The 67,842-nt window shown below is 63.8% G+C and overlaps 2 protein-coding genes across 5 annotated transcripts in view; both read left to right on the top strand.

Annotated features, from left to right (window-relative positions):
- Nucleotides 1–15,158: 15,158 nt before the first annotated feature.
- Nucleotides 15,159–64,283, top strand: OSBPL5 (oxysterol binding protein like 5). Of its 4 annotated transcripts, none has more exons than XM_046016688.1 (22): nucleotides 15,159–15,258; nucleotides 41,493–41,649; nucleotides 43,541–43,623; nucleotides 48,224–48,304; nucleotides 48,567–48,668; nucleotides 49,737–49,940; nucleotides 50,482–50,566; nucleotides 52,038–52,209; nucleotides 52,414–52,609; nucleotides 53,615–53,799; nucleotides 54,373–54,454; nucleotides 55,430–55,528; nucleotides 55,843–55,939; nucleotides 56,652–56,750; nucleotides 58,824–58,921; nucleotides 59,360–59,449; nucleotides 59,531–59,667; nucleotides 60,080–60,265; nucleotides 60,455–60,581; nucleotides 61,632–61,794; nucleotides 62,319–62,421; nucleotides 63,317–64,283. In XM_046016688.1, exons 2-22 carry the CDS (start codon nucleotides 41,514–41,516, stop codon nucleotides 63,453–63,455), a joined length of 2,664 nt encoding a protein of 887 aa, XP_045872644.1. In that variant the 5' UTR covers nucleotides 15,159–15,258; nucleotides 41,493–41,513; the 3' UTR covers nucleotides 63,456–64,283. The 4 variants fall into 4 exon arrangements, with proteins under 4 accessions (XP_045872644.1, XP_045872646.1, XP_045872643.1 ...); XM_046016690.1 differs by lacking the exon at nucleotides 15,159–15,258 and adding an exon at nucleotides 22,914–22,933; XM_046016687.1 differs by lacking the exon at nucleotides 15,159–15,258 and adding an exon at nucleotides 38,412–38,687.
- A 3,375-nt stretch (nucleotides 64,284–67,658) lies between these two features.
- Nucleotides 67,659–67,842, top strand: part of LOC123948915 (tumor necrosis factor receptor superfamily member 1A-like) — an 18,561-nt gene continuing 18,377 nt past the window's right edge. Inside the window, exon 1 of the mRNA XM_046016109.1 lies at nucleotides 67,659–67,758. Coding sequence (XP_045872065.1) covers nucleotides 67,684–67,758 — 75 coding nt within the window. The 5' untranslated portion in view covers nucleotides 67,659–67,683. The remainder of the gene's footprint in view (nucleotides 67,759–67,842) is intronic.

The raw sequence follows: 67,842 nt of genomic DNA, 5'->3' as shown, positions 1-67,842 counted from the left end.
CCAGGCCCGCTCCCTTCCTCGCTGGGAGCCAACCGCTTCCCGCGCAGCCATCCTCGGGCGCCCCTGTTCTTGGAAGGCCAACGCCGGAAATGCCAACATCCTGACCCCTCCAGGGATTAGTGGGTCTTGCCCAGGACCCTGGGCTCTGCATTCGGTGCTCTAGGCCGATGAGCCTCCGCATCCTGGTAGCAGAGGCCGCCTCTCTGCGCCCACCGCGCCCAGCCCCCCGCCGAGCGCACCGGGGCACCCAGCAGCCCTTCCGATGAAGCCAAGCTGGTGAGTGGACACACCTCGGCACCACGTCTGCCCACGGGCGGTGCTTGCGGGGGCTCTGCTGCTGCGCGGTGTGCACAGACCCCCCCCCCCACGCCACCCCCACGCTGAGGGCGGACACCGTGGGGCCCGGGGCTTCCTTGGGCTTCTCTGGGGACAGACGAGCACCTGCCAGTGAACGCTTGTGACAGCAACAACCCAGTGAGTAAAACGGCGATACTCTGGCTACAACAAGTACAGCCCCAGACCTGCCCCACTCTTTCCCTCCTGCGGCCGCGTTTTGACCACCAATGCAGCAGGAGAGCTAATCCTCTGGGCCTTGCCGGAGCTCCCCGGAAATCACATTCCGTGGCGCCTTTTTTAGACCCGACGCCCTGTTTGTGTTGACATCAACTACACCACGTAAATCCCTAAATCTGAACACTTTGAAATTCGTGGTTCCATTTTAAGCCAAGTTTAGTTTCATTAACAAAAATCTCCAGAATAAAGTCTCCAGGGAAGAAGCTCCCCCTTTCACACCCCGTCATTGTAGATTGCTGGAGCTCGAAGGATGCACGGTGCCGGCCGGTCTGGAGGATCGCCCACACGGACTCGGGAGTCAGCAGTGGAATTCTTTCCCACCAAGCCGGCTGCAGCCTCTGAATCCCCCAAGAGAAAGCACTGGGCCCTGATTCTTCCCCTGGGGTCACTCACAACAGGCAGCACTTTCAGGCATCCCACTTCCCCCACACACCCGCACTGCCAGGACCCGACCACGTGATCGCTCACCGGTCAGTCTGCTCTCTCGGTCCACTCCTATTTATCTGTGTCTGTCTTTGTGCCCACTGCTGGTGTCAAGAGTCCAGGGTAAGCAGATTACGATACATTGGATCATCACCTCCTATGATGCATACACTATACCTCTGTGAATGTGACCTGTGTGTGTGTGTGTAGCGTCGTATCACATGCCCCAGTGACACATTAATGAGGATCTCCTTCAGACAACGTTTGGCTTTATTAAGGGCCCTGGGAAAGAGAAGCACTGACCCGCTGGCCCTGTGAGAAACAGATCACACTACGAGATAGCAAAGCCTGCCCACACACGTGGGGCGTACGTGGCAGTCCCTTGTCTCCATTGGAGTCAGCTGCAAGGTGGCCCTCAGTGGGCCAGCCAGGCTCGGGGTCTCCTCCATGGTGCCCTCAAAGGACCTTGCCAAGGACACCCCTGTTGGCCGCCCCACCCAGGCCTGAGACCTGAGTGTGGAGACATATTGCTCTGGGTGGCCACCCCACTTCCCGGGGACACCCCGCTGGCTCCTCTCCGGCTCACCCACCTGGGGTGTTCTGTGCGTACTCGCCAGGGGTCTCCAGAGAAGCAGAACCAGTGGGGTGTCAAGAGGTGTCCACAAGAGGAAGCTTGTCATAGGAATAGGCTCACACACTTGTGGCCGAGAAGTCCCCTGATCTGCTGTCCACAGGCTGGAGACCCAGGGAAGCCAAGGGGTGATGTGTCTGAGTCGAAAGGCCTGAGCACCAGGGGCCGCAGGTGTTAGTACCAGAGTCTGGAAGCCCAAGACCCAGGAGATCGAACCACGGAGGCCAAGGGAAGATGGATGTCTCAGCTCCAGAAGAACGAACGAATCTTCCCTTCCTAAACCCCTTGGTCCAGTTCAGTCTCCGGCTGGACTGGATGATCCCCAACCCACTGGAGGGGGCGGTTCCTTTACTCCTATAGCTGAACCCAGTGCCGGCATCCCAGACACACCCCCCCCAGACAGACCCCCCAGACACACCCAGGGTAGAGCTGTGCCACCTGTCTGCCCCAGCCTAGAATGAATGCGTGAGGAACGGAGATGTCCTGATGGTTCCTGTGCTCTGTGGGCCGGACGCGCATGGTGCTCATCGAGGGCGCCCCTCCTCGGACAGTTGCCCCCGTCCTGCTGGGTGTGAGGTGGTCTCTCCTTACGGCCCTGATTTGCATGTCTCCGATGATCTGTGACGTCCAGCATCTTTCCGTGTGCTCACTGGCCATTCATGTCTTCTTTGGGGAAGTGTCTCCAAGTCCTTCGCCGTTTTTGAATCGGGTTTGTTGTTGTTGAGTTGCAGGAAACCTTTATATATGGTAGATATCAACCCCTTATCAGGTATGTGGTTTGCAGATGTTTGTTCCTTCCTTGGGTCGCCTTCTGTCTCCTGGTGGGGCGGTCTGTGAGGCACAAAAGTTTTCAATCTTAATCAGGTCCCACTTTAGCTATTTTTTTCTTTTGTTGCCCGTGTCTTTGGCATCACATTCAAGAAACCACTGCCCAGCTCGACGTCACGAAGCTTTTCCTCTGTGCTTTCCTCTGGAGGTTCCGCAGTTCCGGCTCTTACCTTGAGGGCTTTGCTGCCCTTGAGTTCTTCTCTGTACAGGTGTGAGGTTGGGTCTCTTGCATGTGCGTGTCTGGTTCTCCCAACACCATTGCCCAATCCCCCCCCCACCCCGAGTGGTCTCTGCGGTTGTTGCGGAGCGTTTGACCTTATGCGTGAGGCTTTATCTCGGGCTCTCTCTCCCGCTGGTCTGTCCGTCTGTCTTTATGCCAGGACCACGCTATTTTGATAATGTAGTAAGTTTTGAAATCAGGAGGCATAAATCCTCCAGTTTTGTTCTACTTTTTCAATATCGTTTTGCGTGTTCGGGGGCCCTTGTGATTTCATATGAATTTTGGATGGATTTTTCCATTTCTGCAAAGAAGTCACTGGGATATTGCATTGAATCTGTAGATGACTTCAAGTCGTATTGACGTCTTAACTGGCAGGTCCTTTTTACCCTGGACCCTTCCCCGCTGCTAACCAGGTTACAGTCCAAAGGGAGAGAGGACCCTGCAGAAAAGGAGAGAAACTGCTTTTCAGAGTCTCGACCTGCACAGTCCATTACAGCCGCCGCCAGTCACACTGGCCCAAACAGACTCAAACAGACGCCAGATTCATTAAAACTCAGCTCCCCGTCGCACGAGCCATATTCTGAGCGCTCGGCAACCGGATGTGGCTGGTGGCCACCAAACCGGGCCACACGGCTCACCAGACGTTTCCATCACTTCAGAAAGTTGTGTTGAATGGTGCCATCCTCGACTTTTTAAAAAAGTTTCCTTTTTTCTATTCCAGCAAATGGACAATAAAAAAAAAAAAAAATCCACGCAGGCACCTGGGTGGTTCAGTGGGTTAAAGCCTTTGCCTTTGGCTCAGGTCATGATCTCAGGGTCCCGGGATTGTGCCCCGCCTTGGGCTCTCTGCTCAGCAGGGAGCCTGCTTCCCCCCACCCTTGCCTGCCTCTCTGTCTGCTTGTGATCTCTGTCTGTCAAATAAATAAATAAAATCTTTAAAAAAAAAAAAAGAAAGACTGAGACTTCAAACATGACCCACATATTTCTTTTTCCAGCGTAACTGGTGCACAGTATCCTCTTAGTTTCGGGAGGTCATCATCGAGATGCGGCATTTTCATCCAGTAGGGTGTGATTCCCCACAATGAGTCCGCCGTCCATCACCCTATGAAGCCGTTACGCTGTGCCCCGTGCTCCCCATGCCGTGCCCTCCCTCCTGTGATTTATTTATCCTGCAGCCAGAAGTGTCTTCTCAGGCCCCTCCTCCTCACCTACGCCCCCAACACTCTGGCAAAAACACCAGTTATTTCTGTGGTCTGTTTCCATTTCTGGTTCTTTGTTTTTGTTTTGCTGAGAGTCTACATAGAAGTAAGACCTTCCAGGGCTTGTCTATCTCTGTCTGACCTATTTCACTTGTCATAATATCCTCTGCGTCTGTCCATGTTGTGGAAGATGGCAGGATTCCATTCTTTGTTATGACTGAGTGATAGGCCATCTCGTGTGTGTGTGTGTGTGTGTGTGTGTGTGTGTGTATACCACGTCCTTATCCATTCATCTGTCAACGGACAATTTGTTTGTTTCCATATCTTGCCTGTTGTAAATAATGTTACAATAAACAGGGCTGCAGATATCTTTGTAAATTCATGGTTTTGGTTATTTTTTTCCAGATAAACACCCAGTAATTTGATTACTGGGTCATAAGGTAGCTCTATTTTGAACTTTTTGAGGAACCTCCACAATGTTTTCCAAAGTGGCTGCACCAGCTTGCATTCCCACCAGCCGTGTGAGATGGTCCAGTTTCCCTACATCCTCGCCAGCACTTCTTGTGTCTTGTGTCCAATTTTAGCCATTCTGACTGGTGTGGGGTGGTATCTTATTATGGCATCAATTTGCATGTCCCTGGTGATGAGGGACATTGAACGTCTTTACCTGTGCCTGGTGGCTCTCTGTGTGTCTTTGGAGAGATGTCTGTTCATGTCTTTTGCCCATTTGTAAGTCAGGTTGTTGTTTTTTTCTTAATATTAAGCTGCAGGGAGTTCTTTATATAGTTTGGCGACTAACCCCATCAGATGTATAATTTGCAAAGATCTTCTTTCATGCACTAGGTGGCCTTCTCGTCTTGGTAGCTTCTTTGCCGTTCATAAGCTGTGGTTTGCTGTAGTCCTGCTTGTTCATTTTAGTTCTTCTTGCCCCTGCCTGAGGAGACCTGCCTGAAGACGCACCACCAAGACTGATGTCAGAGATACTGCTGCGCCTGTGTTCTCTTGGGGGAGTTTTCAGGCTCCTGGTCTCACATTTGGGTCTGTGACCCACTTGGAGCTGATCGGTACGTGCTGTGAGGTAGGGGTCCAGCTGCGTTCCCTGCACATGGTGGTCCAGCCCGGACTTGGCTAAGCTACAGGAGGCGCAATGTGGAAATATAAAAATGCCCACGTTGCACGGGCTGAGATTCTTTCCACAGAGTAGGGCCTCCAATGAAGATCAAGGCAACTGCAGTCAGCCGTTGGAAGGCAGCATTATAATTCTAACGGAGGACAGAGGACGTGGCGTGGAGGAGCTGGTTTTCATTACAAAGCAGGGAGGAGGGAGGGGAGGGGCGGACGCTGGTGGCGCCCGCAGGAGGACTTATCCCGAGGCCACCTCTCCCCCCAAGGAGATGCAGGAGCTGCAAGCAGCCTGGCCCCGCATGCATCCGGAGACAAACCCAGGCCCTGTTCTCTCCTTGTAAAGATCATACTGGACAGCCTCACCTCTGTGTCCTCCACGTGCAGTGAGTGGATGAGGCTCCCCCTTTCCTCTTGTGATTGGCACCTGGTAGCTCCACCCACTGCCCCACCCCCTCCAAAGCTGGGCCTCCTGCAGCAGCCTCCTCCCCCCAGGCCCACCACTGCCCCTTCCTCTTGGGCCAGCAACACGAGGTGTGAGCGCAGAGCTGTGGGCAAGGGCCTGACTGCGCACACACCCGCGTCTGCGAACAGTGCCAGGCCCCCCGCCAGCAGCTGTTTCTGGGAGGACTGCCCCACACTTGTGGCCAGACTCCTCCGGAGAGGACCAGATGGAGGACCCATCAGGCCCGCAGTGACAGACGCCGCTCCTCTCCCAGCCCAGACAAGGCTGTGGTGCTTCCCTGGCCGGGTGCCCTCCGGGTTCTAGGTATGTTTTCAGAGACTTGGAAGGCACTGGCATTCCGGCTCACCCAGCTCCTGCCCTGCTCTCTGTGGTCCCAGGAGCGGCCCTCTGCAGCCTGGCCATCAGCAGCTCCCTTGTCTTGAGTGGGCCCCACGGGGCTGTCACATTAGCCTCTGCAGACGGCCTATGTCCAGAGGCACCCCTGTGTTCGGGGATCCATGCTTTTGAGGGGCCCTTGCAATAAGGCCCCAGGGAACTGGAACTGCAAGCGTCTCTGGAGCAGACTGGAGCTGGCCTTGCACGGGCTGGCTCCTCTCGAGCGGGCTTACCAGCCCTGGTGCGTGTCTCCGTGCCGACCGAGCTGCTCTGGTCCCCACTCACTTCTTCCTGGTGCGCGGCCATACTGACTTGCTTTCAAATTGTCACTTACCAATTACGTATCCACACTTTTTCATTGTTCCACTGACTTGCTTTTTGAAGTGTAATTTCTGTTCTGTAGAATCCGTGCTTCTCGGGGTATAACCGTAAGAGTTTGGACGAATGTACAGGATTGTGTCACCACCACAACCGAGGCGAAGACCCGTGGCGGCAACCCCCCCGGATCTCCTGGTGTCTCCCCGTGTGGCTAGTCCGTCCCAGCCCCCAGCCCCAGGCAAAACCGACGTGATTCCTGTCCCCACGCTTTGCCTTTTCCAGAACATCACGTGAACCGCACCGTACGTCAGGGCTCACGTCTGGTTTCACCCACTTGGAGGGCACGTGAGGTTGGTCCGTGTTGATCCGTGTTGTCGAGGGAGTCTACAGTTTGCTTCTTTGATGGCTGCCCAGTTTCCCGCTGAAGGGACGCACCGCATTCTCTTGACCCCCTCATGCTGAGGGACATTCGGTCGTTTCAGTCTTGGATGATTATGAGTCAAGCTGCTGTAAAACGTTTTCATGCAGGCTTTGTGTGGGTGTGGGTTTCCAATGCCCTGAGGTCAGTATCCCACAGGGGAGCGGGCAGGTCTCGTGGTCAGTGTAGGTTTTCCTGCACGGGGAGCCACCAAACGGTCATCCTGGCTGGAGGCACCACTTTGCCCTGCCCCCGACCCCTGCAGCGTGGGAGGGCTCCGTCGCTGCCCACCCCAGCCACCCCGGGTATTTATCGGCTGCCGGGACGGCTGGTCCAGCCATTCTAGCGGGGAGGGGTGCTGTCTTTGTGGTTTTTATCGGCAGTTCCCTGATGACCGAAGCTTATAAGCCACCGTTGGTAAGGTGGTCGCTCAAATGTTTTGCCCATTTTTTATCAGGTTGTTTGATTTTCTTACTGAGTGTTGAGAATTCGTCGTACTTTCTGCACACCAGTCCTTTACCAGATACGTGTCTGGCAAACATGTTCACTTAGCCTGTGGCTGGTCTTCTTGTTCTCGTAACAGTGCCTTTGAAAGAGGAGTTTTTTGCTTATTTGTCAGAGAGAGAGAGCGCCCAAGCAGGGGGAGAGGCAGGCTGGGCCAGGAGCCTCATGCTGGATCCCGGCACCCTGGGATCAGGATCTGAGCCAAAGGCTGACACTGAACTGCCTGAGCCACCCAGGCGTCCCAAGAAGATTTTAATTTTGATGAAGTGCCAAAGTCTGGTTTACCATTTTATTCTGATACAGATTTTGCTAAGAAACCATAGCCCATCACTAAGTCGCTGAGATTTTTCTCCTATGTTTTTCCTAGACGTACTACAGTTTTATGTCTCACACTTAGGTCTACGATCCATTGAGAGTTTATCTTTGGTTAAGGTGCAAGGTATGGACTAAGGCTGATGCATTTGTCTACGCATATGTGTGTGTTTACTTTTATGTGTGGATACCCAACCGTTTCAAGACCATTTGCTGGAAAGAGTCTCCTTCCTCCGTTGAACTGATTTAGTATCTTTGTCAAAAGTTGACTGGCCCTATGTGTGGTCTGTTCCTGTCCCATTGGTCTCTGTGTCTGTTCTTCGCCCAATACTGCTCAAGACTGATTTCTTTAACGTTAGAGTAAGTCTTAAAATCAAGCAGTGTGAGTTTTCCAATTTTTTTTTTCAAAAACAGTTTTGGCTATTCTAGTTACTTTAATTTTCCATATAAATTTTAGAATCAGCTTGTGACTTTCTGTACCAAGAATTCCTGCCAGAATTTGGATTGAGATTACATTGTTTGAAGCAAATTAACATCTTTTTTAAAAAGATTTTATTTATTTATTTGACAGAGTGAGATCACAAGTAGGCAGAGAGGCAGGCAGAGAGAGAGAGGTGGGAAGCAGGCTCCCCGCTGAGCAGAGAGCCCGATGTGGGACTTGATCCCAGGACCCTGAGATCATGACCTGAGCTGAAGGCAGAGACTTAGCCCACTGAGCCACCCAGATGCCCGCAAATTAACATCTTAACAGTATAGAGTTGCTCTAATCCATGAACATGGTATGTCTCTCCATTTGTTTCTGTCTTTCAAAAAAAGATTTATTTATTTATTTCAGAGAGAGAGTGCACGTGGGTGCCCGCAAGCAGAGTGGAGGGGCAGAGGGAGAGAATCGCGAGCAGACTTCCCGCTGGGCGAGGAGGCCTATGGGTGGGGATGGGAGACTCAATCTCAGGACCCTGACATCATGACCTGTGCCAAAATAAAATGTTGGAGGTTTAACTGACTGAGTCACCCAGGCGCTCCTGTTTATGTCTTATTTGGTGTTTTATCATCAGTGTTTTTATATTTTCAGCAAATAGACTTTTTGCATATTTTGGTAGATTACATTTTAATGTTTCATGGACTTTGGTGTACCAAGGGTACCAAGAGTAGATGGTGATTGTGACAATAATGTGGTGGTGATGATGATGATGATGATGGTGATGGTGATGATGATGATGATGATGGTGATGATGGTGATGATGATGGTGATGATGATGATGATGATGGTGATGATGATGATGATGATGATGATGGTGATGTTGATGATGATGATGGTGATGATGATGATGATGGTGATGATGATGATGATGATGATGGTGATGATGATGATGATGATGGTGATGATGATGGTGATGGTGATGATGATGGTGATGATGGTGATGATGGTGATGGTGATGATGGTGATGATGGTGATGATGATGATGATGATGGTTGTGATGGTGATGATGATGATGATGGTTGTGATGGTGATGATGATGATGATGGTGGTGTTGGTGGCGATGATGGTGATGATGGTGATGATGATGATGGTGATGATGATGGTGATGGTGATGATGATGATGATGATGACAATGGTGATGATGGTTGTGATGGTGGTGATGGTGACGGTGATGAAGGTGATGATAGTAGGAGGGAAATGGTGAGGGTAGCAAAGCCTGGATTCACACCATGTTCTGACTCCAAGCCCCAGCTCGTGTCAGCATACTGTACGGAAATCTTTATAGTCCCCCTTCCAGCAGCCTCTATGCCAGTGGCTTTCAGCCTTTTAACCTCAGGATCCTCTGCACTTAAAAAAAATGTATATTGGGACCACAAAGGACATTTACTTCTGTAGATGAGTCTCTCAGTGTTTACTCTAATTTTTAAAACATATATTTAATTATTCATTTAGAAAGAACAATGACAAATCCATTATGTTAATATAAATAATGTATTCTCTATGAAAACTAACTATATTTTCCAAAATAAAAGTATAGTGGAAAGCATGGCATCGTTTTTGCATTTTTTGAGAGACTTTTTAATGTCCGGCTTACTGGAAGCCAGCTAGAGTCTCACATCTGCTTCCACAGTCCATCTGTTGTGATTATCACGTGGTTGTGGCCTCTGGAAAACGCCCCCGTGAGCTGTAAGAGAATGAACGCAAATAGCATCCTGGAAGTATAGTGATTGCTTTCATGGGGGCGCCTGGGGACTCAGTGGGTTGAGCATCTGCCTTCGGCTCAGGGCCTCATCCCAAGGCCCCAGGATCGAGTCCCACATGGGGCCCCCTGCTCAGTAGGGGGCCTGCTTCTCCCTCTCCCTCTGCTGCTCCGCCTGCTTGTTCTGCTCACTCTGTTGAATAAATAAATAAAACCTTTTTTAAAAAATAATCGCTTTCATGTTTGGGGCCCCCGGAAGGTCTCCGAGACCCCCCGGCGGGTTCCAAGTGCACACCTGGAGACCTGCTCTAGATCCTCCAAAGCGAGTATAGACGTCCAAAGCGAGTATAGACGATCACAGTGTGGGCGTCCTGGAGCTATGCACACTCTCTAGAGGGACTTGCCACATGACCTGCGTGATCTTCCCTCCTCGTCTTCTCCGTTACCTTCCCCGAGCGTTGGCTGGGCTTCTGGTCTGCCCCTCGGCAGACGAGTTGTGCCTGCAAACCAGGACCCGCCCAAGAGAAGTGGCTGCTGAGCGGTGCCCGTTGAGGGGAGCGGCGAGTGAACCTACCAGCAGAGCGAGCTCCGCGAATCTGCAAAGCCCTGTTCCCCAGGACAGGTTTCCACATCCAGAAGAAAGGGCAGCCCCTCTCTCGGGCACATACACCCCGGAGCCATTCTGCCCGCCTTGGGCACTCCTCTCCTAGCGCTCCCTGTCCGTGTGTCACCAGGCAGCAGCCCTAGGCCCTCCCGGACACGGAAGACGGGAAGTGCCAGATTCATCGTGGTTTTCCCAAAGGCAGGCCGTAGAAAGCCAGTCTTCGGCCAAACCCTGTGCCTCGGGACGTTGGGTCACGCCAGTGGACGTTGGGTCACGCCAGTGGAGCAGGGCTCACCAGACAGAAAGGGCAGCCCCCAGGGAGGGCTCAGGCCTTCAGGGCTCCAGGGAAAACCCTCCTTGCTCATCCTGTCCTCTCTGTCGCTGGGCAGGGAGGGCAGGGGATGGGCATCCTGTCTGGACTGGCTCTCATCAGTGGCTTCCAGGACCCTGACACTGTCCTCACGTGAAGACACGCGACAGAAGCATTTAGAACAGGAAAGAAGCCCAACGGACCAAGGACCCGCTCAGCGATACGAGCACGGCAAGTGTTCAAGAGTTACCTGCTGTCGTGGGGTGACGTGTGTCCCCCACAAAGACACGTCCACGTCCAAGCCCCCAGTACCTGTGAATGGGACCTTATTTGGACATACGGTGCAATTTCAAGTGTAGTTAAGGGTTTCTGGATGAAATCATTCTGGATGATCTTGAGGTACCCTAATCCAGTGATTGTGTCCTAATAAGAGAAAGGAGAGGGAGATTTGAGAAGCCGACTCAGGAGGTGGGCGGGGACAAGTTCAGGGAGGACGGAAGCAGAGGTCAGAGAGATGCATCCCACGCCAAGGAGCCGCATCCCAGCTTCTGAGCACTGCTCTGGCCCAGGGAAGATGCCTCCAACAGGCCGTGGTGGCCGTAGCTCAGCGGTGGGTGGGCCGAGGGGATCCTGGGGCTGTAGGTCAGTGAGCCAGCCCCGCCCCTCCGGGCACTGTCTGCCCTCGGGGCATTTCCCCGCCTCTCAGCTGTGCCCTCCGTGGTCCCGCTCCCTTCCCAATGCTGAGTGCCCCAGAGGACGCTGCTGGCACTGACCCACTCGGGAGGGTCAGAGGTCGTGTCTGCCAGCCCGGATTTCCACCTGCAAGAACCGGCTCATGCACGGGAGGGGGCCCGGGCCCGGGGCCATCAGCACATCCGCAGGCCCCGGCACCATGTACTGCTCGCGAGCCCCGGATGTCACACCAGGCTCCCCAGTGTCTGGCCCCGAGGTGTGCCCTATACACACCTTCTCGTCTCCCCAGGTAGGAGAGCGAGTCCTGCCAGCTGGAGAGCGGGACATGACCATCCGGTGTTTGCCGGAATCTGGGGCTGGGATGTGTCCTCCTGGAGGGGGGGCATGTGTGTGAGAGAGAGAGGGAGGGCACGTGTGAGCTCCGGCCGGCAGCGGGCCTCTTCAGGGAGCCCCAGCACCGCGGCAGGCACCCCCCCAACCCCCCCACACCCCCCCAGACCTCCCAAGGGAGATTCTGCAGCTGGACTTCCCAGGTTTCCCCGAGAGAACCAGAAAACAGCCCCTGCCCGGCCCCCCACACCTGCTCAGTGACTCAGCTTGTGAACACATCACACAGCATCTCTGTGGGGGAGAAGGAGGGCCACGTCAGGGGACAGAGAGCCTCCCTGCTCCTTCCTCAGGCCCCGACCTCCTCCGGCTCCACCCTCCACCGTGGGAGCTGAGGCCGCAGACACCACGCCCAGGCCCGCCCAGTCCCGCCCAGTCTGGAGGGGTGGAGAAGGAGAGCCTGGGACCAGCTTCTGCAGCCCGCTGGCCAGGCAGGGCCGCGGCCCCTTCCCAGCCGCCTGCCCAAGCTGAGGGCCTACCCTCCCTCCTTGCGGAGAATGGCGACCGCCACCTACAGGGAGCGGGCGATGCGGTGCGGTCACATGCGGAAAGAGGGGCCACAGGGCCACTGTTGTTTTCACGGTTAGGGGCTATGCTCTGGAGACCGTGTGGGCTCCAGACTCCACATGCCACACTGCACGTGGGTGTTGCCTCAGCCCCGGGGCCCAGGTAAGGACCCCGACCAGGGAGTGAAGGGTCTCGCCGCGGAGACGCTCCCAGAGCTGTCTTTGAGTGGCTGTCAAGCTCTGCAGGCCACGTCCCTGGGGTGGCCTTGCCCTTGGGGCAGCAGGGAGGGCCTCGGGGCCCAGGCTCACCTGCCCTGCCCAAGCCTCCAGGTTCCCCCACTGCTGCCCAGAGGAACAGGATCAGGGCCCAGCTAGGAGCAGGGGATTCCCACCCACAGGCCTGCTCCTTGGGCCTCAGTCTCCTTACCTGAGAAATGGGGAGAAACCATATGCAGGCTCTGCCGGTTCGGGAACCACGGGTAAGGCTGGGGCCGGCGCCCCGCCTGGCTCAGCGCTCTTCCCCCGTGGCCCTCGGAGGCCGGAGCCCCGGCAGCCCATCCCCGCAGGCGCCCTCTCCCAAACGGGCCCAGGTGTGCGCCGTGCTGGCCCAGGCGTGACTGTGCAAAGGCCCGTCCGCACATCCTCTCACCGGAGATCTCTCTGATCCTAAGATCAGAGCGGGGGAAGAAGACAGGGGCTGCTGTGCAGACTGGGCAAGCCGTCCCTTCCCCTGGGCTCAGCTCAGAAGTCTGTTTCTGCCCTGGGGATGCGCGGCCGCTTAGGCTGGAGGAGGAACGAAGCTACGGTCGTTGGCCCCATTTCTAGGTGAGGAAACCAAGGCAGGACATTGCAGGGCCTTGCCCGCGCCCCCCCACCCAGGCTCCCAGGCAGCTAGCCAGCCCCGCTCTGCTCACCCCCGAGCCCCTCCACGGTCGTGTTTCCTGCACTGACCACAGTGCACACACACACCTCCATTTGACAGGTAGGTAAACAGAGGCCCAGAGGAGCGTGTCACCTGCCCGGGACTGAGCTGGAATAGTCCAGGGCTGTGTCCAGTGCTGTGGAAACTTCCTTGCCCCCCCCACACGCGGCCCCCTGCTGACGCGTCCCAGTGAGCCCGGCTCCGCCCTCTGACCCACCCCTGCTTTGTCATCTTTGGGGGGGACGTCCTTCCCACCCTGACTCCTGTATTTGGCCAGGTGTCCCTTTGACCTCTGCCCTCAGCAGGCTCATGTCGTGAGATCGAGCTGCCTTCAAATCTCCGGTATCATCAGTGACTGGAAACTTGCCGCGTGGGCCCCGGAGACCTCCGCCCCAGGGAGAAGCGCTTTGTTTTCTCGCTCAGTCCCCTGCGCATTGGCCCAGCAACCAGCACACCCCACCTCTGTGTGGACGCTAGACTCTTCGGAGGGTGGCGAGCCCCGTGCACTGAGCGGACCCTGTCCTGCGGGGGGGCCGCCTGCCGCAGGCGCAGAGCGGGCCCCACTATGGCCTGAGGTCTTGTCTGAAAACTTCTGCCTCCGAAGGCCTTGCAAGGTGACAACGGGCGGGAGCGGGCTGTCCTGGGGATGAGCTTGGAGCAGCCCCCAGCCCACGGCCCCTCAGATAACCATCCCTGGCTGTGCTTCTGTGCCCCCCTGGGGAAGGCACCTGGTCTAAGGTGGGTGGGCCTGGTGCTGAGGCTGGGGGAGGGGTTTGGTCCGGGCCACCCACCTGGCTGGTTGGGGGCAGAGCCAAGGTAGGCGGTGGTTACCCCACTGCCCACTCCAGTCCCAGGGCCTGAAGGGGGCCCCCCAAGGCAGCCGAATATGTGCTGCTCGGTGGTCCTCCCTGACCAGCAGGCCGGGACTGCCCTGGGGGCGCTCTTGGCCCAACATAAAATCAGACCGGAAATGCCTATGTGGGCCGAAGGGTCAGGCTGGGACAGGAGGCTGGGGCTCGGCTGAGGGTTGCTCCCACCCCTTGGAAGGGAACGGACTGAGGGGGCGTTTCCATTTGGAAAAGGCTCTGTGCCCTTGCATGTCCTACCTGGTCTGGGGATGCCTGGAAGGGGCCCAGTTCACCCCATCTTGGCCTCTGGGGGGACAGATGCTATGGGAGGGCCGCTGGCGGTTCCGAAGACCGAGGTCCTAGAGCACCTCAGCCTGGGGGGCCGGGTCTGGGGAGACCCTGGGGCCAGTGAGGAGGTCACACCGCTTTAGGGCCTACAGGTGAGAGGCTGGGGAAGACCCTTGCCGCCTCAGCTCCCACCTGCAGAATGGGCGTCTTCTATACCAGAGGGCATCGGTGTCTAGAAAGGTCTCTGGGAGCAGAAGGGATGGGGGGGCGCCTGGGTGGCTCAGTGGGTTAAAGCCTCTGCCTTCGGCTCAGGTCATGATCTCAGGGTCCTGGGGTCGAGCCCCGCATTGGGCTCTCTGCTCTGCAGGGAGCCTGCTTCCTCCTCTCTCTGCCTGCCTCTCTGCCTAGTTGTGATTTCTCTCTGTCAAATAAATAAAATATATATATAAAAAAAAGAAGAAGGGATGGGGGACCCACAGAAGGAAATCTGCAGCCAGTGGGTTCCTAGCAGGAGACCAAGGAAGAGGTTTTGTCGGGAACACCGGGTGTGACTAGAGGTCCTGCTCTGCGTACCCGCAGGACAAGGACAAAGGGCTGGGGTTTCCAGGGTTCTTCATGTTCCGGTGGCTTCTGTCCCAGGAAGAAAACTGATGACAGTTTCTGGGCCCCAGGAAGAGAGGGGGCACCCCGGACTGTGCTTAGGGTGAGCTGGAGGTGGCCAGGCATCTACCGGAGGGCCCCCCAGGCGGCCTCCCCGCTCACCGCCATCAAGCCTGCCCAGCGGCGGGACCTGTGGCGGCACAGCGGCCCGGCCGGGGACTGGGGGCGCAGAGGACGCCTGGGGTCCCCGTGCCCGGCTCCAGCGCCGCGGATCCCTCCCGGGTTTTGCGGCCGCCGAGCCCTCCCCCGCCCCCTCCCCGCGGCGGCCCCCTCCCTCCTCCTCCCCGCTCCTCCCTCGCTCCGTCCTCCGGCGCCGGCCCCTCCCCGCCCCTCCCCGCCGCGCTCCCTCCGCCCGCCGCCGCCGCTCCCTCCCCGGCTCCGCGGTCGCACCGGCGCTCGGGCATTTCCTGCCGCCGGCCGCGCCGCCAGCGGAGCCCCGCGCGCCCGCCCGCCGCCCCGCGTCGCCGCACGGTAGGGTAGGGGCGCGGCGGGCGGGAGGCGGCCGGGAGGGCCCGGGGAGGGGCCCGGCGGGGCCGCGGCCGAGAGGGCCCGGAGCGTCCGGCGGCGGCCGACTGCGGGGCCCGGGGACGGGGGCGCAGCCCGGCGCGCGCGACAGCGGCCTGGCGGGGAGCCCCGGGGCGGCGCGGGGCCGGTCCCAGGAGCGGGCGGGCCGGCGCGGGTGGGGCGCGGGTGGGGAGCGGCGCGCGCAGCCCGGCGGGGCCTGGGGAGCGGGGCCGCGGGGGGCTGGCCGTGCGCTCCCCTGCCCGGCGCACCCTGGGTCGGGTCTGCGCCTCCGAGCGCGGCGGCGTCTGGGCCCAGGGAGCGAGCGGCCGCCCGGGCTGAGGGACGACCCCTGCCTCGCCCACCGCCCGCAGCCTCCATCTCTAGGCCACTGACACCGTAAAGATAGGGTCGTAGCGGGTGTTGGGAGGGGGCGGCGGACATGAGTCTCCCGGGGGGTCCTGAACTCTTGAGGCTCCTGGGGAGGGTGGGACATGATGGGGGGGGGCGCCGTGGGCAGCCCCTGGGGGCCACTCTCCAGCCTGGGCTCCTGGGCTCGCCCCCCGCCCCGGGCGGTCCGCTGTCAGGGGCCAGCTGGAGCTGGGGCTTGGAGTGTCTGGGGACGTGGACCGGTCCTCTGGGCCGAGGTGGGCTTCTCTGCCCCCACACATCCTTGGGCTGGGCCAGGCCAGACCCTGCTGGAGCAGCTGGTGGGGCTCCTGCTCTTTTGCCGTCTTGGGATTCTACGAACTTGCTGCTCTGTCTACACCGGAAAGAATTTAGATAACCATCTGCCTGTCTGCCTGAATCCCTTTGACAGGTGGGCCTTTGGGATCGTACCCAGGTGTGTCCCCCAGGCCAGGGACAGGCTCAGGGTGTCACAGCTGGGGACGTGGGCATGGCCTCTGGGTTCGATGTGTGTGTCCTTGGCCCCGCGTGCACTGTGTGGATCCAGGTCCCCGAGCGCAGACACCCTGCCCTCGCGCGAGCAGGCTGGGTAGTCTTTTGGCTGCCTTCTTGCCCCAGTGCCTCGCTTTTGCAGGGCCTTGTGCAATTTGACCGGCTCCTCGAATTTGACCGGCTTTACGAGCAGCAGGGTTCAGGGGTATCTGATGCCCCCCGTCAGGCTTCAAGCTCCGGATCTCGGATCCCATTGTCTGCCCCACGTGTGTGGGGCCGCGGGGACCCGGGAGGCAGCGGCCAGTGGGTCTGTCTGCTGTGTCTTACCGGGCTGTGCTGAGAAAAGGTGACAAAGCAGAAGGGCCAGGCGAGGGCCTTCTGACCCCGCCTCGTCCTGGGGAGGGGGGAGGCCTGTGCAGAGGCCTGGGCAGGGCGTCCTGGAAGCCAGCCCAAAGCTGGAAAGCTGGTCCTTCCTGGGCCCTGAAGGCAGCGAATCTGTTCTCTTCTGAGCCTGCTTCTGGCTCCTGCCGCTGAATGCAGCCCGTCCCCCTAGCCTGGTGCTCACTGTGCCGAGTGTCCGGGATCAATGTCGGTCCTGCAGTCTCTTCCCGGAAGCTTCCCAAGCCAGGGGAGTGATCCGACATGCTAAACGGAAGCCTCCATGAGGAGCCCCTGGTTTGCAGACTGCTGGTGTCTCTGGCTGCTGTGTTGGGGGGCTCGTGCTTTCTGCCGATTCTGGTGTGCACACGCGGCGTGCAGGTGGAGGGGACCCCCCAGGTGACAAGGTGACAGAAGCACGCCCTGCCCCTGTCCCGTGTGTTGTCCCAGCGACAGGTGTGCGGCCGCAGCTGGGAAGCCGTGCAGACCCAGCTTCCGGTTGTAGGGGTGAGGCATGAGCCCCAGGACGGGGGCTGGACGGTGCACGACGAGAGGACCCAGGCGTCCTGACACGAAGGGAGCTGTCAGATGTGGTCCCCCTGTGGGGTCCCCGGGTCGGGTGCCTGGCTGGGGGGAGTGGCAGGGTTGGAGTGGTGCTGTGACCTCCCAGCAGTGGCCAGGCGCGCTGCCCTGGGAGCTCCTCGCACGGCTCACGGCCACCCTGGAGGAACAAGGCACTGTTCTGGGGGCCGGATTTGCCCTGTAACCTACCAAGCCTACAGGTCTAGGGAACAGAACTTTAGCCCTCTGAGGCTTTGCACCGGCCTGGGCTGGATTGATGACCCTCACGAGGTGACCACTCGTCTGGGGAGATTCTTAGCAGCCAGTGGACCTTCTGCAGGGCTGGGTAGTGACGGTTGCATGCAAAGAACTTGGGCTGGGAGCAGGCGGTTCCGAGCCAGGGCCCCGGGCGCGGGCACTGGCGGGTATGAATTTGGCTTCTCCTGGCCTGGTGTCTCTGCCAAGGGGAGTGGGCCCCAGCTGTGTGGTCAGGACCTGCCCGATGGGGAAGCAGGGCTGGGACAGGGCCGGGGCAGAACAGTGGGTCTGGCCTGGAGTTCTTTGGTGAGGTAGCTGGGGGATAAGCCACCCAGCGCAAGGAATGCTGCTGGCCCAAGATGTGGGGCAGCCCGGCAGAGCTTCGGGGATCCGTAGGGAGGAAATCCCCACGACCAGGATCACAGATGAGGGGTGGGGTGCATGATGACCCCTGGGAAGGGCCTCAGGCCCAGGACCACCAAAGGACTAGCAACATTATCTAGGCCATTGGGCCAGGGAGAGGACGGTCCCCGTGCTCAGGACAGGAGCTGGGTGGCTGGCTTTGGGGGCTCCAGGACCCCCAGGGGTCCTTTGTCATGTATCTCCAAGCCAGTGGTTCGCTTAGTGTCCGGAGGCCACCTGATGGCCTCTCTTCTGTCCTGGGCTCAAACCACACCAGCCCCCAGCAGGCTCCAGTCTCACCGCCGGCTCTGTTTCTAGCCGGCAGCCGGCGTGATCTCTGAAATACAGGCCGCCTCGTGCAGCCTACCGGCTTCGAGTCCTCTGTGACCCGCGGTGACCTCCAGATAGTCCCACACTCCCTTCTGGGCCTCACGAGGTGCTGGAGGGCCGGTCCCCGCCTGTCCGTAGGCTCCCCGCACCTCCGTGCCTCTGCCCACAGGCATCGAGCCTTTGTTACTCCAGGGTCTTTGCATTCCCTGTTCCCTCGTCCTCGGTGCCAAGCAGCCCTCAACTCAGGTGTCGCCGGGCCCCTCTGTGGTCACGAGGCGCCCGTCCCGAGGTAGCTGGGCGGGCTTCCTTTTCTTAGCCACGCGGATCTGTGTCCGAATTACCTCCCTTCTCGGTTTGCCTCACGGAATGACTGGATGCGGAGAAGGCGGTCGGTCGGCCCGAGCCAGGCCTGCGGCAGGCGCTCAGCGTTAGCACGAGTGGTCGTCACTCCCTGGTTGCCTGACTGTGTGCTCGGGGCCTGGCACACAGTAGGTGCTCTGTGCTCACGTGAAGCCACGGGATTGCCCTCGTCTAGGGAAGCGTCTTGAGACGACGCCCGCTCCGCGCCTCCCGTCGGGTCCCCCGATGTGCTCGTGTTCAGAAGGCCCAGCTTGCGGCGCTGCCCAGGGCGCCCGTCCTTCCTGAGTTAGAAACAGAAAGCGCCGCGGCTTATCTGGGAGGAAAGCCTACTGCTGAGCCGCACTGACCCGCCTGGGCCCCCTCACCCTCACAGGCACGAAGGACTCGGGGAAGATGAGGCCCCACGAGTGAGCTGTGTCCAGCCGTGACGGGGAGTTTCAGGACGCATAATGAGACCGTGAGGAGGGATCTGGCAATACCCCATCCCACGGGCCACTGCCCCGTCTAAGGCCCGGGCGGTCTGGAAACCAGGCACAGGCCATGCTCTGCTTTGGAGACGGGCAGGTCCCCAGGAAGGCAGGGGGAGGAGAGGGAATGGGGCCTCTGCGGGCCAGTGGGCAGGCAGGGTGGCGCCTTTGTCCTTGGCCACAGCCACACTGGGAACAGCAGCTTGCACGCAGGGACGGGCATCCGGGCCGAGGGGAGGGAGCTCCTGCTGCTTCCTGGGGTGAATGGGCACCCAGAGGTCGCTTGAAGGGCCAGCTGATGCCTAGGAGGGACAGGAGGTGGGGGGGTGCCTCGCGGGCTGAAGCTGGCAGAGGGCTCGAGGCTGCCTATCAGGCATCCCCTGGGTATCCCCAGGTATCCCCTGGGCCACAGCAGCCCGAGGGGACCAGTGAGCAGCAGAGCAGCTAAATGGGGGGGCCCGATCGGCCCTATGGGACGGACCCCACCCCACTTGTCAGGAAGCCCCCCAAATCCAGAACCCTGGGCCAAGGGGGCAGGACAGCCACACTCAGACCTGAAGTCGCCTCGCTGTGGGATGAGAGCTCTCGCCAGGGGCCCCGGCTACCCAGAGCCCAGGGAGGAACCCTCCTGCCGTTACTTATGGCAGCGGTGGAATGTGGGTTTCTGTGCCTCGGCTGTTTCTAGAGAGCGCTCCTTCTCTGGGGCACGGGCGTGGGCTGCCAGTTCTCGTGTATACCCTGGACGTAGAGGAGGTCTTCAGGATGCCCGGGGGTCGGGCCCTTGCCAGCATGGCCCTCCCACAGGCCCGAGGTTGTAGGCTCCTCACCCCAGTCCTGGGAGACGGGATGGTCTCTGTTCCACACCTCCTGCTCGGACCCTAAACACCGAGCAGCTGTCTGGGGTTTGGGGCACTTTGTTTCCGCCTTTCTGCAGTGGCCCCTCGAGCAAAGCCTCGGCCGGGGTCTCCGGGTTAGCCGCATGACCCGGTCCTGGGGAATCCTGAGGAGGGGACGGTGGGGAGCCCTGGATCCCTGCCTGCCCGCCCCTGCCGAACTGCTGCACCGGCCGAGCAGAGCAATGAGATGGCCCCACAGCCTGGCTTTGGAGCCACAGAGAGACCTGACCCAGGCCCCCGGCGCTCTGCATGGACCAGGGTGGCAGCGCGGGGGTGAGGTTGGGCCCGTGGTGGGTGGGTTGGGAGGCCTGGGCACGGAAAGTACGGCTCCGGGGTTCGCAACCCCAGGTGCCGGGGGCAGGGGGCAGTGGGCGCTATCTGTGAGTGCAGGTCACAGCAGTCCCCTGTCTCCTGGGGGGAGTCAGATGGTCTCCTGCGTCCGCGTTGGGTAAGCGTCAGCCACAAATTGGTGGCTCTGAGTTAGGAACCAGGTGTGGGCGGTGCTGACCCAAGGCCAGCTGCACAGTGATTGGCGAGGGGAGGGAGCACGGGGAGGGGGCGCTGGGACTTGGCATTAGAGCAGAAGCTGAGCTGTCGGTGTGGTGACGAGGAAAGCAGCGGGACTGTCACTGCACCCGCTCCCTTAGCATATGCTGTTCCCTCGCCTGGAACGCTCTTCCGGCCCTGCAGCAGACCAGCTGTGTGCGGAGGCTCAGGCGTGGCCTGGCACCTTCTCCGTGGAGCCGTGGTCTTCGGGGTGAGCTTGCAGGAGTCCCCCTCGCCTGCTGTGTCGTCTCCCTTCTTCTGTGTCGGGTCTCCTGCTCCTGGCCTGACCCCCTCTGGTCTGAGCCCCCGCTCCCCCTTCCCACTCGCTGGAAAATGGCATTTGTTTTTCCCCGGGGCGGACAGTGAGCTGCTGATTTTGTTTGCTCCGTTTGGGTGTCTTGTTATACACAGAGGCAGGCAGAGAGCTGGACCTCGTCGGGCCAGATGTCCCGGTCTGTAAACAGGGCCTCTGCAGAAGGTGCTCCAGCTTCCCGTGGGGGCTCCGGGGATGCCCAGCGCCTGCTGGTTAGGACGTGGGCTTCGCAGTCCATGCGCTGGCCGGGAGTCCCTGGCCCTCCTCTGAACCGCCTCTGGCCGAGCGGCCCTGGGCAAGCCCCTGGGGCTCCAGGCCTTGGTTTTCTCATCCATGAAATGGGCGTCGCAGCGGGGAGTCCTGTGCGGAAGCTCAGGGCCGGCCCACGGTGTGCACCGAGCCCAGACCGCCCTCTGCCGGTTCAGGCGCTGCCAAGCCACTGGGCTCTTGGAACGCGGAGAGACGCTTTCCTTATCATCAATTAAAACTGTGATTAATGGGCAATGCTTGTGAGATGTTTAAACGCAGGAACCACACTAAAGGATACACCCCCCGCCCCAGGCCAAGGTTGTACCGGCCGGCTCTGGTTGCTTCGGGTTTAAGGCCCGGAAGGTCAAGCAGAGAACAGGGCCTTGACTGCCCACGAGAGCCTGCAGGGCGCCCGGCTCCCCCACCCCCGCACCCCTGCTCCCCTGCTCCCCACTCCCCTGGGTCCCGGAGGCCTTCCCAGCTGGGCCCAGCCTGTTTCCGCGTTTTGACTATATATGGACGGGTCCACAAACACGTGCAGGGCCTCTGGCTGGTGTCCCCTTCCTCTTGGGTCTGGAGGCGCAGAGGACTCGCCAGCGCACATCCACAGCCGTCTGTGGCTCTTTCGGGCCCCACGTCCCTGCTCGTCCTCCTTGCTCTGTGTAAGGCGCAGGTTGTTTCCACTCTGCCCCCCGGGGCGACCCACTCGTTTCCATTTTATTCCATTTGCTCCCAGGAGCGCGTTCTGTGTCCGGGTCTCGCCGGGCGCGGGGCCGGGAGCCCACCCAGGGCAGCGGCCTGAAGCGGGATCTCGGGGTCCGAGGGTGCGCACCCGCCCGAGCAGCCCAGCTGGACGCGGCTGAGGGGCCAGTGGTGATGCTGTTGGGGGAGGGGCTCGGTGAGGACACAACGTGTGTGGAGCTTAAGACCCCCGGCCCAGGGGTGGGTGAGCAGGGGCGGCGTCTCCGAGCAGGGCCAGGGTCCCGGCCCGAGGCGCATGTTCTTAGCAACTCAGCTTACTCCGCCGGCCCGGGGGCCCCACCCGCCACATCCCACCATCCCGGTGGGAAGACCACGGGCTCCCACCCCACTGGAGGGAGATGCCGTCCCCCCGGCTGCTCTCGGCACAGGGCTGCAGGCTCACGGGACAGAGAGGTTTGCCAGGGCCCCCTAAGGGGACTCTCGGTGACCAGCCCACGCTGTTGATCAGAAACAGCAGATCCATGTGGCACGATGACGCCAGTTGATGACACCACCTTAGACTTAAAATACGCCGAGACAGTAGAATTTACCCTCCTCACCTCCGCGGAGAAGACGCCCACAAAGGCACAGAGGCAGGAACTGGGTGGGGTCCTTCATCAGCCTGCGTGGTTGTGCCTCCGTAAAGCTGGGAGAAGCTGCAGCCTGACCTGGAGCCCCCCGGGGTCCAGGGTCCAGGGTCCAGGGCCATTAAGCTCTGCTCCGAGCCAGTCAGAGTACACAGGCCCCCGGATGGACCTGGGCCGCCACCAAGGGTGCAGGAGGAGGGGCACGTGACGGCTACGCCCCAGATGGCGGGGTGCCCCTCCCTCCACAGTGGCCCTTTTGAAACCAGACGTGACCTTTCCTCCGGGCAGGATGTGGACGATGCCACACTGGGCTGTGGGTGCTCATGCCCACTGGCCTTTCTCTGGGGCAGCCGTGTGGGGAGTCGTGGGGGCCCGTCGGGGTCGGCCCTCCTGCCCCGCCCTCTAGAACTCTGGCTGGTGGGGGGGGTCTTCTAGGTCCCTTGCCCCCCGTACACTCAGAGGATGGGGAGGAGGACTTCAGCTGCCTGTAACCGGTGCTGTTCAAGCAGCCGGAGCCCACGGGAGGCAGAGTGGGCAGTGCCCGGAGTCCCTGCGTGGAGCTGACCACGTGAGCGTCGGAGGCTGGGCCGCTACTCCGCAGACCCCCTGCCGAGTGCAGCCAAGAAAGGGGGAGGACGTCCTCCAGGCAAAGCGGACGTGGACGTGGGTCCCTCCCTCTCGGGGCAGCCGGCTGGGGGCGGGGCGGGTGGTCCCTCGGGCGTGTCCCCCGCGCAGGGCCCTGCCAGCCTGTCCCCCCACCCCCCGCCTGTCAGAGGGCACCCTGGGCTGGTGCGCCGGTTTTACGCCGCGATGGAGCAAGTGGCAGGAGGAAGACAGGCGGGCGAACACGGCCTTCCCAGCCCCATCGTTATTTTGAACCGTGTCTGCTTCTCAGTTTATTTTTAAATCTCGCAAGCGCAAGGAACACGCTGTTTGTCTCTGGTGCGCCAGCCCTCCCGGCGTGGCCGTCCGTCCTGTCCCAGGCTGCACCGGGCCGCCCGTGGGAGCAAGAATAACCCCGTGGAGTGCACGGCCCTTGGGGACGCGCCTCCTTGGGGCCGGAGGAGGGCAGCTTCGAATACACTCAGTGGAAATCTTTCCAGCATGAGTTAACCCCCCCAGGATTCCTCACAGCGGCTTTAAGGTGTGAGAAATCATTAACCCTTCCCGGCAATGATTCCTTTTATAAGGGATGAACAGTTTTTGAAGGGTTTGAGATGAACTCTCTCCTTTAACCCTTTGAACACACCAGTGCACCGAGCCCTCCCAGCATCCTCATTGGATGGACGGGCACATCAGGATTCGGGGAGGCAAGAAAACCTGCCTGCAACCATCCAGCAAGGTTGCACGAGGGGACAGGGACCACCTGGCCACGTGCCCCCCACCCCAGTGCGTCCGGGACTGACTGTCCCTGAGCTAAATGGCCCCAGACTCCTTTCCTGAAGCTTGCTGGTTGTTTTATTTTCTTCTTTAAAAGCTTGTTTCTGCTTCTAGCCTGCACCGGTAGCGGCAGCCAGATCAGGACGATTGTGGGGAGGGTGTGCAGACCCCGAGCTGGTGGGGCTGGAAGGCGACCCGAGATCTGTCCGCGGGTCGTGGCGAGACCGCGAGCGGCCGGGTCGGTTGGTCTTGGTGCGCTCGTTCTCGCCAGGGTCCCGCGGGGACGGGCGTCCAGTGCACACTCCAGGGCGCATGGGCGCCTGCTCTGTTCGGGCTCAGGAGGGCTTGTCCAGAGGTTCTCGGTCAGACGCCACCGGCTTCCCACAAAGTGTGAGCGGGGGAGGGGAATGGCGGAACACGGGACGGAAGGCAAACGTTTGCAGGCAGACGGGACGCCAGCCTGGACCCTATAGGTGCAGCATTCGTGGTGGGTCTGGCTGTCCCTGGAGGGCGGAGGGCGGATGGGATGCCAGCCTGGGGCTGGCACCCCGGGCGACCCGGGTTCTGACCGGGTGGTGGGTACGGCCCTGGTCTAGAAAAGTCACGAGGTCGAACGTCTCGGTGGTTTTCTGTATTTACATTTTATTTTATGGCGAAGACCCCGGCCGTCATAGGGTCCTGCTCGGGGGGAGGGAGCGCGGGCCCCTGGCCAGGTGGGACCCCACACTCTGAGCGGCTTCTGGCATTTTCAGGACGCCTTCCGGGGACTTTTCGGACTTTTCATGGCTTAATTTCTCCACCGCCGTCTGTACTGTTACTCTGAAGCGCGGCTCTGTAAATCCGCTCACTTCTTTTTACATAAGCGAATTTGTATCTAAAAAGAACCTTTCAGTTGTTGCGACAGCTAGAAAATCCTCATCGTCTGTAAAACAGAGCAGGGGACCGCGCGAAGCCAGGAGCGCGTGGTCAGCGCCCCAGCCGCCCGCGTCCCTGGGACAGAGGTCGGCAGGACAAAGACCAGACTCCCCTCCCTTGTCACAGGCAGGAGGCTGGAAAGAGACTGTAGAGAGAGGAACGCTGTCCACAAGACCCGCGAGGAGAGCAGTGTGGCCGCTGCCGGCGGCTTCGTCTGCTGTCTGCCCACGTTTCGGGGAGTGTGGGTGATGAACGCATTTGGAGTCTGGCTCTGGAGGCAGTGGGGGCCCGTGGTGGCCCCTTCCAGGGGCTTCCAGAAGCCGGCCGAGTGGGACGGACAGGCTGCCGCCGGACCGAAGGAGATGACCCCAGCCGTGGGGCCGCAGTGTTGCTGCGTTGCCTGGAGACCCCTCCCCGGGAGACCGGCTGGCATCCGCAGAGGCACGGCCGGTTTTCTGCCGGGTTGGTGCTGGGACGGTGTCTCAGCCGCACAGGGCTGGGAGGGGCGTGGAAGGCTGCTCACGGGGGACAGGGCGAGGGCTGATTTGGACGTGCCCCAGATGGGGCACAGGGAAGGTGGCTGTGTTTGAGCGGAGCTGCGTGCCGTGTCGCCCTCCTCCGGTCTGGACAGTGTCCAGAGGGAGAGGGGCCTCGGCCTCGTCCTTGGGGCAGGGGAAGGAAGCCCCACTCAGCTTCGGTTCAGGCCACTCTTGCTCACAGCTTTGACCTTGAGCTGAGGGCCTGTGTCCGGCAGGGACTGCTGTGAAAAGGGACCGCGCATGCTGGGCGGGGGCCCACCACCCCGGAAGCCTCCTAGCGTCTCCCAGTCCCGGAGCCAGGAGTCCAAAATCCAGGTGTGGGGAGGCTCAAGGAGAGGATCCTTCTGCCTCATCCAGCTTCTGGGGCTGTAGATGTCCCTGGGCGGTGGCCACATGGCTCCAGCCTCTCCCCTGTCTTCATGGGGCCCCTCCTGTGTCTCTGTGTGTCCTGTTCTCATACAGGAGCACAGTGGTCGGGTTGGGCCTGCCCTCCTCCCGTGTGGCCTCGTCTTCACGTGGTCACACCTGCAAAGACCTTACTTCCAAAGGTGGCCACATTCAGGGGGCCCAGGGTTAGGATGTGGACATATCTTGGGGAGACACTGTTCAACCCACTGCACCTGGGAGAGGGTGGCCACAGCGGGCAGCAGCCGGGAGCTCGCTGTGATCCAGAAAAGGGAGAGTTAAGCGCCGGGCTCAGCTCACCAGGGTGACGGAGAGAGGAGGGACGGTTCCAGAAACACGGAGGTGATGCAGGTATGGTCACGCCGTCTTCCCAGCGACCCTGGGTGTGGGCCCAGGAGCTGCCTTGTGTTACACACGAGAGCTGAGCTGGGAATGAACACGGGTGTGACCACTGGGGCAGGACACTCACCCCACGAGGGAGGGGGTGTGCCCTGCGCCCCCTCACCAGTGTGTCTATGTGTTTCCACAGCAACCACCCCCGCTGGGCACAGGCTACCGGCCCCGACATCCGGGATGCAGGAGGCCAGGGTCGTCAGCCTCCAGGCCCCTGCCCTGCCCCTGAGTCCCTCCCGGCCCACGGCTCCTTGTATCCTGCGGCGGCAGCCGGCCGCGTGCCCACACCCAGGCAGCAGCACAGCTCTGTCCCCAAGGCTCTGAGTTCCTCCCACTGTGCGGCTCTCTGCTGCCCCCGGGCCTGGAGGACGAGGCCGAGGGAGGGCCGCTGTGACCAGGGCACCCAGGAACCAGAGCGTATCCCTCAAAGAGAGCCACCTCCAAACAGAAAAGGAGAAAACAGTACCCGGGGGCTCGGGACCCTGAGAACATCTCCTCAGGGCCCCTCTGCGGGGGGCTGCTCTTCCGGACACACACACCCACGCACACACTCACACACACACACACACGCGTAGTCCTGAAGCCCCTTCCCGTCCAGATCCGGAGCACTGCCCCCGGGACAGCTGTGCCCTCGGGGGAGGCCAGGCTAGCGGGGGGCATGGCGGCTGCTCGGGTCACTCCCGAGGCGTTGACGGTGTGTGGCCCCGTGTCCACATGCTGTGTTCCGGCGCTTGTGTGCGGCCGTGCGTGTCCGGGGTGGGGGCAGTGAGCACTCGGGGTGGAGAAGGGAGCGAGCGGACCCGCACCCGGGGACACCAGCAGCCCACGGAGTGTGTCCAGGACCAGGCTGGGGCGGTGGCTGCCTGCAGACATGTCAGGTCGGGGAGAGGTGGCGATGGTCAGACAGGCAGGGACAGGAGGCTGCCCTTGCCTTGGGGGAGCTCCGACCTGTGCTGGGGCTGTGCTTGGCGGCACTGACGACCTGCGGGGGGGCTGTTGGGAATCGCACCTGCCCCGGGCAGCCAGGCGACCGTGTGTCAGGGCCGACACCCCTGAACTGGGCTACGCTGAAGGCTGGGGAGTCCTGAGGGTTGGGTTCCCAGCCAGTGGGAGTGCACGGTCTCGGGGGCTGCAGGCCACGGAGGGGCAGGCCACGGGGACGCTCCGTGGTGGCCACCGTCGCCTCTTCCCCATCGTGGTCCCGCCGGCTCTGGGTCCTCAGCACCTTCCCTGTCTCGGGGAGGTCCGGGGGCCTCCACCCAGCTCGCTGTCACCTTGTGACTCTCCTTTTCGGTCTTTGAAACTCGGAGCCTTCCTGGGGGGATGGGACTCGCATGGGCGCCTTTCTTCTCTTGCTTGAAACCTTTTAAGAAATTCTCCTTTTACGCCTTCCAGAGAAAGCTTTCAGCGTCTCCTTTTTCACCGTACAGCGTGGAACATGTCAGATTCACCCCGAAGCGGAGGGGACGGTGGAACAGGGCCCCGGGCACCCCACAGTCGCTGACGCCAGCCAGGCAGCGCCGCACCAACCTGAACGAGGGTTGAAACAGTTTTCTGAGCTCACCTCGCTCTCCCTCCCCCATGTTGTCTGTCCTGGGCCACCGGCCTTTGTCAGCACCGGCAGGGAGGGGGGCGTCCGGAGGAGCACAGCCTGTGGATGGTGGCGGGGCGCCAGGCCCCCCGAGGCTCCCCTCCAGGTCTGCACCCTGTTCCCGGGACACGGCCCTGTGGCCACCCAGCCAGCACTGCAGAGCACAAAAGGCAGGGAAGGCTCTGGAGCTCACCCCCTCCCAGAGACCCCTCATGACCCCTCAACCCCCCGTGGGGTCGAGCCCGCCCTCCCAGAACACGCCGCCGTTTCCTCCTCCCTCAGGGGTGGGCTTCTGGGAGCAGGGCCCCAGCTCTGCCTGCGCTGGCCTGGCGTACACCCCCGTCTGTTCTTGGCCACTCAAGCGAAAGAGAGGTCAGTGGTTCAGCCCAGTGTGGCTACTAAGCGCCTAATGTATACCCAGCCCGGTGGGTCGGACCCTCGGGGAAGCATTCGTTAGCGCCCCAGTTGCCCCGTGCTGGCTGCGCCGTGGCCCCCTGCGGCCCCCAGGATAAGGCCCTCCCTCCTCCTTGCTTCCTTCCGGCTGGCGGTGGCTCTGCTGGAGCGTTTTCCTACTGTAAAGCCACTCGCGGTGATCGTGGGGCCCGAACTGATGGGGAGGCCCCTGTCACACACGCTGGTTTACACGCAGACGGATGGCGACAGTCCTTGTCATCAAGGCCCTGCCTGGCGCCGTGGCACTTGGTGTCTCCCGAGCCCCCGCCCCGTTGTGAGACACGGATCCCGCTGCCCTTGTGCGGCCGCGTGTATGACCTCGGCGCCCGTGGCTGCTTCACCGCCCGCGCCCACCCGTGCGTGGCGTCCTCCCCCTGCGGATGACGCCGCAGAGCCCGTCCCTCACGCAGAGACGAGGAGATGGGATTTTAGTCCTGACGGTGAATCTTGGGGAGATCGGAGCGTGGGGTGGTTGGCCTCACTTTTACAAACGGCCCTTCCTCTGTCCCTCCTTCCGTCTGCCGCGTCCACAGTGCCTGCCTCTGAGCTGGGCCAGTGGTCAGTCACCGGGCTGACCGGCAGGGTACGGTGGGGGGGGAGTCCCCAAAGGAGCGCTTCCCACCGACCTGCAGACTGCGATCGGTCACTGTGGTCCGGGCTGGTTCTGTGACGAGGCTCCCCCCACCCCCACCCCATCCCTGGGCAGCTCGAGGTCAAAGCCCCCTGCCAGGCCCCCCGGGGACACAGTATAAGACACGTCCACTCTGAGGGCTGCGGACGAGCGAGCACCCCTGCTCCAGGCTCTTCTGGGCTCCGTGGGGCCCTCAGGACCCCTCCACAGTCAGGACGACACCCGCCCCCGGCGCCCTCGGGACGGGCCGAGGCGTGCAGCGGGTCCCTCGTGGTGTTGGTGGGAAAGCCGCCTCTGCCAGGTCCACGGTCTCTCCCCAGTCGAGCCCAGGTGCCTGGATGTGCCGAGGGGGAGGGGAAGGCTAGAGGTCGCGTGAGTGGGCAGACTGCCCGGGAGCCGTGCTGGGGCGCAAACCCTCACTGGTGCCTCGCCCTTGACTGAGGATGTCAGTCTGTGTATTCATCGCTGGGAACAAGGCTAGGGGGCGGCTGTCGCACCAAGACCCCCCTGTCCTCCACTGAGCCCGGTCTGAAATCCCAGCCCCTGTGCGCCGAGCGTGGCGGGAAGGGAGCTGGAGGCACGTGAGTAAACGGAGGTGCCCCCCCCCGAGGGGTGCTGCCCGTGGCCGCGTGCTCCGGAGGTCCGTGTCTCTCTGTGCTACACGCTATTCCCCAAGCCCTGCAGGTGCCCCCGGCTCCCCCTCGTGCCGAAAAGAAACCTGCCCGCTCCCAGGAACCCCGGGCACACACCGGCAGCCGCCGGCCACTAAGCAGTCCCGCTGGAGACGCATGGCCAGAAGTACGGTGGAAACCCGGTGTCGAAGCAGCCAGCCAGAGCCAGCCCCGACGCCCTGTACCCAGGTCCAGCCTCGGTGCCCGTGGGGGCCTCCTGGCCTCCTCCTGGGCTGGACGCTCTCCTTGCATGTTCTGCCACTCCACACTCGAGGGCGCTGCAAGTCCACTGCCAAGATCCCCTTCTGCCCTCCCAGAGAGCGCCCTGGATCCCCCTCCCTGCATGAACTCCAGCAGACGCCCAGACGGCTCTCTGGGCTCCTGGGGCCGAGGCGCTGGGTCTGGTATGGCCCAGGTAGTGTGGACGGACGGTTCGCAGGGACCGTGTTTGGAGCAGTTTTCGAGCCGACCCCTGGATAGCCCTCAGCCCACCCAGGTCCTCCCGGTGTGCCGCCGGTTGGCACGACCTTCCTCCAGGGACAAAGCAAAGGCATGTGATGACCCAGCACCCATTCCAGAAGGTCCCGGCCACCCTTCCTAGACTTGGTGCTCTCATCAGTAAGACGTGCACGTTGCCCTCAAAGGCACTCGGTTCTTGCTGGTTTGGGCAGGGTCTAAGTGTTTGAGTCTGGGATACCTTCTCCAGAAGTTGGCTTCCGGCTCGCACCGACCCCCGGGATGCCAGGGCCCCGATGGACACGGCCATTCCGAGCTGTGGGGTCCTGAGCTGGCCCTGGGTGGAGCCGGATCCAACCCACCATGGCCAGGCTCGGCACCCAGGGAGCCGTGCTGGCTTGCTGGAAGGTTCCGGGCTGGGTGGGTGACAGCGAGCTGAGTGCTGAGGGGGGCCGCTGCGAGGGCTGGAGGAGGACATGGGCGGCAGCGAGGCACTGTTGGCCCAGGGACATGCACAGGTGGCGTGGCCAAAGGCACGATGACCGAAGCTCTCTGGCTTTGGGGGCCTGGGGTGGGAGCAGGCCAGCAGGGATGGCCAACACCTTCTGGGGCTGGCTGCGGTCCTGGTAGAGGGCGGGGCAGGAGGGTCTGGGGCTTCATGTGGGAGATGGCTGGAGCCCTGAGGGTGCTCGGCGGCAGTGAGAGGACCCGGACGTCATCGGCCTAGGCCAGGCGGGCGCGAGGCCTGCGCAGTGGAAACGGGAAGCGGGCCGGGGGGTTCCTGCGAGCAGAGGGGAGCACTGCGTACCTTCCCGGGCTGGTTGCATCATGGCAAGCCCCTTCCCCCCGATCCCACAGGGCTCCATTGGGAAACCCAATTGGGAGTTGAAGGGCGACCCCCCAAAAAGATAGACCATAGTCCTAACCCCAGAACCGTGAAGGTGTCCTTACTTGGTAATTTGGGACTTAGAGATGGACCAAAGTGAAGGGTCTTGGTATGAGTTCATCCTGGATTGTCTGGTGGACCCTAAATCCAGTGACTTGTAAGAGACAGGAGAGGGAGTTTAAGACAGACACACGGGGACGGGGCCATGTGACCTCGGAGGCAGAAGCTGGAGGGACACGGCCACAGCCTCGGGACACATGGGGCCCCCTAGGGAAGAGGCGGGAAGGACCGTCTCCCGGAGCCTGCAGAGAATGCAGGGTCCTGCCCATGCCTGGAGTTCGGACTTCTGGCTTTCAGAACCGGGACAGAATGACCAACTGCAGCCAAGCTGTCCAGTGAGTGGTCAGCTGTCCTGGCGGCCCCAGGACACTCATGCACCTGCCTTGGGGAAACTTGTTAGATGTCTTCCAGAAGCCTTGAGACCCAGGCCACCCTCTCCCCTCCCCACTCCGGGCCGCCTCTATTGTCAGTGGCCGACAGGGGCCGGACTTGGGGCTCGCTGGGCGGCTTCTCAGCTGGGGGAGGAGGAGGGGGCCAGGGCCGTGTGGGGGGGAGCCCTCCAGGCCTTCTGCCTCCACCTCCCCTGGCTGTCGTTGGCTCTGGGGGGATGTCCGGCCTTCTGCCCTGGTTAGAGAGGAGAGCCCGGGGGGGAGGTCATGTGCTCACCCCATGTGGGACCCTCCCACACACCGGATGATCCGAGAGTCTAACCCCCCCTGGCACCGGGAAACCACTGGGACGCTCCCCCCAAGCACCACCGCCAGGGGCTGGGACAGGCTGTCCCTTGACGCCGAGCTGAGGCTTCCTGGACCGATGGCACGTGCCCAGGGTTGGGTTCCCTGCGGTGTCCGCGAAGGCGGGCATAGTTGGAGGGACCGTGGGCTGTCAGGACTCAGCCTGGTGGGCGGGTGTCCGTAAAGCCCACGCCGACCCGGAAGGACACGTCATGACCGGGGCCGGCCTCCTGTCACTCTTGGTGTCACTTTTAGCTGTCCCCTGCTGTTCACGAGGTGCCTGCTGGTGCTTCATGCCTTGGGACTTGTCACCTCCTAGTGTGAGCAGCGTGTCTGGGAACAGACCAAAATGCAGGCTCGGATTCTCAGCCCTGAGAGCTGCGGGGGGGGGGGGCCCAGCCGTGGGGCTCCGGCTCTCCAGGGTCTCTGGACCTTCCCCGAGTCTCAGTGGCTCCCCCGGACAGCTCCCAGGTGGCGGGATTTGGGGCTGGGTGGTCTCTGCTTCAACATCTGGAGAATGGGCTCGGGCGCGCCCACCGTGCTCCAGAGAAGGCTCGCGGGTCCCCGCCAAGGCCACTCGGCTTGGGGTGAGCCGGGGTCCCACGGGGCTGGTGCTCGGTCGTGAAATTCAGCTTCTTAAAGAAGACGCAGCGCCCCGCCCCGCCCCCGGACGTACTGCTCTCGCGGGTGAGTCCGAGTCCCCGCGGGGACGCGCCGCAGCGTGCTTCCCCTGGCTGCAAGCACGCTTTGGCGGTTCGAACACGTGTTCATGTTGCTGTGTGGATCTTTGTTGTCATTTCTCTCTTAGCCTCTTTGGGGACCCTTGGCATGGTCCCCCCGTCCCCCTGTTTTCTCGGGTCAGGCCGTGACACTTTCTCAGCCGGGAGCCAGGCGCCCTCGTGCAGGCTTGGCTCAGGACTGGGACGGTAGGCTCCCGGGGGGAGGGGGGCTGGTGGCCGGGCCCGGGGGCCTGCGGACTTGGCCACCACACCCTGGAGATGCCAGGTCACCTTTCTGGACGGTCCCTTACCGTGGCAGGACAGGAAGAGGTGCTTGGGCTCTGTGCCGGCCTGGTCTCGCCGGACTCGCAGCTCACTTTCTGCGCCAGACACGTGACTCCTGACAGAACCAATTTCCCCGACGGTCCAAGAAGCCTCAGCTCAGGGTCAAGGGACAGCCTGTCCCAGCCCCTGGCGGTGGTGCTTGGGGGGAGCGTCCCAGTGGTTTCCCGGCGCCAGGGGGGGTTAGACTCTCGGTTCATCCGGTGTGTGGGAGGGTCCCACATGGGGTGAGCACATGACCTCCCCCCCGGGCTCTCCTCCCTAACCAGGGCAGAAGGCCGGACATCCCCCAGAGCCAACGACAGCCAGTGGAGGTGGAGGCAGAAGTACGCTGCCAGGACGGGGCAGGGGGAAGCCGGGGCTGTGGGCCGCCTGCAGCCTGACTTGGGGTCACCCCCAGCTGCCACAGTCGGTTACCCCAGAAGGGCCCGGAAAATAGGCTCCCCTCACACCCCAGCAGCTGCCCGCCCAGCCCGTCGGCAGGGGAGTAAGGCCTAGTGCTAGAGGCTGAAGGGAGGGGGCCTCGGGCCATGCGAGACCCCGTTGGCTTCGCCCAGGAGAGGTGCGGACAGCTGCTCCCCGATGAACGCGAACGCGCCGGGCCGGGCTGTGTGGCACATAGTGGCCGCGCCGGGCTGCGGGAGCCGCTGTCGGACCCACCGCGTGCAGCACCTGGAAGTGGGGGTGTGAAGGACACCCGTCCCCTCAGCGGGGCTGAGGGCTCTCCTCCAGGGCCAACAAGGCCGGGGGTCCAGCAAGGAGTCCCCAGGCAGCCCCGCGGACATTCTGTTCTGCTCCGGCTCTCAGGACAGGCCCGGCAGCTGTGGGGCGATCCCAGCGGCTCAGCATCACCTGCCCTAGATGAGCCGCGGGTCGGGGGCCTCCCCTAACCAGCCCCACGCCCCAGGCAAGTCTACTCATCCTCAGGGCCTCAGTTACCGCATCTGTGGAATGGAGAGAAGGCCGGAAAAGGGAGCATTTGGGGTCGTTTTGCTTTCACGACGAGCATCCCGCCAGCCCCTGGACAGGGTGGGAGGCGGGGGTGGGGGTGGGGGAATCGTGCTGCTGTCCTCCTCTGACTCACTCCGCATCCGGGGCCGTGAGGACGCAGTGCAGGGGTGGCGTGCGCACGTTGGTGGACCTTCTGCCGTGTGAGAACTGGGACTGATCGGGGAGGAGGGAGTTTCTGGTTTACGCGAGGACTCACCTCCGGATCTGGGGAAGCCAGGCCTCCCTGTGGCCCCTCCATCCACGTGGCTCGAGGGGTGACCGAGCCCCGAAACCCCGTGAAACCTGTTTCCAGCTCAGTGCTGTGCGGGCATGAGCTTGAGCCCTTCTGGAAGCCCCACTGTGTGGGGGACCAGGGGCCGAGGGGCTGGAACCGTGTGCTGGGGCAGAAGGGAGTCTGGGGTCCGTGAGACACGTCCTGCCATTGGCAGGAGCAGTCACGGCTCTGGGTGGCGTTTCCGCGCGTGAGGAGTCCTTGGTGGCCCCTGCTAGCAGGGGAGGCTCCTCTGGCCACGCAGATCCAGAGGATGGAGAGGAGGGCAGGGGCTCTGCTCCCCTAAGTGGGCAGGCGGGGCACTTGCGACCCATATTAAGGCTGTTAGAGCCTGAGCATCATTTGCAGGAGCAGAGGAGACAACGGGGGGCCAGGGTTCTGCCCCTCCTAGGCGGGGAGGCATTCCCGCCCAGATCTGGAGCCTCGTTCCCAGCAGAGGAGAGTGGGGGCTTCCTTAGGAAAGGAGACGTCCCCCCGACCTGGCGCCCTGTGGCCGTGGGTGTGTGAAGTCCGATGCCAGCCGGGCATTAAGGAGGGAGCCGTGGAATCGCACGCCGGGTGGGCAGCGGTCGGACGTGTCTCTGTGATGTATTTTGATTAGTTAGTTCCGGGCACAATTGTAATCATGTTGACCCAGGCTCCGGCTCACGCTTCTGTCTCTCAGCCCTCCTGGGGCCGGACCTTAGCCAAGCAAAGGGGCTCCGTGGGCGGGAGGCAGCTGCAGCCGGTGTGGGCAGGACAGGAGCCGGCTGAAATCCCACTGTGTTCCGGGGACATCCCGCCTGGCCCGTGCCCGCAGCCGGTTCTGGGACACGACAGCCGCCTAATTACCGCTCAGCGTCCGCCAGCCCGGATTCCCCTGGGGCTGCGAGCAAACCGAGGGTCCCCGCGTGCACGTCGGCCCAGCCACCAGGGTCACTCCTGCTCTGTCTGAGCCCTTCCCTCTGCCTGGCATCCCCAGGTGGTGGCTTCCCTGGGGACGGCTCCCTAGGAAGGGAGACTGCGCTGGTTCCCGCCGGCCCTGGCTCTGAGTCTCCCAGGACCCGCGGCGCACCTGGGCTCCTCAAACACCGCGCTTCCTTCCCTGGGGCTTAGCGTTAGCCCCAGCAGCCTCCCAGTCGCTGGCTCGATGCCGTGCCGCAGGTGGCTGGGGGGACACTGCCTGTCCCGCGGTCCGGGCTGCCCCTCTTTCTGCGGGGGGAGGGCCCCAAGACCAGGCTGGGCTGGCAGGCGTGGTGCCTTCGTGAAGCTCCAGTCACAACCCCGGACCGGCCTCGGGGACAGCCCAGTTGCATTTCTGTTGTGGGAAGGCTGGACATCACATTTCCACAGACCCCACATGCCCAGCAGCCCGGGGCCAGGGGCTGTGCAAAGGGGGTCCTTCGAGTTCGGGGGCCCGTCTCCTCGGGTGTGCCAGGGCGTCCCCCCCCAGTGCCGAGCAGCTTGGGCCCAGGCAGGCCGGCATTTAAGACAGCCCACAAGAGCCCGTGAAGGAGAGAGGGCGCGGGACGGTCCGGCCATCCTGCGGGCCGCCCCGTCCTGAGATGGGAGATGTGCGGAGTGGGAAGCCGCCGTCTGAGCAGGGAGGGGAGAAACCAGCCTGAGGGCTCAGCCTGCTGATGGAGCCCGGCATGGGGCGGGGGGGGGGGGGGGGGGGGGGGGGGGGGGCGGGTGGAGGGGCCCGGCCCGGCTTCCCCTCTGCACAGGCAGGTCCTCGGTAGGACTGTCACTAGGTGGGTCCCTGCCTGGGCCTGCCCCCGACTACTCAGCCGAGGGCTGATGCCCCCGTCCAGGGCCCCGGCAGGGCTGGGCTCCTCCTGCACTCCCCTCCACCCATGTCCCCATGTCCTTGTCCCCGCCGTTTTCTGGCTCCTCCAGAGAGGGATCCCCACGCTTACCTCCCTGCTGACCCCAGAGTCCCCTGACGGGAGCAGCTGCAGAGGGTCCCGTGGGGGTGGGGGTATGGGCAGTGGAAGAGACCAGGGCAGGGGAGTCTGGAGGTGAGCATAGGCTTGCCCGCGCTCCTGGGCTCCTGGGGTCAGCAGCGCCTGGCCGTCCGTAGCCCCGGGGTCCCGGCCTCCGGGACAGTGAGGCACACGTGAGCTTCGTCTCCCGCAGCCGGTGGCCCACTTTGTCCAGCTTTCCTGTCAGAGCCCGCCCGCCCTCGAGGCTCCAGCCCCACGGGGAGGGGAGCAGTGTGGGCTGCAGATGGCCATGTGCCCGGCCCTGGCCACATGCCCCCCTGTGGCAGCCACCAAACCGCCTGTCTGTCCCACAACCAGGGCAGCAGTGGCCGGTGGGGACAGCAGAGGCCCCCCAGGACAGAGACCAGCCCCCCCCATGATGGGGGGGTGAGGCCTGAAGCCACCTCCCTCTTCCAGACGCGGACACTGAGAGTGGTCCGGGGTCCCCTGCAGGCCCGGGTCAACTAGCTGGGCTCCCAGTGCCCCTGTTCTGGTCGCCCTCCCCACCACACCCCTGCCCCAGAGAGAAAATCAGTGCCTTGCAGTCGGGACAGAGGGCAGGGTCAGGGAGGGACATGGTGGGGTCAGGTCCGCAGGGGACCACGTGGAGTCCTGCTGGGGGACCGGGTCCCCTAGAGCTGGGTGGGAACAGTGTGTGCCAGGGAGGGCGGGTGGGAGCGTGCCAGGGCCTGGTCTCAACCTCCAGCCACATGGCCCGGCTGAGTCAGCCTGGGAACACCCAGGTCAACAGGCCACTTCCTGCCGCTTCCCCAGGGCCCAGCCACACTTGCTGGCCATATCTGGGAAGTGTCTCTCTGGGGGGTGGGGGGGCCGCTGCTGCCACCACCGGCCTGGCCCCGTCCGCTCCTTTCTGGGCCTGGGCTCGGGCCTCCAAAGGACAGAAGGGACTCAGGGCTTGAAGCTGCATCGCCAGAAAGGGCACAGGAACAGGTCACGCCGCGGGGCCTCCCCTCGCCATTTCCCCTTTGGGGGCCTTGGTTTCCGCATCTTGAAAACAGGATGGGGAGGTCTGCCCCCATCTCTCCCGTACCGTAGGCATCGCGTGCGGTGGAGGACACACATGAAGGGACCCATCCCTGGACAGACTGGAGACACCCCAGCTCCAAAGCCACTTATGCCCCAAACACCCCGGCCCAGATGCATTGGGGTGGGTACGGCATGGCCCAGAGGGACCAGCTCCCACACCCCAAAATGCATGTGGGGGCTCTGAAGACGCTGTGGTTCCCGTGGCCCAGTTTGAGCCCAGGTGGTTGGTGCGGCCCGGGGACCGCCGCCAGCCCACCCATCCTGCTGGTGTCTGCTCTCCGGAAGGGCTGCCATTGCTGGGCTGGACCACGCGGTGGCCTCTGTGGGGGGGCTCTGGAGCCTTCCCACTGGCAAGGTCCTCAGGGTCACGGGCCTTGGGACCTGCTGAGCTCTCCATGGGCCGGGAGGCTGGAGACCCAAACAGGTGGCCTCACGTGGCTTCATCCCCAAACTGCTCCGTGATTCCGGAGTGTTTTCCCCACAGCCTTTCACAAGCCACCGGGCCCAGACAAAAGCACAAGCACGGCCACGTTGGTGGTGCCGTGGCCGTGGCGGTCCTGGCCAGACCACAGGCACCCGTGTCTTGTGCACCCACCAGCGACGGAGAAGAAATCTCCATTCACAGACAGGTGCTCGGAGGTACACGCGGCCCACGGAGGCCCATAGCCATCAGAGCCTGGACGCTTCTCCCCCGCTCTGTGTGGTCCCCAGACCTCTGTGGCGTGGCATGTGGTCAGAATCGTCCCCTCACTTCTGTGCCTGCGGTGGGGATGGGAAGTGAGTTCGTTCTGTTCGATTCTGCGGGATTCCTTCTTGCCCTCAGCCCTTCCCACTGAAAGCCAAGCCTTGGCGAGTTTTGGCCCAGATACCCGGGCCGTGCTTCTCGCCTGCGGAGCCCTGATAAGGCACCAGTGACCTTTCTTTATAAGGATCTCATTGTTCCGGCCCGAAGGTGGGCGTCTGGGTGGTGGTGGAGGGGACCGGCTCGCCAGCAGGAAACTGCCCCGGAGGCAGCTTGCAGTGGGGGGCAGGGCCCCGTGCTGGCTCTGTGCCCACGCCCCAGGCCTCGCTCTTGGCCAGTGGGCCTTGGCTCAGAATCAGGGAGCCTGTCACCTGGCAGGTCCCCAGACAAGTGTTTGAACTCAGGAACATGGGGCTGGCCCAGGCCAGAACAGAGTCTGACCTGTACCTGTGTGTTCTGGGCCAGCCCCACGTGGGACCCATAGCCCGTGGATGTCAGGGGGCTCTCACGCCCCCGGTGGGAGACTGGAGGGAGCACCCCTGAGCCCTTGGGCAGCTGGAGCCCTCAGCGGGGGGCTGTTTCCTCATCTCTCCTCTCTTCAGCCCTCTCTCCCTCCCCTCGGGCTGGGAGGGGGTGGGGGTGGGGAGGCCCCTCCCAGTGCCTGTGGGCCTTCAGTTTTCATGGCGAGGAGGTATCAGCGGCCCAGCAGCCAGTCGGCAGTCCTGGCAGGCCGGCAGCCTCCAGGTGCCAGGCCCCCCCGCCCCCATCCTGCCTCCCGCCAGCGCCCAGAGCGCAGGGCTCGGTCCTTGGCTGCGCGGGGCTCTCCGACGCTCCCACCCCAGGCCACACATGGCTTGGCAGGCAGGCGGGAACAGGAAGCTCCCTGGGGCTGCGCTGGAAGTCCGCCCCAAACCGACCCTGGCCGCCTCTCCGGGATCCGCCCCTGACCTGCGGGAAAGGAGGAACAGGGGCAGTTTGTCGTGTGGCCTTTGCTCACTCCAGGGACCTCTGGGGTCCCCAAGCCCTGAGCCATGCTGCGAGCCCCTGCTCCGGGCTTGTGTGGGATAGACAGTGAACAGGGCAGACAGACACCACCCCCTCTCCTAGAGCCTGCGGCGTCCTGTGGGGAAAGAGCGAGAAAGGGACACCAGGGAGGAGGTTCTGAACTCCCAGTGCTATGTGGAGAATTTGCCTATGTGAGGTGAGGGGGCAGCGCTCTGGGAAGTGACTTTTAGCTGAGTGTGGGACGGACCCCACCAGGCAGAGATGTGGGCCAGAGCATTCCAGGGAGGCCCTTGGGCATGGGCTCTGCATTTTCCAGGGACGGAAAGGGGCCCGTGTGGCCGGGACGGTGAGTGGGAGGAGGGGCGGGGTCGTGGAGGGCCAGGGGACGGGGCGAGGAGGGGATTGAGTCTGGACCGTGTTCCGCCGCTGGGGAGACGTGGCCTGGATTGACTTGTGCTGTGGACCGAACGGCATCCGCCCCCCAGCGTCTCGCCCCAGCCTTGACCGCGACGGAGAGAAGCAGCCGGGGCGGGCGGTGGGAAGACCAAGGGAGCCGTGCAGACCCTGCAGCCCTGAGTAAGCGCGCTGCCCGCCCGATCCGAGGGGCTCGCGGGGGCCCAGGACAGGTGTGGGGCGTCGGGACAGAGGGGATGCCCGCTGGGGCACACCTGCACTGCGTTCGGGTGGGAGGGCGTCTGTGCCCACAGTTAGGTCATTTGAATGTCACCTCAGGTGGGTCTGATTGGGGGTCACCTGGGTCACCTCTGATGGCTAAGAGAGGGGAGAAGGGGCATCAGGCTGCTCGGCTGACTGGATGGGAGGATCCATGGAGGAGGGAGGGAGGGAGAGATGAGAGGTCGGGTGGACAGATGGTGGACGGACGGACAGAGAGGAGGATGAGCAGCTGGATGCATAAGTGATTGGATGCATCCGTCCGACGCGGGCAAGTGAACGGTCGATTGGCAGATGAGTGGTGGCAGATGGGTGTTGGCAGATGGGCAGATAGGTAAGTGGGAGGAGGGAAGGGTCAGCAGGTGGATGGACAGTGGGGAGAGGGGGAGGGGGCGATGGTGTAGATGGCCGGATGGTCGACGGAGGGGCGGAAGGAAGGGGAGAAGATGCTGTGGGATGGTGCGGAGGGAGGGCGGCGTGGGTGCATGCGTGCTGGAGCTCACGGAGTCCCACGGCCATCAGCGGTGCGAGGAGAAGGCCCGCTGTAGGCTCTGAGAAGGCCGCCAGGATCCTCGTGCCCTCCCCACTCCACCCTGCATGGAGCTGAGGCGGCTGTGAGCCGGTCTCAGGCGATGTGGGCGAGACTCAACCCTAGCGGAGGCTCCCAGGGAGGGAGGCCTGCCTGTGCCACCGGCCCTCGTGGCTCTCCAGGGGGCCCCTCTAGGTCCAGGTCATGCCTGACTTACCTGGCAGGCTGCCCCTGTCCGCTGACCCTGCCGCACACGGGTGGGCTGCCCAGACGCCCGCCCTGCTGGCCTGGCACAGGGGCTGCCGGACGCCGAGCTGAGGCCTGGGAGTGTGGCGGGAGCCGTGTTCCATAGTTGGTCCCAGGGGCCTCAGGCTTGGCCCTGGCCAGTTAGTAGCTGTCTTGACCTTGGGCCAGAATCCCACCCTCTCTGAAAACCGGTTTCCCCGTCTGTAAAACCACGAAGGTGACAAGCTCAGCCAGGTGACAAGGTCAAGAAGGGAGGGTCTGGAGGGCCCGGGGATCCTTCACTCTGACCCCAGGCCAGGGGCCCGGAGGAGGGTCTGGGGCCGCCCTGAATGCTTGGGGGCCACCCTGCCCACCCCCGAAGCCCTGTCCAGTCCCCCTCTCCCACCAGGTCCCAGCCCCGTCCTGAAAGGCCCAGGGCCTTGGGAGGAAATGGGGCCTCTGTCCTGGGCTTGGCGGGAAGCCGTGGGTCCACCGGGTGAGGCGGCCCAGGCCCCAGACCTGGAGGTGAGACGGCTCAGTGGGCCTTTCCCGAGCAGGTCCTCAGGCAGTGGACGGAGCACGGGAATGGGAGCCGGAGTCCCTGTCCGGCACCACCCCCGGCCGTGACCATGGGCAAGGCCTTTAGCTCCTCAAGCCGCCATTTCCCCATCTGTAGCGTGGGGTCGGCCCTGGGGACTTACCGTCACTGGTCACCTGCTTGCACCAGGCCTGCCCGGGACCCCGCTGTGAGGGGACAGGGGGACCCCAGAGGAGGCCCAGGCCTGCTCAGGAGTGCTGGGCCAGGCTGCCCCCGGGCTGTTTCGGGCTGGCTCTGGGGTGGGCAGGAAGCCCATTCAGGAGTGCCGGGCTTGGGTGGAGTGTGAATTAGGGCACCCCTGGCTGTGCACACCTGTGCTCTCTCTGCGTGAAGCCGCTGGGGCGCCAGCAGCAGAGACCCCCCTGGAGGAGCCCCAGCAGCAGGAGGACAGACCGAGGGAGTGTGTGGTGCAGGGTCCCAGGGCAGCGGCCTCAGGCGGGATGGGCAGGCCAGCTCCCCCTGGTGCTCTGGGCCACCCGTTCCTTCTCTGGGGGCGGCGCTCGGCCACCCCCCCCATGTGTATCAGTAGCCATCTCCCCTCCGAGAGCCCCGTCACCAGGGAGGGAAGGTCTGGAGGCCCGGCATGGGTCGGTGGCACGTCTCAGGTCCCCATGGCGGAGGCCTGGGTCCGACAGAACCAATTTAGTGCTGGGCCTGGGGGCGGGATGCTGGAAGGGAGAGGTCCTGCCACGCCCGCGATGGGCCGCACTTGGCTGCGCTGGGTCCCGGTCCTCCCGCGCCCGCCCTGGTAAGCCTGGGCATGGCCTTCCCTGGGCTGAGTGCCCCCCACTGGCCCGCGGGCCCCCCAGGCCCTCGTCTGTTTCTGAGACGTCCCAAGTGACCGGGTCACCCCTGCCACGCACCCCCAACCCCGGGAAGTGCCTCTGTCCGCCCGTCAAGGTGGGTGGGAGGCTGCCCAACTGGAGCCACCCCTGCCCTGCACATGAGGTGTGACTGCGTCTCTTCCTTCCTTCCAGAAGCCTCCCAGTGCCCAGGCCATGAAGGAGGAGGCCTTTCTCCGCCGCCGCTTCTCACTGTGTCCGCCCTCCTCCACCCCCCAGAAAGTCGACCCCCGGAAACTCAGCCGGAACCTGCTCTTTGGTGGGGAGAATGAGCTGTACCCCCTCAACCCAGGTCAGTGCCGGCACGGGCTGGGGCACGGCACGGGCTGGGGCGGCCGCTGGGGCCTGGGTCCTCCCGGCTTTGCGCCCGGCCCTGTGACCTCGGGCGGGTCCCTTCTCCTCTCTGTGCCATCCCGGCTAAGGCGGACAACAGCCTTGCTTGGCTAAGCCCTGCGCGGGTCCTGGGCTGTGCCATGTGAACAAGGAGCCCTGGGACCCTGGGGCCAGGTGATGGTCTCTTGGCCGTGGAGGTTGGCGGGGGCTCCCCAGCCCCGGCTCTGGGGGCACTTGTCTGTGGGGAGGCGGTGTGGAGGGGCGGTCTCACACCTAGCCCCCCAGACAGGCGGCCCGAGTCCCAGCCACCCGGGGACAGTGCAGGACCTCCCGGGCCTCCGTTTCCTCATCTGTAAAATGGGGATATTAGTACCTTAGTCCAGACTGGGGCTCTCAGGCCTCTGGTGATAAAGCGCTGAGCCCACAGGGCACAGGTCATCTGCACCTGCTGGTGCCTTCCTGGTTCCAGGGGCTCTGTGCCCCATCACCTGATTCCGCACGGCCCACCCAGCAGAGCCTAAGCTGAGCGTGCGGTCCCTGTCTGCGACTGCTGCCCCCAGAGAGGCCGGCCTTTCCTCCCGTCCTGGCAGACCTCGCCTCCTCCCACAACTGTCCCTGCCGGGCCTCCTCCAGCCCCCCTGGCCCTCGCCCGCTGCCTGCCTGAGGAGGGAAGAGAGCGACACCCAAGGCCTTCCTGGCTGCGGTGTCTGTCCTGTCCCCAGAGACCCCGGGAGAGCCTCAGGCCGACATGCTGTCAGGACATGGGGGCTTCTGGGGACCCCCACCGAAAATCCAGAAGCAGATATGGAAACAGGCCACATGGAAGATGCCTCGTCAGGTGACACGGGCCAGAGGCACGGGACGGCTGGGGAAGTACATCCCACCTCCGTTCTCTGCTGTGTGTCCTCAGGAGCCCGGGGAGGGAAAGGACAGGTCCCAGTTGGTGGCCAGTCTCAGGGGTCTTTGGTCCCCCGAGGGGCTGCCCCATGTAATGTCGGCCCCAGCAGGCAGGGACCTTCTCCCGGAGGAGAGGAGCGGATGGGTCCTGGGGACAGGGGTGAGGAGGGAGACGTGGATGGAGTAGACAGACCGGTACCCGCCTTTGACTGCCGCGGGGACAGAGCTCCTCCTTGCAGGCTCCGAGGGCCCCTAGTCCTCCCGGGCCAGCAGGCAGTGCCCACCCTGCGAGGTGACGGCGGCAGGACAGGCCGTTGAGCTGAGGGGCCTGGAGGGAAGGGCGCCCCGGAAGCAAAGCAGGAAGCCCCTGCGCCCCCAGCCCCCCCGCCGGGATGGTGCTCCCCTTTCCCGGAGCAGGGAGCTGGCAGCCAGCTGGAGGGTGTCGCCGCTGCGCCTCCTCGGAGCCCACCCCTCGTCCCCCGGCCCGCAAACCTGTCTGGAAACCCGCTCCAGAATAGATGGGGCGGGGGAAGTGTGCCCATTTCCCCCCGATTGAATCCAGACACCGGCCGGGCCGCTTCCCCGTGAGCCAAGCTCCCAGAGGGTCAGGGCGAGAGGGGAGACCAGGCATGGGCCGGGCACCCTGAACCCATCACGTGCCTCGGAACTGGACACCGCGTTCCTCCTCTGAAAGCAGAGAGCCTGGCCGTACGGGACCCAGAGGACGTGCTGCACCGGCACCCCGGGTGCCTGGGCTCCTCCTGCCGGTCGTGGGAGCTGGGCCTCTGCTCCCGGGTCCCTCCCAGCTGGTGGTGGTTGATCTCGGCTGGCTGGCTGCCTCGTCCGGGGGGCCTGTGCCTACCCCTCTCCTGCCTCACGGGGGGCTGGGTGCCAGCCGGAGGGGCCGGTCTGCACGCCGCACCCTGGTCCTCACTTCGGCCACTCTCTTGCAGGGAAGGACATGGAGCCCAGCGGCCCGCTGCCGCCGAGGGATGAAGGGCCCCCGACCCCAGGCTCTGCCACGAAGGGGCTGCCGGTAAGAGCCTGGCTGTGGGAGGGCTCAGGGATGGGGGTCTGCTCAGGGGACAACAGAAAGTAGCTCGGTGGGGGGGGCGGAGCAGGGGCACCGGGGGCCAGCCGGTGTGTGCTAAGAGGAGCCGCTCTCGACCCCACATCTGGGGAGGCTGGGAGGAGGGACAGAGAGACAAATGGGGCTTGTCAGCTGGTTAGGACCCTTCTTGGCATAACACAGGCAGGGAGGCCGGGGACTGGAGAAGGTGGGCTGCTTCGTGGCATTTTAGGGACAGAACGTAGCGTAAGAGGAGGCCTTGGAGTCTTTCTATTGTAGGGAACCCCCGAGGGACAAGCCCTCCCTCCCTCCGCCTGTGACTTGCTGTCCCCTCCACCAGGGACGCCCCTCTGCAGGGGTGAGGGCGAGTCCTGGAAGCACGCGCACACCCGCATCCACCCGCCCGTGCTGCCCGGCCCAGCCCCTCTTGGCCCGGGCTGGGCTGTGCCCCCACGGGCAAAAGCTGGGTCCCGGGAGGGTGCCGAGGTCCCGGGCACCGCGTGCAGGGTTTCATGCACACCCTTCTTCCCCCAAAGGGTCTCAGGCCCCCAGACACTGGCAGGGGTTGGCGGCTCTCCGTTCTGGTGATGGGGCCCGGGAGCCGTGCAGACAGACCCCAGATCCCCCCTGCCCAGCCCCCCGCGGCCCCATGTGCTCTCGAGTGACAGCCTCACTGCTCTCGGACCCCGTGCCCTCGTCCGTCGCACCGGGCTTTGCTGTGGCTGTCGTGGTCTGTCCCTGCGTCTGCCTCAGGCGAAGAAGAAACCAGACCTTTCCGCTCCGGAGCCCGCGCTTCCCTTCTTCCCTTCCTGGGCCCCAGGGCAGCCGGAGCACACTCATTTACTTACTCATTTTTATCCAATTAAGGCTTTTTTTTTTTTTCATTTTTCACTGCAGTAAAATATACACGCCCCCAATTTACTGACCTGTGTGTCTCTAAGCCCAAAGCTCAGGGGCGTCAAGCACAGTCTCACTGTGGGGCAGCCGCCCCCCATCCGTGACCGGAACATTCTGTCTCCCCAGACAAAACTCCGTCTCATAAGACCCCGACCCCATCCCTCCCCCGGCCCCGGCGCCCACCGTCCGCTCTCTGGTGAATTTGACGCCCCCAAGCGCCTCATACCCGGAAACGCTGCAGCATTTGTTGGTCCGTGTGTGGCCTGTTTCACTCCGCATCACGTCCCCCAGGTCCACGCGCGCTGCCTGGTGTCAGAATGTCCTGCCTTTTCAAGACTGAGGAGTCCTCGTGGCCTGGATGGGCACTTTGTTGACCCGTCCATCTGTCCCTTGGCAGTCAGGTTATTTATGTTTTCAAGATACAAGCTTCTGGCACCAAAACACTGAAAACGTAGGTGCGTCCTTCTACAACCCAATAAAACATACAAACACCGTCAGAACCACGTGACTGGGCTCGAACCCGAGCCCCCATGCATCTGGTAATTAGATCTGAGCTGCCCACAGGACCGGGGTGCCCGGGGAGGGCACATGGAGAGCGTGTTGGTCCCGGTGGGGGGGCAGCACCAGATGAAACGAGTTAGACCTGCAGCACGCCAGAGCCTGGGGTGGAGGGTGGAAAGGAGGGCTCCTCTGTGCACCCCCAGATTCCCAAGGGCGGCTCGGGGCTGCTGCCTGAGGAGACACACGCTAGCGGTGATGCTCCGTCTTTTGTAAGGTGGAGTCCAAGTGTCCTAAAACCAGCCATTGAAAGTGGGTTCAGGGACATTCAGTGCATCTGCCGTGCCTTGCAATCACCACCTCTGTCTAGTTCCAGAACATTCGGGTCCCCCAGCCCCAAACCCCGCCCCCTCACCCACCCTGTGGCCCTGACTCCGCCTCCCGTGGCCGTGGACTTGCCAGTCTGCAGGTTTCGTGCCGATGGAATCATGCGCCGTGTGCGGGCTCTGTCCTCCGAGCCTGTTCCGAGATCCCCCAGCCTGTGGTGTGTGGCCGTGCCCCGCTCCTGTGTAGGGCTGAGTCTCATCCCAGTGTGGACGGCCCACACCTGGCTGGTCCCTCCATCCACTGGTGGGCATCTGGGCTGTCTTCGTTCTTCAGCTCCTGGGCTGTATAGGAGCCCCTGAGACCAGGATCCTGGGCCCGGCATTTGCTCCGGGGTCACGTGCAATTCTCAAGCTTTCTGTGTTTCACTTTTCAAGGAGCTGCCCCACTCCCCTGCACAGACAGCGTTGGCACCATTTTACAAGCCCACCGGCAAGGAGGGAGGGCTCCTGTTTTCACAGCCGCACCACACTTGGATTTTCTGGGCTTTTCCTTAATCGCTGCTGGAGTGGTCCCAGCGGTGTGTGGGGCTGTGTCTCTGTGGTTCTGATTTGCGTGTCCCTAGTGACCCGTGATCTGTGCTATGCTTCCTGACCATCGTAGGACTCTTTTGGAGAAATGCCTGTTCGGGTCCTCTGCCCGTCTTTGAATTGTTGTTGTTGGGTTGTAAGAGCTCTTTACGTATGCTGGACCCCAGATCCTTGTTAGGTGTGTGATTGCAGTGCAGGCGGTTTCTTGAGGTCGCTTACAGGTTGCGTGTTTGCAGTCAGACTCCGGAGGTCCCAGCTCTGAGCTGTGTTTCTCCCGCGTTCTGCGCTGTTGAGTCACCGTGCTGGGTTACCGCGCTGTGCCTTGATGCGCGGCCGTGTGCCCGTGGGCACGGAAGGGCCCAGGAGGCCTGGGCTGGGTCCCGGGGTGGCCCCGAGGACAGAGGAGCTGCCGGGCAGGGCTGCGATGGCTGGAGCCCGAGTGGCCTGGCAGGACGGATGCCCACGGGGATGCAGGGCACAGACGCTCCGTCCCGCCCACCTTCCCCAGGCCCTGAGCCTGCTTCTCGTCCTCTGTTGCCCGGAACAAGGACAGCTGCACCAGCCACGCCTGGAGGAGAGCATGTCAGAGGTTCCCTCACACATTCATTCATTCATTCATTCATTCGAGATGCCTACACACTCCCCGCCGCCCTGCCTGGGGTGTGCTGGGTGTCACTGCCCTGGCAGAAGCTGTAGACGACAAGCAGGACGGTCTGCACGGCTGTCGTCACAAGAGGTACCGGGCCGGCCATGGGCAGGTGTACAACCTTGGGCTCGGGGGCCAGCAGGGCAGGCACAGCCGTCCTCCCCTTCCTGGGGAGTGGCTGGGAGGGGCCTGAGGGGGGAGCAGGGCCTTCCCGCAACAGGGAACAGCATTCCAGGCGGGGGGCACAGCCTGTGGGAGGGCACTGGGGCGCTGCGCGCAAGAGGCCCAGCTCCCCAGCAGGACTCTGGGAGCACCTCCGTGGGTCAGCCCCGGCCCCCAGAGGCCTGCCACCGGCCAGCGGTGGGTATACACATCGTCACTTTCGCTTTAGCTCAAAGACGGCATCTAGAGCAGAGTCCCCACGGCCCCCGTCCCTCCCACTATCGGTCACAGCTCGGCCCCTTGTGAGCTGTGTGACCCTGGGCGGCTTCTGAGCCTCTCTGTGCCATATCCCCTCATCTGCAGGATGTGGAGAATGAGACAGAGCCCGGCTCTCGCAGCTCTGGGAGTCGTGGGTGGCTGCGTCTCCTTCCCGTCCCTGGTGCCCAAAGCTGCACCTGGCACACGGCGCCGTGGGAAGACCGGCCTGCCTAAGGGGGCAGGTCCCAGCCCCGCGGCATCCTGACTGGCAGGGAGGTTCTTGCCCTCTCCGTGCCTCAGTTTCCCAGCCAGTCGAACGGGACAGTGACTGGTCCCATGGCTCCAGCAGGCCGGGGGCTCAGGGCCACGGGGCCTCCCTCCCTTGTGTGGGGGCTCAGGGTGGCGGTGGCGGGAATGCCCAGGGCACTCAGCCCAGACAGCAGCACAGGGCAGGCCGGCGCTTTCAGGGAAGGACCGAGAGCAAGTCTCTGAGGCTTCGTGGTCCCGCGGGCTCTGTCTCAAGTGCTCACGCCGCCCTCATGAGAAAGCAGCCACGCACATAGGATTTTCACGTCTCACAAAATAAGATTCTTTGACTTTCTTTTCAGCCACTTAAACAGAGGAAAGTATTCCGACTCACAGGCTGAACCGAGAGGCAGAGGGTGGGATTCAGGCCATGCTTTGATCTGCCCTGCCTCCTGGCTACCCTCACCACCCCCGGGCCTCAGTTTCCTTCTCTGTGAAAGGACCACGGCCCCTTCCAGCCCCAGAGCCCCGATTGCTGCTCTCAGCCCACAGAGCGCATCCAGCGGGCCCAGGAAGGCCGAGCCATCTCCTCGGTCCACCTGCCTCGCCGCAGCCATGGGCCACTGCCAGGGCACCAGGGAGGAGAGTCCACACTACACTGTGGTCCCCCGCCCAGAGGTGGGGCCCATGGCCGGGGATGGGATGGCTGCTTCCTGGGCACCTCGGAGCTCCTGCCCACAAGCTGTCCTTGGCTATCCCGAGTCCTCCGTCTCTGTACCCTACCCCCGGCGCCGCGGCTGAGCCGAACGGAGGGTGTGGCGCGGTGAGGGACAGGAGCAGCTTTCTCTGACCGCAGGCCCACGTGGCCGCCGGTCTCCCCCTCCTCTGCGTACCCGGGTCCACGTGCTGACGCCCCTCCCGCTGCCCACCTGCGTCTCTCTTGCAGGTGGAGTACAGACTGCACAATGGTTCCGACAGGGACTGTGTGTCCCCCACAGCCAAGGTCACCAAGAAGGAAGCTCTCAAGGTGGGCACGGGCCCGGGAAGGGGGACACAAGTGTGTCACATGCCAGAGGAAGGGGCCAGCGAGGTCATCCTGCCCCGGCCTGCCAAAGGGGGGGGCAGAGCACGTGCTGGCCACCTCCCCGCCCCCACGCTTCTCTCCTCTCCTCTCCCCGCTCCTGTCCTCACCCTCCACCCCAGGCTGGATCGTAGAGGTGCTGGCGGGCGGGACGGGGGCCAGCCGGGCCCTTGTCCCTTGACGTTCCCGCGGGGTGCCCGGGGTCCAGGCCCAGAAGGAGACCTACCGGCAGGAGAAGAAGCGAGCCACAAAGCAACTGCTCAGCGCCCTGACGGACCCCAGCGTGGTCATCATGGCCGACAGCCTCAAGGTGCGCGGGGCGGGCCGGTGCGCGGTCCGGGCTCGGCCGCCTCCTCAGTCACTCAGGAGCAGTTCGGCGTGTTTGGGCCTGGGGTCTGTGTCAGGGTCCTGGGGCGTCCCGGACCGAGGACCAGGGGCTGGGGGCTTTAAGACGGAAAGGCCTTCTCTCCCAGTTCTGGAGGCCAGCGCCTGCAGTCAAGCTGTGGGCAGGGCCTCAGGCCTCCAGAGGCGCTAGCGGAGCCCCCTCCCTGCTCCTGCAGCTGCTGGGGGCTCCAGGCATCCCCGGGCCGCCGGACGCGCCCCCGGCCTCTGCCTCCCCGTGGCCCTGTGTGCCGGTGTGCAGATACCCCCCACCTCATTGTCGTCTCGTCCCCACCTGCTCCAGGCTGCGGACACCCCTGTCCGGTTGAGCTAGGGGCCCCGGCCTGCAGATGGGGGTCCCAGGAGGCGCGCCGAGCCCGGGGCTGCGGCACAGGGGTGGGGAGGCTGCGCTCTGGCTTCTCGGGCTGGGGTCAGAGGCCCGCGTTCAGTCCTTACTGAGTCCCTGGGACGTGTCTGCACGCCCCCGCAGTGGGGGGGAAGCTGCCAAATCCTGGGGTTGCCTCAGAGGCCCAGAGGGACAGGCCTGTCCGCACCTGGTCATCTGCGAGGACCGAGGCCCCCGTGGGTTCCTTCCCCCCCCAAAACTGTGAGTGAAAGATGAGATATCGACGTGGGTGTTTCTTCGAGATGAGAAGAGAAATGAGTGTCACGGTGTCCAGAGCTGGCAACGGTCACTGGCGGCTGGCTGCTCTCGGGCTCTCGGGACCCGGCAGGGCCTTGACCCTGGCCTTGGGCCTCCTGGAAGTCTGCTCCCGGCTGCCAGGCGCGTCTGCAGACCGGCCACTGTCTGTGCGCTCCCACCGTGTGCTCCCGCTTCCGCGCTCCTCGCGAAGCCAGAACAGAGCTCGGCCCGCCCCAGCGCCCTCCCCCCGCCCCGCCCCGCCCCGCCCCAGGCTTCCCCAGGTGTCCCCGTCCCCCCCCCCCCCCCCCCCCCCCGGCTGTCGGCCCTCCCCGACAGCGGCGCCCCTCCCCACAGATCCGGGGAACCCTGAAGAGCTGGACCAAACTGTGGTGTGTGCTGAAGCCGGGGGTGCTGCTCATCTACAAGACGCCCAAGGTGGGCCAGTGGGTGGGCACGGTCCTGCTGCACTGCTGTGAGCTGCTCGAGCGGCCCTCCAAGAAGGACGGCTTCTGCTTCAAGCTCTTCCACCCGCTGGACCAGTCCGTCTGGGCCGTGAAGGTACCGCAGGGGCCGGGCTGCAGGCCGCAGGCCCCAGGGGAGGAGCGGGGCCTCGGGGCACGCCCCCGGGCGCCGGGGTTCCAGCTGGGCCCGTCACCACTCTGGTGCGGGGGCTGGGGGGGCTGCGGGGGGGTCTCTCGTGTGAGCCGCTGCTCCCAGCCCAGGACTCACGGGGGTCCGGTTATCAGATGAAACCCAGAAACCCCGTTAGATTAGGATTTCGGACACACTGAACCGTTTCTGTTGGTGTAAGTGTGTCCCCAGAAGTGCACGGGCGAGGCTTCTGCCGCACGAAGCTCCGCTCTTTCTCTGAGATCTGAAGCGACGTGGGCTGATTCTGGCCACCCTAGCACGGGCGCCCAGGGCTCAGGAGCCGAGCAGGGAGCCAGCGGCTCCTTCCCTCTGCCGCCGGGTCCTGACCCCACCTGGCGGGTCTGCGGCCACACGTGTGTCGGTGTGGGTGTGCACGAGTCCATGTGACCAGTGTGTCCCCCAGTCCCTGAGTGTCCCCCCGGGTGACGCCAGGTCTCTGTCTCCCCAGGGCCCCAAGGGCGAGAGCGTGGGCTCCATCACGCAGCCGCTCCCCAGCAGCTATCTGATCTTCAGGGCTGCCTCGGAGTCGGACGGTGAGTCCCCACCGGTCCTGCGGGTCTGCCCAGCCACCCTGCGGGAGGAGGGCCCCCCGCCGGCTTGTAAAGCAGGTGCACGGAGCTGCTGTTCAGGCCCCGAGAAGGACAAGCCTGGGCTCTGGTCAGGCAGGCCTGCCACTCGCCAGTACCTCCTGGAGCCTCCCTTTCCCCAAAGTAAAACAGGAACGGTAGGGCCCGGCTCCAAGGGTGTTAGGAGAATCGCATGACCTGATTTCAAGTCGCCAGGTCACAGCCACTGCATGCCAGGCGCTTGCCGGGCACCCCTGAATCGGGAGGTTCTACCCACATGTGACGAAACGGGGCCCCAGCCACCGGCCGGCAAGGAGAGCCACAGCCCGGATGGGATCCCCTGTTCCCGGGACTCCCAGATGCCGCACGCGCTGTTGGGGCGCCCTCCAGTGGCTGCTCCGGGTAACGCGGCTGCCCCCTTCCTGGCCCTCAGGGCCCAGAGCCCTGGGCTGGTGGCCGGCCACTCCCTGGTGGACAGACACCGCGTCCACGCTCCGGGAGGGACCCGTCATGCTCTCCCGGAGCCCACATTCTGGGGGGAGAGAAGAGCAGCTGTCAGACGAGGCTGATGGGGCTGCGGCGTGAGCTGGGTGCCTGACGGGCCGGGACACCGTGGGCAGGGAGGGAGGGAGGGCCCACGGCCCCTGTGGGTGTGAGGGTGGGCTTCCCGGAGGACGAGGAGGGGGCCTCGGAGTGGGCTTCAAAGCATGCGGAGAGCTCGGGTGTCTAGTCCTTTGTGGTAGCTGCGCAGCTGGTGTCCTGCTGGGCTGCTCCTGTCGCGCCCTCCCCCGCCCCCACGATGTTCGACCCAGGCTGGGCCCGCGGTGACATCCCGTGAGAACCAGGGCCACCAGCCCTGCAAACCCTTGCCTCCCTGAGACGCGGGGCACCTCGGTGGACACGTGTCCCCACCGCTGCTAACACCCCGGGGACACGGAGGGGGTGCTGGCTGAGCCCCCAGCCACCTCTGCCAGGAAGGCAGCAGGGGTGGGGGGGTTCGGCGGCTCTGCCTCCGGGTCCACTCGCTGCACTCCTGGTCCACGCTCTGGAGCTGCCTCTCGGAGGCCCCGGCCAGCCCTCCCTCCGGGATGTTCCAGGCCCGTGGGAGCCCCCGTGGCCCCTGAGGCCTGTGGCAGGAAGTTCTCCTGAGGTTGGGCCTCCTCCCCAATCCTGTGTGCAGACGCGGCAGGTGTCTAGGTGGAATTTGGGCTCTGAGTCTTGCTAAGGTGCGACCTTGAGGGCGTGCCGTGAGCGTCCTGGGAAGGACATCCCCCTGGCAGGTGTCTCCCCAGACCGGGCCTGCTGCCTGAGCCCCAGCACGCCCCCCCCACGGCCGCAGTACCTGCGCCCCAGGAGGACAGCGAAGGGATGGGGCGTCCCTGGCAGAGGAGAGGCCGCCCCCGGGTGTGGAGTGGGCTCACCACATGCCGCCCCGCAGGCCGCTGCTGGCTGGATGCCCTGGAGCTGGCCCTGCGCTGTTCCAGCCTCCTGCGACTCAGCACGGGCAAGCAGGGCCGCGACGGGGAGCCCGGGTCCTCGCCAGACGCGTCACCCCCCTCGCTCTGTGGGCTGCCCCCCTCGGCCGCCGTCCACGACCAGGACCTATGCCCGTGAGCAGGGGTGCAGCGGGCAAGGGTTGGCCCCTCCCAGAAGCCCGGGTCTCCTGCCTGCTGGGACTCCTACGTGGGGTCTCCTAGTATGTGGGCAGGGCCAAGCACCGGGGAGTCTGGTCCCCCGAACCTCAGATCAGGGGCTGGGGGCACCCGGGCCGTGCCTCTGACCGGGGGGACCCACGGCGCACTGTGCCCCTCCAGCCTGAACGGGTCCTCCCTGGAGAATGACGCTTTCTCAGACAAGTCGGAGCGAGAGAATGCGGAGGAGTCGGATAACGAGACGCAGGATCACAGCGGGAAGACCAACGAGAGCGGGAGCGCCCAGTCGGAGAGCCTGGAGGGCCCCATGCCACGGGGCACCACGTACGTGGAGCAGGTCCACGAGGAGTTCGGGGAGGTGAGAGCCCGTCCCCCCGGAGAGCCGGGTATCACCCTGCACCTCACCCGCCTCCCTGAATCCGGGGAGGGGTGCTTGCCGCGCCCCAGGGGCTGGGGGAGCAGATCGGGGGGCCACAACTCGGAGAGCGCGGGTGGGCCGTGAGGGCTCGGCTGAGGGTGGTGGGAAGACCACTGGGGCAGTTTAGGTGGGGGCCCCTGGGGTCCAGGTGGGAGTCCCCTGGGGTCCAGGCAAGGCCTTTAGAAGCCCAAGGGATAGAGGGAGAAGCCCCAGGCCCACTAGGCAAGAGCTGCTCCCGGGAGGCCTTGCTCCTGGCTAGCGGTGGAGAAGGGCCACCAGGAGCCCGGCAGCTGGGAGTAGGGACAGGCCCATGATGGGGGGTAGATGATGCCGGTGCAGGGCTCAGGCAGAGAGCGGGCAGCCCGCGGGACCCTTCTGAGGCTGAGCGCAGGAAGGGCTCAGCTGAGCACAGACGAGGGGAGCCGGGGGGACCTGGCAGGAGACCCCAGGACAAGTGTGCAGGCACAGAGAGGCAAAGCAACTTGTCGAAGGCGGCCCAGCAGGGTCGTGACGGATCCTGGTCCTCTCTGGGGGCGGCTGCCGTCGGGCCACAAGCAGACAGCCTTGAGTTCACACCCCACCTCGGCCTCATGCCAGCTCTGTGAGCCTGGGCAAGTCACGTGTCCCCTCGGTAAGGCCAGGGCGACCACAGTGCAGGTCCCAGGGCCATTGCATGGAGTCACAGGGAGCAGGAGGGGCGCACAGGTAGCCGGGACGCTCCCTGCCTCCTGTGCCTGAACCCAGCTCCCGGCCTTTTCCAGAAGCCGGTCTGGGCCCACCCGGGCCCGGCTGGGCAGGGGTCGGACACTTGCCAGGGAGGGCGGGGACAGGACAAGGCAGGACAGGCCGGCCAGGCCTCGGAAGGGCGCCTCCCGCAGCCAGAGCCTGCCACGCTCCCTGGGGCTGCATGGGGCCGGGGCCCAACGGCAGCCCCTCTGCCAATAGCTGGGCCAGGCGTCCCAGGTGGAGACCGTGTCCGAGGAGAACAAGAGCCTGATGTGGGTCCTGCTGAGGCAGCTGCGGCCTGGCATGGACCTGTCCCGCGTGGTGCTGCCCACGTTTGTCCTGGAGCCCCGCTCCTTCCTCGACAAGCTCTCTGACTACTACTTCCACGCCGACCTGCTGTCCAGGTGCGCGGGCGGGGCGTGCCCCACACACCCTCAGACCCCAGACCGCCCTCGGCATCTCCCCGCCCACCGTGGATGTTTCTGGAGGTCCCCCCGCCCCCGCTGAGCTCCGCCCACGGTCCCTTCCAGCTCCCCCCCAGGGGGCCCGGTCTGCAAGTCCAGTCCTGGGGGGCAGCGGTGTGTCCAGTCAGGGCCCCCCTCCTCAGAGGTGACTGTGGGGCAGTCCCCAGCACCTTCTAGTGTCCTGAGTTCCGGACCCTGGCCTCGCCGCCCTCGAGCTGCCGCTTGCAGGCTGGAAAGGCTGGAGAGAGCTGGAGGCTCAGGAGCTCGTGCAGAGCTGCTGGGGAGCATGGGAGCTCCCGGAGGCCTTCCTGGAGGCAGAGGCACTCTGCCAGGGCTGAGCCAGCAACATCCTGTCTACCCAGCCCTCTGGTTAGGTAGAGAACCTGGGTCTCTGTGGGAAGGCGGGAAACTCCCCGCTGCCCCGGGCCTGGGTGACCTATGGTTGGAGGGCAGGATGGAAGGCAGACAGGGTAGAGAGTGGCTCGGCATGAGAGGGTCTCCCATCTCTCCCAGGGCTGCCCTGGAGGGGGACGCCTACAGGCGCATCAAGCTGGTGCTGCAGTGGTACCTGTCTGGCTTCTACAAGAAACCCAAGGTAAGAGGGGACGCCCAGTGTGCTGTGCCCCCAGCCCCAATTTCCTGCCCCCCAGAGAGCCTGGGGCCCCCCGACCCCACACAGCCTGGAGGGACCCTGATGGTCCCCGCTGTGGCCCCCAGACCTCAGAGATGAGGGCAGCGCCCTGACCTACCACCCAGGGACCCCCAGCCAGGCCGGGCCCACCGGGGTGGTCCCGGTTCCCTGCAGGGCCCAGGCGGGACCCGCACACGTTGGAGAAGCGAGCACACACAGCGGTGCTGGGAAAGGGGCTCTCAAGCCTGCACCTCGGGGAGCCCCCTGGGACCTGTGGTTTTCGTGGTTTGTCTCATACTCGTGGAAACCTTTTTGAGAACCCAAAACGCAGGCCCTGCTGAGCACAGGGTGTTGGGGGTGGGGCGAGGGAGTCACACACACAGCTGGAAGTGACATGTCTGGCAGGTGGCATGGGGGGCGGTCGGCTGCCTCCCACCAGATCCGGGGGGTCTGAGCCCCGGAAGACGGGCTCTCCTGAGCGGGAGCTTGTCCCCGCCCCCCACAGTGGGGATGACCTTGGCCTTCTGGAGAGCAGGAAGGTGGTGAGCAGGGCAGAAGAGGAGGCGGGGGCAGGAGCTGGGATCTTATCAAACGGGCAGTAGAAGCCGCGGGGGGCCTTGAACAGGTTAGGCACCCTTCTGTCCAAAGTCCGGGACAGCACGGCCCGGGGAGGGTCTCAGGTCCTCCTGGGAGCCAAGAACTAGACAGGACATCTCAGAGGCTGCCCCCAGGATGTGAACTGAGGGCAATGCACGTTCTCCCCAGAGCACAAGTGGGGTGAGGGCCCCCGTCCAGACCAGGCCCTCCCGTCCAGAGGGGTAGTGGGCCGTCCCCGCGGGCACCTGAGGTGTGGGCAGTGGGCAGCCCCCCACGTTGGCCCTTGGTCCACACCCCATCCCGCGTGGGTCCTCACAGAAACTTTCCACTCGTTGCTTGCAGGGGATCAAGAAGCCCTACAACCCCATCCTGGGAGAGACTTTCCGCTGCTGCTGGTTCCACCCCCACACCAACAGCCACACCTTCTACATCGCAGAGCAGGCAGGCCCCCCCCCCCATCCCCAGCTGGACACTGGGCTCCACGGTGGGCGGAGTCTGAGCCCTGCATGCATTCTGGGGGGTCCCCCAGGAGATGCAGGCCCAGCGCTGTGACAGCAGGAAGTGTTTCCCCGGGTGGGGGGGAGCCTCCCCCTCCCGTTCCCCCGGGGCACGCTGCAGATCGCCCCCTGGCCCACGACTCAGTGTCCGCTTCCCTGGGCAGCAGGCGTGAGTGTGGGAGTGGCCCCACGCCACGGGGCAGGGGGAGCCAGGCTCTCCCCTCCCCCCGCCATTCCAAAGCCCCTCTCCGCTCACAGGTGTCCCACCACCCGCCTGTGTCGGCCTTCCACGTCAGCAACCGGAGGGACGGTTTCTGCATCAGCGGTAGCATCACGGCCAAGTCCCGGTTTTACGGTGAGCGGGGGCTCCCCGGGCTCTGCCAGAGCCTGGGAGACATGGGGGCAGTACTGGGTCCCCGAGGGCGGTGGCCGGCTTTATCTCCCTTCCCACCCCTCCGGGTCAGGAACCGCGTGGGCAGTGAGGTGCCCAGAACCTGGAGTCAAGATTCCTGAAGCCAGGCCCAGCCCGTGGGGCCCCCACTCCTGAGCCACAGGACGGGCGCGGCTTGTGGACAAGAACCTGCGTGAACAGGCACCACAAGCCACATGTGGCTTTTAGATCAGAATGAGGGAACATAAGCCAGGGCTGCTCAGTGGGCCTGGCCACATCACACATGCTGGGTGGCCATGCGTGGCTAGTGGCCCCCGTCAGCACAGAGTGGAATAGTTCCGTGGCCACAGAAGTTCTGTGGGGGCCTGTCCGCCCTCTGGGGGGTGGTGACAGTCAGAGCAGGGGTTTGCATGCAGCCTCTACCCTGAGAAGCCCTCCCTGGGAGCCAGGTCATGTATGTCCTGGCGAGGGCGGGCAGGGGCACGGGCTTTTCCAGAATCTGAGTTTCAGGGAGGTGCAGTGACCCACGGGTCAGGTAGAGAAGCCCAGCGGCCCCACGGTCACCCAGCTGGAGGGACTGCTAGAAGGGAGCTCAGACTGCGTGACTTAGGGGGTGGGCGTCCAGATCCTGAGGGCCCGTGTCCACTCCCTGGTCACCCCCCCCCCCCGTCTGCAGGGAACTCGCTGTCGGCTCTGCTGGACGGCAAGGCCACGCTCACCTTCCTGAACCGGGCAGAGGACTACACGCTTACTATGCCCTACGCCCACTGCAAAGGTGAGAGGCTTCCCGGCCCCCCAGGAGGGCAGAGCCCGGCGGTGCCGTCAGCGGGGGAAGCGCCGGTCTTCGGTCTTGGCATGTTTGTTGACGGCTCACCCTGCTCTCTTCTGTGACTTTCTAGCCTGGAAGGGAAGTCCCCGGCAGGTTGTCTAACAAAATGTTTTCAGCCTGAACCGCAGGCTTCCTATTGCAGACCGCAAGCCAGATCTGCTTCTTAAGAGGGCTTTTGTCATTGTTTCTAGAACTTTCCAATAAAAGAAACACAAACATCTTTTTTTTTTTCTTTAAAATGAAAATGGATCCTGGGGCGCCTGGGTGGCTCAGTGGGTTAAGCCTCCGCCTTGGGATCAGGTCGTGATCTCAGGGTTCTGGGATCGAGCCCTGCATCGGGCTCTCTGCTCAGCAGGGAGCCTGCTTCCTCCCTGACTCTCTGCCTACCTGTGATCTCTCTCTGTCAAATAAATTAAAAAAAAAAAATTTTTTTTAAAAAGATTAAAATGGATCCTGAGTTTATAGGTTTCCAATCCGGATCCAAGACAGCGGGTGTCTGGTAGACCATGGCCTGACCTGACGCAGAAGCGGCTCCTCCCTCCCCACCTCACCCCTTACTTTCCCCTCCCCCGCCCCCGCGGGAAAGCCTCTTTGTAAACAGGCGGCCGGCCGTGGGTTGTGGTTATTCTCCCCAACCCGCTTCACACACGCCCCTCAGAGGGGCACTAACATGCCCTCGGCCCAAGAGGGCCAAGGCTGGAAACAGCCTGCCGCTTCCTTTTGGGGTTTGCTTTGTCCCAAGCATACCCACTGCGGTTTGTAAAAAGGCAGCAGGACGGTTCCCTTCCGGAGTCACGCGCTTCCCTTTTGTTTCGGTTTCCTTTTGTTCCGCAGCGTGATGTCACTGTGTAGAGAACTACGGAAATGGAAATACGGTTCTTCACCTGGGCCCAAAGTTGAAACTACACCAGCAGGTGTAGGCAGGGGAGGCTGGCGTCTCCCCACCAGTCCGCGCCCCCGGGCAGCGACGGGCGCATCCCTGCCTCTCCTGTGCGGGGGCAGGACTTGGGGCGTTCCCAGCCCTTCTGCTGTTTCCCTTGGCTTGTCTTTTTTTTCCTTTCCGTTTTATCGCACATCCCCAACTGTTTATAATACACGTAGCTCGTCTCTTCAGTTCGATTTAAGTCCTCCACGTGGGAAGAAACAGAAGAGCCATTCTGTTGTTTTTTTTTTTAAGATTTTATTTATTATTTGACAGAGAGAGACACAGCGAGAGAGGGAACACAAGCAGGGGGCGTGGGAGAGGGAGAAGCAGGCTTCCCGGGGAGCAGGGAGCCCGATGCGGGGATCCATCAAGTACTCTGGGATCATGACCCGAGCCGAAGGCAGATGCTTAATGACGGAGCCACCCAGGCGCCCCAGAAGAGCCATTCTTTCCTTCATTAATTATTATGTACTGGGGACGCCTGGGTGGCTCAGTCTGTTAAGTGTCTACCTTCTGCTCAGGTCATGATCCCAGGGTTCTGGGATCGAGCCCCGCATATGGTTCGTTGGTCAGCGGGGAGCCTGCTTCGCCCTCTCCCTCTCCCTCTGCCTGCTGCTCCCCCTGCTTGTGCTCTCTCTCTATCAAATAAGCTTCAGAGTACTTACATATAAGGTATGTACTAGTTTGAACAAACACGCCGGCCACTCCAGGATGCAGCGGTGATTGAGTGGCGAAGACGGATGAGCCCACCGTGAGGCCCAAACTACACAGCAAATCACAGAAGGCGACCAGCGTCTCATGGGGGCAGTGGGGCGCCTGGGAGCCTGGGAAGGGGACCTGGAGGAAGGCACCCGCCAAGGGCAGGACATTCCCTGGACAGAGCAACTCTCAGAAGCAGAGGCCTTGGGGGCAGAGGGTCACTGAGGAGCCAGGCATGGCCCTGGGTTCAGCCTCCCGCCCCACCAGCTCCTCTCCTCAGAGGTTCTGCCTCCGGGGGCTCCTGTCCTCTCCCCCGGGGTCCGACGCTGGCCTCCTTGGGGTCAGCGTGGCTGGGTGGGACTGAGTCAGGAACTGAGCAGGCGCCTGTGTTCCAGGAATCCTATACGGTGCCATGACCATGGAACTGGGCGGCAGGGTGACCATCGAGTGTGAGAAGACCCACTTCCAAGCTGAGCTGGAATTCAAGCTCAAGGTAGCGCTGGCCGCCGTACCCTCGGCCACCGGAGGGCCTCCAGGGGAGTGGGCTCGGCCCAGGGAGGAGCCCCTTCCGCACCCCCGGATGGCTTCCGGAGCAGGCGCACTCAGGAGGGGAAGCTCCTGGCATCTCCGTAGCACGGCCAGGACCCAGAGAGAGGAAGGGGCTCCCGCAGGCCCCGTAGCGGAGAAAGGACAGGCCCAGACCCCTGCCCCGCCAGGCCCCTCAGGCCTCCTTGAGCTCAAGCAGAGGCATCGGGCGAGTGTGGCGGCCTCCAGCTTTGGGTCCCATCCTAGCCGGGCTCCCACGTCCCGGGAGGGGAGAGCCGGCGCCCTCGTGAGGGAGGGCCTCCTCCTGCCCGGCTCACTGAAGGACACCAGGGGCCTGTAGAGGCCGCCAGCCCCTCACCAGCCTGGTCTCGGGGTGTCCCCACAGCCTTTCTTCGGGGGCAGCACCAGCATCAACCAGATCTCGGGGAAGATCAGGTCAGGAGAGGAGGTCCTGGCGCATCTCACCGGACACTGGGTAAGAGGCTGCCATCCGGGGCAGGCACGGGAACAGCCAGGGGGCCCGCACCTCTGACCCTGCCTGGGCCGTCTGGGGCAGGACCGAGAAGTGTTCATCAAAGAGGAGGGCCGGGGAAGCGCGGAGCTCTTCTGGAACCCGAGCAGAGAGGTCCGGGGGCAGAGGCTGAGGAGGCGCACGGTGCTGCTGGCGGAACAGACGGAGCTGGAGTCCGAGAGGTGAGGCCCGCCGGCACCCGAGGGGCCCCCGGACCCAGGCCTGGCATGGCTGGGCAGAGTTGGCGTGCGGACAGCGTGGCCCACGATGTCCCTGGTAGGGAAGGGACACCCCGTGACAAACGACATATCCTGCTGGGGCAGCTATAGGAGAGGGAGTGAGACCTGGGGATGGCAGATGCCCGGCAGCTCCCTGGAGAGTACCCTGCCCGCAGGAGCTGCGAGCTCAGGGTTGGGGAGAAGCACCTCACGGTAAATCTCCAGCACTCTAAGAACCCCCCGGGCTCCCCAAGAGATACTGAGCTCCCTGTCCCTGGAGGCAAGCAAGTGGAGGTTGCTGTCCGAGCCTCCACTCCAGGGCCAGGGTGGTAGGACCGTCCAGGTCGCCCACTCAGAGCGCGTGCCCCGCTCCCAGGCTCTGGCAGCACGTCACCAAGGCCATCGGCGAGGGCGACCAGCACAGGGCCACACAGGAGAAGTTCTCACTGGAGGAGACGCAGCGGCAGCGCGCCCGCGAGCGCCAGCAGAACCTCGTGCCCTGGAAGCCACAGCTGTTCCGGCTGGACCCCGCCACCCAGGAGTGGCGCTACCGGCATGAGGAGTGAGTGCGGCCCGGGGTGGGCAGACCGGCCCCACGGGGGCTCCTGCTGCCCTGAAGGGGCGGGTGATGGAGGAGGAGGGATCCTGTGGGGGCTCTGGCCGCTACTGAGAAGCTGAGGCAGGGCCGAGATGGGCCCCCTGCCCCCGAGGGCCACTGCCCCTGCCAACGGACACCCTCTGGACCTTCTAGCCGCAGCCCCTGGGACCCTCTGAAGGACGTCGCCCAGTTTGAGCAAGACGGGGTCTTGCACACCGTGCGGCGGGAGACCGTGGCCCACCAGACCACCTTCCTGGGCAGCCCAGGGCCCAGGCACCAGGTCAGCTCCCCCAGGGTCCCTGCCCAGGCTCGACCTCAGCGGCAGGAGGGGACTGTCGGGGTGTAGATGCGGCCCCCTCCCCCACCGACCTCTTACCTGCCTGCCCCTCCCCCTTGGGTACTCCCACCAGCCCCGTGCACTTACCCCTCCCAGCAGGGACTCTTCTGACCACCCCGAGGTGCCCGGGTTTGCAGGAATGCTGTGTGCACGGGGTACCTGTGTACGGGGCGCTGTGCAGGGGTGCCCTGGCTTCTAGAGCCCCGCACCTGCTCCCCGGAGCTTCTGTCTGTGATGCTCACAGCACCCTCGCCGGTCTACAGAGGAGGAAACTGAGGCTCGGGCAGCCTAGGGGCTTGCTCAGGCAGGCGGAGGAGGAGTCCACATTCGCAGGGATGCTGAGGGGGGCGGGGAGGGCAGGTGGGGAGGCCCCAGGAGCCCTGCAGGGGGTCTCCTGGGACAAACACCAGCTTGTGCAGAAGCCTGGAGCGTCCTCTGTGGTGCCACGTGGACAGAGACCACTGCACGACCGCCCCCACCACATGCTGCTGGTTCTCTGTGCCCGCAGCTGCCTCCCCTGCACACAGCGGGAGGCCAGCAATCACAGGGGCCGAACGGGCACGGACCTTCTGGCCCTATGGCCCCAATTTGCCAGCAAGCAAGGGTCACAGTATCTCACTGCCCTTGTGCCCCAGCCCCTCCCCTTCCCTGCCTGCTGTAGCCCCTCAAACCAGGCCGCCCCACCCCCTCCCAGGGCGCCGACCTGGATGCCCCCTGGGTCCCCCTCAGCCTCTCCAGCCAGCCACCCCTCGGCCACTCCTGCGCTCTGGGCAGTTAGCGGCGGTCAGCCAATCCCGCAAGTCCCACTGGAGAGCCCCCCGCAGCATTCGGGGAGGCCTGGCTGCCAGCTCCCGCGGTGGGACAGGACCAGCCTTCACAGCCACATCTTCTAGAGCAGTTCCGTCCCCGAGGCCGGCCCATCCCTGCCCCTGTGGGCACAGCTGTGCTGGACCTGGGCGTGTCCCCAGCTGCAGTGGCTTCGTCTCTCTCCAGGGGCCTGGCCCAGACCGGCAGCTCCGCAAGGCCAGCGACCAGCCCTCTGGCCACAGCCAGGTCACGGAGAGCAGCTCCACACCCGAGTCCTGCCCGGAGCTCTCAGATGAGGAGGAGGAGGAGGAGGAGGAAGAAGAGGAGGAGGACGGTGACTTCATTTCCGGTGAGCCCTCCCAGGCCGGCTACTCTGCAGAGTGGGAAGGGTCAGAGAAGCACCTCCCCTGGGCAGGTGTATGGTGCACCTTGACCGTCCTCCCAGGGTCCTCCAGCAGGCCTCGCCGAGCCCAGGGGCCTGGAGGACAGCGGTCCCAGCCCTGCACTCAGATTGGCTGGCAGGGGCAGTGCGAGGGGCAGGGCTGGACAGTGTCCGTCTGCGTGTGGCCGTCTGATTCTGCTTGCTCCTCCTCGACCCCGTGCCTGTCTCCGCAGTGCGTGAGCTGCTCCTTGCCGTTTCTGTCCCACAGGGCTTATTAGAGGCCAGCTGAGCTTGGGGTCCCCTCTATGCCTGCCCCTCGACTCCCCATGTCGTTAGCTTCACCTGAAGGCACTCGAGAGGTGGGGTGGGGGCCGGAGCCGGGCACGACCCCGGGACCCTGCATGCCAGCTCCCCGGACACGCCCACTCGTGTTTGATTCTCCCTCCGTCCCCTGTCCTCTGGGTCCTGTGACCGGTGGCTGGACACCCCAGGCAGCGAGAGCCCGTGCCCGCGGTGTGGGAAGGAGGCGCGGCGGCTGCAGGCACTGCACGAGGCCATCGTGTCCATCCGGGAGGCCCAGCAGGAGCTGCACAGGTAAGCCCCGCTCCCGGGGACACAGCCAGGGTGCCACCGAGGCCAGGGATACCATGCATCTGGACTGTCACTCAGAGCTAGGACTCTGGGGGTTGGCAGAGGGTCTGGTGGATGGAGGACAGGAAGAAGGCGGCCCGGGGGTGGGGGTGGGAGGTGCCGCGCTGTAGGGGGTCCTGCTGGAACAGGACCAGCGGATGAACTCTGTGCAAGAAAGCAGCGGCAGGAGGCCCAGGAGCCCGGGGTGGGCTGGAGGAGCTGCGGTGAGTCAGGGAGTCAGCCCCCGGCACCACAGAGGAGGCCGGCCGTGAGGCAGGGAGCCACGGGAAAAGCCAGCCTTTCTGCCAGCCTTTCCAGGGTGAGGACACAAGTGCCCGGGTGGTTGTGACACAGTCCACAGACGGGGGAGCGCACGATAAACGTCCACAGTCCCCCAGTCCCAGAGACCGACACCGAAGATGTAGGCGGGGGCAGGGCCAGATTCTCCGGAGGCCTCTGTCCTCCTGTGTGGAGGGCCGTGCTCTCCCTGTGTCCTCACGGGGTCATCCCTGCGTATGTGTCTGTGTCCTGATCCCCTCTTCTCATAAGGACCCCGGCCATGCTGGATTAGGGCCCACTCTGTTGACCTCATTTTAACTGAATCTCCCAATAAGTCACATCAGGGGTCCTGACGGCCGGGACTCCAACGTGGGACTTTTGGGGCGCGGCGACCCAGCTCAGCCCGTCACAGCAGGAGTGGAAGAGAGGCTGTGAGAGTCCCAGTTTCTCCAGCTGTGACTCCCTTTACCTGGAATCTGGGCCCGGGGGCCCCTGCGTAATGGGCTATGCGCTGAAGGTAGGGATGCCCGCCCTGCGTGGGCCCGCCCTGGCTCAGCCGCCTTCCTCCCTGTCCTTGCAGGCACCTCTCAGCCATGCTGAGCTCCACCGGGAGGGCCAGGCAGGTGCCGGCCCCAGGCCTCCTGCAGAGCCCCCGCTCCTGGTTCCTGCTCTCTGTCTTCCTGGCCTGTCAGCTGCTCATTCACTACATCCTCAAATAAGAGCCCTTTGGGGACAGTGTGGGCATTGCCTGCAGAACTAGGCCAGCCCCCTCCTCCCTTCCAGGCACCTAGCACTTTCAGCCAGCCGGAGGGAGGCGGAGAGAGCCAAAAGCGTGGCCCCAGCGGACAGAGAGGCCCACGGGGGCTGGAGGACAGCAGGAGGCACCTGGAGGGCCACGGGCTCCTCCAGAGGAGCCGCTGACCTTGCCGGTGGGACCCTCCACCCAGTGCCAGCCTTAAGCTAAAGCCAAATGCAGCTTTCATCCTGCCTCTCGCCCCCGGGTCAACACGCCTGCTCGCTCCTGGTCCAGCGTCCATATGCCCCGCCAGGAGTGACGGAGCCGGGCGTGGACGGACTGCCCAGGCTTTGCACAGTCACCCCCCAGCAGGGATGAGCTGGGGAGCTTTGGCGGGACAAGCCTGGGGTCCTAGAGGTTCCCACGTCTCCTCTGTCCGGATGCAGAGGCCGTCCTTCCCAAGAGCCTGCCCGTGCTGCCCAAGGCGTGCTCAGAGGGGCCTCCCGGGGCCTCCCGGGCAGACTGGAGCTACTCCAGAGACAGCACTGGGGTTTCACGCTGCTTCTGTGCGACTGGACAGGACCCGGCGATGCACACCCTTGGAGCCCACCCCGCCTCGCACATCCTGGGCGTGAGCCGGCAGGAGTGTGCGTGGGTGGGCAGGCGTGTGCAGGGCGCGGCCTCTCGCGCCCCAGCATTCCCTGGGGCAGGGAAGCCCAGGTTGGCCACGTGGCTGGGACTGATGCACGGTCTTCCTGTTTACACTTTTTTAATAAACGCCAATTGCAATATTTTAGGCAGGCTGCAAGCAGCATCTGGCGTCTCGCCTGTTTCTGTGTCGAGTGCCACTGTGTGTGTGCACACGCGTGTGTGCCCGTGAGCATCTGCGCGTGTACGTGTAGTCACACTGAGCCTTGAACTAGGTGGGGAGGTGCCATTGGGACCCACCGCCCCATTTTCCAGAGTTTATATCCATGTTCTTGTTCCCCGCCTGCGCTCCAGGCCCGGAAATTAACAGGCACACACACAGTGTTGTCTTCCTGGGGGACTTCCGGAAATGTGGGGGTGTTCCCATGGACAGAGCCATGCCAGCGGATGCTGTCAGGAGGGCCCTGAGGTCCCGAGAATGGGGAGGAAGGATCCAGGGAAGAATGGGGGGCTGCGTGCGGGCACCCCTCCCTTAGGCCCCTGGCTCCAGGACAGGGTGAGGCTCGGGCTGGGGAGAGGGAGGGGCAGGTGGGTGATGCCTCTCCAGGTCCTGTGGCTGCCTTGGTCAGAGGGGACCCCAGGAACTGGATCGCCCCCTGAGGGCGGTGCCCCCAGACTGGCTTTGGATCCCCGCATAGAGGCCACCCACTGCTGAGGTGGGGTGCCCCTGAGATCATAGTTTTCCGCAACTCCTTACCAGGGCTGGTTGCTCCGGAGAGGAAGCCTGTGGCCACCTCCTCTTCCGTTCTGACCTCCCCCCCCATGTGTGGCCTGACTCACCAGCTCCGCCGCCACACCCCGCGGCAGCCCCAGAATTCCCTCCAGAGTTGGCCGTGTGTCCTTGGTGTGCTGATGAATCAACCAGGGAAAGGGAGACCGGTGGCTCCTCGCGGGAGCAGCCAGTCCAATCCAGATGGGTGGTTACAAGGGGGTCACATGGCCCTTGGAAACAGTACAAAGCTGGGCATGGCATCTGGGTCCCTTGGGTTAAGCTGGGTATGTAGACACTGCCGTGATACTCTCGGGTGACGGGGGCCCGGAGCTGTGCCTCCCATCCCACCACGCCGTCCTGCCCGTCCCTTGATGCAGCCATTTTTTTTTTTTTAAAGCAGATAGACACTCTGCTCCCTGCTCCTTTTTTTTTTTTTTTAATATTTTATTTATTTGACAGAGAGAAATCACAACTAGGCAGAGAGGCAGGCAGAGAGAAAGGAGGAAGCAGGTTCCTGCTGAGCAGAGAGCCCGACGTGGGGCTCGATCCCAGGACCATGACCTGAGCCGAAGGCAGCGGCTTTAACCCACTGAGCCACCCAGGCGCCCCGATGCAGCCATTTTTCATCGCCTTAAACCCTCTACGGTTCTTCCAACCCAAGCGACAGTCAACCGGCTTCTAAGATTTATCAAAAAGTGTCAAAACCAAGAAAACCCAGAGCCGTGTGCCAGATGATAAGGCTGAACTTAAAGCACTTTCTGTTTGCGGTTTGTCTTTTTTTTTTTTTTCTCCCTCTCAGAGATTGGGGAGATGGTTTTAAATCTGGAGTCCGTTGGAAGCCAAATTCAAGGTGAGCAGGAACAAGGCGGTGGGCCCCAGCTCGGGATCCTCAGGATCCTTGGGCTGCAGCAGGCAAAGCAGAAACCGTGGTGGTCGGGACACCCACCCTGCCCCGCCGGGGCTGCACCACGAGGTGGGGCACCTGTGGGACCCCGTAAGAGTCTGGGGTTTGCTCCTTTACCTGCTTCTACCTTTGTGGGGACCTGACCCCCACTTCACACGTGCCTCATTGTGCACATCAGGCCTGCCGTCCCTGGAAGGACAGGCAGCCCGGACTTCTCTAGAGGCTTCCAGCACAACGGGCAACGCCTAAGGAAGGACTGGGCGAGAGGGACCGGGGAGCCATGGCAGGCGCATTGCAGACCACCAGCTGGAGACGCTCCACACCAATGCCCCTGAGCCCCAGGCAAGGGCTGTTTTATGAAGGACCCCTGGGCCCGTGTTCTGGTTCTAAGCCAAGAAGAGACCCTCCTTTCCTTCCGCACGACCTGTACCCGCCGTCTACACCGTCAGCAAATCCGCTCCCTCCCGCCGGCTCCCGTGGGATCTCAGTCCTGCCCGTGGGCTGGTCCCGCAGGCCCCCCGGCTCTCGGACAGGCCTGCCGGCCCCTGCCCACCGTGCCGGCGGGTGGGAAGAGTCGGAATGTCCCCTCCGTCTGCTGGGACGAGTCTTCCCGAGCTGGGGCCGCGCGGCTCCGCTCCCGCCCCCTCCCTCAAAGGAGCCCGACGCCGTGCGGTGCCGCTAGCGGAGACGCGACGGTGACTGGGGACGGAACGTGCGGGACAAAAGAAACCGCGGACAGGCGGCGCCCCTCGCCCGCGGCGGCTCGTCCTCACAGAGGCCCCGTCCCGGTCTCCGCGGTCACACTCGAGGTCCTTCGGGGGTCCCCCTCCGACTCCGCCCGGGACAGGGTCGGGACTGGGCGCGGCGGAGGCCGTTTTCGGGTCGGGGCGGGTCGGATTCGCTCCGCCCAGGCGGCCGTGCGCGGGGTGCGGACCCGCGCGGACTGCGGGGCCGCCGTCGGGGGAGCCCCGCCCTGTGGCCCAGCGTTCAGGCCCGGCGGGAGGGCGCCCTGGGGGCGTGCGGGGGAGCCGGACAGCACCCGCCGGCTGCGCTGGGCCTCGGCTCTGCGGCGACGGCCCCCCGAGACGCGGGGATCGGACGGCGCGTCCCACCGGCCTCGGCCACCCCGCCCGACTTCTAAGCGGTTGTCGGCCGCGCGGCGCGGTCTCCCCGGCGGTCTGCGGCGGGCCTGCCCCGGAGAGCGCTGTGCGCCGCCGCCCCGCTCCACAGCCAGCCCTGCGCTCCCGGGCCCCGCCCCCGCCCCCGCCCGCTCCCGCCCCCGCCCGCTCCCTCCGTCCCAAGCATCCTCTCCGGGGAGGGCGCGCACGCGCACGAGGGCGCGCGGCTGGGGGGACGGGGGAAGGGGGAGAAGGGGGACGGGGGGAGGGGGGAGGGGGGACGGGGGGAGGGACAGGAGGGAGGGGGAGGGGGGACGGGAGGAGGGACAGGAGGGAGGGGGAGGAGGGAAGGGGAGGGGGGAGGGGGGACGGGGGGAGGGGGAGAAGGTGGACGGGGAGAGGGGGAGGGGGGACTTGGGGAAAGGGGGCCGTGGGCCCGCCCCGAAAGACCCGGACGGGGCTCCTCCGGACCTAGGGATTGGCCTGAGTTCCCACGGAGGGCGCGTGGCGATGACGTAAGCAAACGCAGCCCTTCTAAGGAAAGGGCGTCGGGGTCCCGCCCCTCCCGGGCCGGCCAATAGGAACGCGAGCCCGGGCGCGGGCGGGGAATTCCCTCGAGCGTCAGGCCGGAGCCGGCTTATGAAAGCGGCGGCGGGAGGGGCGGGAAGTTTCTGCCTTTAAAAGCGGCGGCGGGAGGGGCGGGAAGTTTCTGCCTTTAAAAGCGGCGGCGGGAGGGGCGGGCTGCAGAGCGCAGTGCGCGGCCGCCGGGATGGTTCGTCTCCGCGGAGCCGCGCGCCTGTTGGGGTCGTGGCTGGTCGTGATGTCCGTGTCTGTCGGAGCCGCGGTGAGCGCTGCGGGGCTGCGGGGAGGCGCGCGGAGCGGCCGCGACGGATGGAGGCTGCGGGGCAGGTCGGGGGCCCGGGTGGGG

This window comes from Meles meles, chromosome 8, assembly GCF_922984935.1.
Source record: "Meles meles chromosome 8, mMelMel3.1 paternal haplotype, whole genome shotgun sequence".
NCBI classification, from domain to species: domain Eukaryota; kingdom Metazoa; phylum Chordata; class Mammalia; order Carnivora; family Mustelidae; genus Meles; species Meles meles.
This window is presented reverse-complemented; position numbering and strand designations above follow the sequence as displayed.

Coding starts and splice junctions, on each gene's coding strand:
- OSBPL5 (XM_046016687.1), top strand. CDS start 38,664: ATGTGGAGAATTTGCCTATGTGAG. Junction 50,567..52,037: donor GGCTGCCTCGGAGTCGGACG/GTGAGTCCCCAC, acceptor GCCGCCCCGCAG/GCCGCTGCTGGCTGGATGCC. Junction 61,795..62,318: donor GGACGGTGACTTCATTTCCG/GTGAGCCCTCCC, acceptor TGGACACCCCAG/GCAGCGAGAGCCCGTGCCCG.